Source organism: Arachis ipaensis, chromosome B2, assembly GCF_059453495.1.
Source record: "Arachis ipaensis isolate K30076 ecotype BB chromosome B2, ASM5945349v1, whole genome shotgun sequence".
Classification (NCBI taxonomy): Eukaryota; Viridiplantae; Streptophyta; class Magnoliopsida; order Fabales; family Fabaceae; genus Arachis; species Arachis ipaensis.
This window is the reverse complement of record NC_142437.1, coordinates 122,537,647-122,609,091: the sequence shown is the minus strand read 5'-3', so window position 1 is coordinate 122,609,091 and position 71,445 is coordinate 122,537,647. Positions and strand designations below refer to the sequence as shown.

The 71,445-nt window shown below is 33.4% G+C and overlaps 7 protein-coding genes and 1 pseudogene across 17 annotated transcripts; 6 read left to right on the top strand and 2 right to left on the bottom strand.

Annotated features, from left to right (window-relative positions):
- Positions 1–3,687: 3,687 nt before the first annotated feature.
- On the bottom strand, positions 3,688–7,865 carry LOC107628595 (strigolactones hydrolase CXE15). The gene is made up of 2 exons (XM_016331224.3): positions 7,147–7,865; positions 3,688–4,331 (listed from the first exon to the last, which is right to left on the bottom strand). The coding sequence occupies exons 1-2, from the start codon at positions 7,821–7,823 to the stop codon at positions 4,019–4,021; spliced, it is 990 nt and encodes a 329-aa protein (XP_016186710.1). The 5' UTR covers positions 7,824–7,865; the 3' UTR covers positions 3,688–4,018.
- A 21,280-nt stretch (positions 7,866–29,145) lies between these two features.
- Positions 29,146–32,706, top strand: LOC107628594 (putative disease resistance RPP13-like protein 1). Its single transcript, XM_088504189.1, has one exon. The coding sequence runs from the start codon at positions 29,688–29,690 to the stop codon at positions 30,633–30,635; it is 948 nt and encodes a 315-aa protein (XP_088360315.1). The 5' UTR covers positions 29,146–29,687; the 3' UTR covers positions 30,636–32,706.
- Positions 32,707–32,850: 144 nt separating this feature from the next.
- On the top strand, positions 32,851–38,668 carry LOC107626280 (putative disease resistance RPP13-like protein 1). 2 transcript variants are annotated; one of them, XR_002358173.2, is made up of 4 exons: positions 32,851–36,831; positions 37,051–37,175; positions 37,722–37,791; positions 38,246–38,668. XR_002358173.2 is itself a non-coding variant. In XM_016329124.3 (1 exon), the coding sequence occupies exon 1, from the start codon at positions 33,246–33,248 to the stop codon at positions 36,858–36,860; it is 3,615 nt and encodes a 1,204-aa protein (XP_016184610.2). In that variant the 5' UTR covers positions 32,851–33,245; the 3' UTR covers positions 36,861–37,019. The 2 variants fall into 2 exon arrangements, 1 of the variants encoding a protein (XP_016184610.2); XM_016329124.3 differs by lacking the exons at positions 37,051–37,175; positions 37,722–37,791; positions 38,246–38,668 and having other exon boundaries at positions 32,851–37,019.
- A 318-nt stretch (positions 38,669–38,986) lies between these two features.
- On the top strand, positions 38,987–40,415 carry LOC148575473 (putative disease resistance protein RGA4; annotated as a pseudogene).
- On the top strand, positions 40,363–48,781 carry LOC148575472 (putative disease resistance RPP13-like protein 1). Of its 2 annotated transcripts, XM_088504187.1 has the most exons (4): positions 40,363–40,501; positions 41,072–41,169; positions 41,618–42,096; positions 43,389–46,833. In XM_088504187.1, exon 4 carries the CDS (start codon positions 43,408–43,410, stop codon positions 46,831–46,833), a length of 3,426 nt encoding a protein of 1,141 aa, XP_088360313.1. In that variant the 5' UTR covers positions 40,363–40,501; positions 41,072–41,169; positions 41,618–42,096; positions 43,389–43,407. The 2 variants fall into 2 exon arrangements, with proteins under 2 accessions (XP_088360313.1, XP_088360314.1); XM_088504188.1 differs by lacking the exons at positions 40,363–40,501; positions 41,072–41,169; positions 41,618–42,096 and adding an exon at positions 46,957–48,781 and having other exon boundaries at positions 43,892–46,804.
- Positions 48,782–49,680: 899 nt separating this feature from the next.
- Positions 49,681–55,782, top strand: LOC107626283 (putative disease resistance RPP13-like protein 1). Of its 5 annotated transcripts, none has more exons than XM_088504185.1 (6): positions 49,681–53,222; positions 53,507–53,610; positions 53,767–53,873; positions 53,977–54,045; positions 54,287–54,415; positions 54,659–55,782. In XM_088504185.1, the coding sequence occupies exons 1-2, from the start codon at positions 49,685–49,687 to the stop codon at positions 53,521–53,523; spliced, it is 3,555 nt and encodes a 1,184-aa protein (XP_088360311.1). In that variant the 5' UTR covers positions 49,681–49,684; the 3' UTR covers positions 53,524–53,610; positions 53,767–53,873; positions 53,977–54,045; positions 54,287–54,415; positions 54,659–55,782. The 5 variants fall into 5 exon arrangements, with proteins under 5 accessions (XP_088360311.1, XP_088360310.1, XP_016184622.1 ...); XM_088504184.1 differs by having other exon boundaries at positions 53,722–53,873; XM_016329136.3 differs by having other exon boundaries at positions 53,702–53,873.
- Positions 55,783–57,617: 1,835 nt separating this feature from the next.
- LOC148575471 (uncharacterized) lies at positions 57,618–58,897 on the bottom strand. The gene is made up of 2 exons (XM_088506248.1): positions 58,777–58,897; positions 57,618–58,370 (listed from the first exon to the last, which is right to left on the bottom strand). The coding sequence occupies exons 1-2, from the start codon at positions 58,895–58,897 to the stop codon at positions 57,790–57,792; spliced, it is 702 nt and encodes a 233-aa protein (XP_088362374.1). The 3' UTR covers positions 57,618–57,789.
- On the top strand, positions 58,889–70,527 carry LOC107628005 (putative disease resistance RPP13-like protein 1). Of its 5 annotated transcripts, none has more exons than XR_015905006.1 (4): positions 64,101–67,692; positions 67,887–67,944; positions 68,144–68,218; positions 70,182–70,527. XR_015905006.1 is itself a non-coding variant. In XM_088504182.1 (3 exons), the coding sequence occupies exons 1-2, from the start codon at positions 64,101–64,103 to the stop codon at positions 67,910–67,912; spliced, it is 3,618 nt and encodes a 1,205-aa protein (XP_088360308.1). In that variant the 3' UTR covers positions 67,913–67,944; positions 68,144–70,111. The 5 variants fall into 5 exon arrangements, 2 of the variants coding, with proteins under 2 accessions (XP_088360309.1, XP_088360308.1); XR_015905007.1 differs by lacking the exon at positions 70,182–70,527 and adding an exon at positions 69,484–70,111; XR_015905005.1 differs by lacking the exon at positions 70,182–70,527 and adding an exon at positions 69,441–70,111.
- The last annotated feature ends 918 nt before the right edge of the window (positions 70,528–71,445 follow it).

The window sequence follows — 71,445 nt, the reverse complement described above, 5'->3', positions numbered from 1 at the left end:
TCAAGCATTTGAATATTGGCTTGTGTATACAGTAATTTATTATCCAATGACAAATTCTCAAACGGAGATCCGATCTGCGACTCCATTTTTATTGGCAAGCAACGTTGGTATTGAAAGTGTCTCTCCTTATTCGAGTTTTCCAATAGCTAGACCAAAAAAAAAAAAAAAAAGCACAATATATGACTAAAAGTCTAAAATAAAAGGCTCTATCCAAACTTGTATGATGAAAAATATAAGTAATTTGTATAAGGTCTTATTAAGTCTAAAACCTCGTTGTGTTGTTATTGAAGTAAAGTTTTTCAACTTTAGTTTCCTCTTATGTTACCAAATCGTCTACAAAACTACTGAAACATCATCAGTAATAAACAACAATCACCAAATGTCCAAATCAACTTTTTAATTAGATTCATACGGACTTCAAATTGATGGAAGTCCTAAATTATTATTAATCATTATTATAATTATTCAAAAAACAAAACATCACTTGACTTTTTCATGAACATCTCATAAATTCCTAACTATCAAACTCACATTCATGTCACAAATTGTGGTTAAATTTTCAACTATTGGATAAGAAGTAATAATAACTAAAAAGGACCTCTACTAGTAGAAAGGGACTTTACAAAATCATACAATTAGCACCATCAAGTCCTAGATAAAGATAAGAGTATGGTGTTCATCATATGAGATAAATGAACTCATGAATGATCGCATCATATGATAAGCACCTAATTTTTAAAAACATAAACTTGTAGTAAGCAAGAAAGTAGAAAGGTTGAGTCATTCAACTCATAAACTTCACCTCCCTAATAATAAAAAGACACATGGCTACAGAGAGAAGAATAATAATCAGAGAATAAGAAAAAAAAAACCTTTATAAAAATTCTACTTGAGATAATATAATTTACTGAAAAAAATAACATGTATTTAATGATGAATTATCTATCTTTTAAAAAATCAATTTTAATATAGGACTTGTGAAAAATAAAAATTTTACTAAACTAAATCATAATATACTACTTATTAATAATTGTTTAAATTTATTTTTTTCATTACAATAAATTTGGACTGAGACCATCTTTTAAAAGTGTTTACTACAAAAAAAAATCTAGCTAGTAAAAAGGGTGATCATAGATCTATGGTTACGGTTTTGAACCTATGGTCACGGTTTTTTATCGTGGCCTATTCTGTCGTGGCCATAGATCTATGGTCACGATTTTTTTACCTATGGTCACGGTTTTTTTACCTATAATCACGGTTACAATTTTTAAATTCTGACGCTTTAGGCCACGTTTTTTTACCTTGACCATAAGTTAATCTATAATCACATGAAAAAACAGTAACTATAACCTCTATGGTCACCCCTCCTTAAAACCGTAACCATAGCCTTATCTATGGTCACGGTTTTGATCGTGACCATAGTTCTATGGTCACCTCTCCTTAAAACCGTAACCATAGTCTTATCTATGGTCATGGTTTTTACCGTAACTATAGCCTCTATGGTCACCCGTCCTTAAAACTGGGTCCATAGCTAAGGCTATGGTCACGGTTTAGCCTCTATAGTTATCCCTCCTTAAAACCGTGACCATAGCCTTATCTATGGTCACGGTTTTGACCGTAACCATAGCTTATGATCACCCCTCCTTAAAATCGTGACTATAATCTTATCTATAATCACTCCTATGGTCACAATTTTAACCGTGGCCATAGCTCTATGGTTTAAACACATGAAAAGTGTTGCCTTTGATCCATTTGGTATGAGATGTCACATTAATCAGCTTCCACTACCATAGATTGCTACTTGCTATAGCTATATACTCATTTAATTTGTTGATTGACCAGTCATATCATGATTATCATCGAATGAAAATTGCTACTAATTGTTGACAATCGAAAAACAAATGCAATTTGTATTTTTGTACAATAATCATCATTATTGTGGAATGCATGGCTAAGAAGATACCTCCTTAGCTTAATTGGTCCAATCCTAAATCATTCTCTTCTCACTGTATATAGTTGATATGAAAGTACTTTAATTTGATTTCCATTAAAGATGTAAATAATAACAAGGTTTAATATAAATTAAACCATCGACTTTTTTTTTCCATTAAAGTACTTTGTTCAATGGTTTAATATACGATAATACTAAAAATAATAATAATAATAATCAAAATTTATTTTATTTAATATTTATTAATTATTATAATAATTAATAAATAAAGAATAAAAAAATTTTAGCTTCCTTTGTTAATTCTCTTTTAGTACAAACATTTCGGAAACAAATAAAGGTATTGTTGATTAAAATATTTATTTCAAAAAAATACCACAGTCGAAATATGAGGAATTTCTATCTCAAAAAATGGAGTTTGCATTGAGAAGGATTTTTTGAAAATTGGGAGACAGAAGCTAATCGATGTACTTAGTCGAAGAATAAAGATTATTTGAAGTTGTTTGTTGGCAGTCACTTATGTTGTACAAAAAGAGTGGAATAGTTGCTTGAAAATTAGCACATGCGAAAATTATTCTTGAATTTGATTAGCCACGGACTTCAATAAATAAATGAAAGATCGATTAAGAAAGGGTTGGAACTTTGTTTCAGAAAAACACTCAAGCACACTTATATTCCAGTGACTTTTTGAGTTTGCGTTCGAGTCATTTTTCTGTAGCGTTCTTTCCATGTCTTTCTTTTTCGTTTACATTTCTTATAATCTTTATTTTTCTTGTAATTTTATTTTTCAAGCACATTTATCTTTTTTTATTTCCCTTTCAAAGTTCAGTACTTTATTTTTTCGATTTCAAAGTTCTTCGATTATGTTAAAATAATTTATTTAGAATGTTATTTTAAATTCAATCAATTTATTATAAAATTTATTTTGTTTATTTTTCAGATTTTTTTTATTTTACTCGATAGAAAGATTCTTTGATGCATTTTATAAAAACTGATATTCATAAAAAAATAGGTTTCATTCCCAAACTACTAGATATCAAATTACTTTCAATTTACAAACAATCGATAAAATAGATATGTAGCTGTATTCAATTTATACGGCAGAAACCTTTGCATTTGGATTTTGGACCCACCATGCAAATCCTTTCAACTGAAAGGGATTTTTTATGTCGAAAATTGAAATAATGCACATCCTTTAAGGTGGAAATTAAAGATTATGAAAATGACTTGCATACTAAATTTATTGATTATGAATATTAGTCTTTGATTTATGTAGCATGAATGGGGGATTATGTCTGCCATTTTAATTTTAAGTAATGCATCCATTTTAGTTTGTAAATTTAAGCTTAGTTTATTTTTTCATTAGCCTTTGCTTTTCTATATATATTGTGTTATGTGTTTTGACAAATCGGCTGTTGATAGTTAAAGATATATATTACACATATTTTTAGAAATAATTTAAGGGATGGGAATTAATTCACACTTATAAAGATTATACATATTGATAGTTATATAGATTATAATCCAAATATAAGCAATTATAAACGGTCACAAATAATTTATTTTATTTAGCGACAGTTATACCAACCGTTGCAATTAAAAACTATTGCAAAAACTAATTTCTGCATCTCAAATCACGACGGTTGTGTCAACCGTAAAATGTGATTTTGCAATAATTTTAAACCGTCGATATTACTAAAATAAACCGTTGCTATCCAACACACTTATTGTAGTGTATCTTTGTCAATAAAGTTGCTATATGTGAATATATATATATTCCATTATGCCACGCATTTGTTACAAAACATTATTGGATTCATACTAAGTTTGAAAGATAACAACCCAAAACTACCATCCAGTATTTTCCACAAGAAAGCAACGTATATCTAATTAAATATGTTGCTCTACACTTCAATCTCCATCGATCACAATCTTTATCACAAAAAAAAAAGTCCCATAATAAAATAATACTTACTAAACCAAAATAATCAAAAGGGAAAATAGAAAAAATAAAAAAGTAATGTATCATAGCTAACATCATATCATTATATATAATATATATTAAGTGTTCTAATTGGAATTTTGGAGCATGAATTGCCTAATTAATTGCATGACCTCTTCTTCAACTTCTGAGTGTGGATCATTATTATGAGTGAAGAAACCATGTTCCTTCCCCTCAAATTCAATGTACTGAATGTTCTTCCCTAATTCCTTTAACCTTGTTGCATAGTCCTGTGCCCTATCCTTCAATAATTCATTGCCACCTACTATCACCAGAATAGGGTCAAGTTCTACATCTTCAAGGTTTGGACTTCTAGGTCCAAATGGATTTGCTAATGGGTGGTCTCTGTTCTCTCCAACAGGGATTGACAGCCTCCAAAATCTGATTGGAGTGAAAGAAAACAGTTACAAAATATTCTATATATTTTTGCATAGCAAGAAAAAGAATATTCTATATATTAATATTTAATGCTTCTTGTATATCATGTGAATTCTCCTATTGCTTCAAATTTTTGAAATAAATAATTTTATATTAAATAGGATATTTGAATTTTTATGATTAAAAAATTTTAATTTTAATTATTTTTTACCATAAGAAATATACAATTCACGTTTTGAAATCTAAAAGAGGTTCTTAATATTTAAAAAAATATATTAAAATATAATTATTCATATGTCTCTTTTTGTTTGTGAATTTAACTTTTTGAGATAAATCATTTCATAATAGTATACGTATTGTTTAGACTTCAATATTTATTAGGGTTTAATAATTATGATTCAACAACATTCAAATATTAATATAGTCCAAAAAACTAAAGTTGTGTCATATTATATATAAAAGCAACTAATTTGGAATATATTAAAAATATAATCATATTTTATGTCTTGTAGAAAGGTAGGATAATAATTCACATGATAAACTAAAAGTTTCTAAATGATTTTTTCCCTTTGAAGATGAGAACAAATTTAATTTCGTCATATGTTTTTTTTTTTAATTATTAAATTAATAGAAGAAGATATATAAATAATTATATATTTAAATATATTTTGTCAAACAAAATCCTTTTCTAAATTTACTTAAATATTTTAATTTGCATAAATTTTTTTATGAGTTTTATGTTGAATTTGTATTTTTGGTATAATATAGAATTAAACTATAAGTTTTTCGATCATAAAAATTGTAATATCATATCTTAATATTATTTCTCTTGAAAAATGAAGTTGATAGCACGATAAGAAGAGATATGAATGACGACATATATCTAAAAATTTTAGAGTGGACTTTGGGATATTTAATTTGAATTATATTACTTTTAATGTTTTTCTGTGAAGATTTCAACATTATATTATGGAATTAGGGAGGTATTTATCTCTGAAAGGTGGATTAATTCACTTTATATATATATCTTTAATTTCAAATAAGGTGGTTCTTTGAGCATTGAACTGACGGAAATTCAATTTAGTGCGTTGATAACAGCTAGCTAGAATATTTTTAATTTTATTGCTTTGCATGCGAGTCCAACAAGTGTTGTTTACTTTTATTCATCGTGAAAAGAAATAGCTAGAATCCTAGGACCTATATTTCATTTAGAATGTTCTATTCAAGTGTTCCCAACACACTTTTTCAAAAACAATAAAGCACTATATATATTACTACTTTATAGTTTCTATGTGCTAAATATTTGATTTTGGAAAACTTTTTCTAATTTCAAATAATTCAAAATAAATTTTAATCTTGAGCTTATTTTATTTAAATTAAAGATCCATTTTACATATAATAATTCTCACAATTTTTTTTACTATCAAAGACATTATATAGTCATTAAATCACAATTATTTTATGTAACGAACTTTTATTGTAAGAAATAATAAAGAGAAAAAGGATAAATAAGCCATTGAACTTTTAGTTTGCAGACATTTATATCCTTAAAAATTTAAAAATATATTTAAATTTCTAACTTTCTTAAAATTTGGACATATCGATTCTTGGGTTTAATTTGTCCCATTTTAAAAACCCTCTCACGTGTGCATCGGTATATTAGCTAAACCAGTACAACGAAAGTCATGTTTGATTTTTTTGTTGAGTCTACCAGACTCAAAGGAATCGATGTGTACAAATTTTGAGAAGATCAGAGACTTAAATGTATTTTCAAATTGTTGAAATTTAAATGTCCGCAGATAAAAAGTCAAGAACCTATTTGTCTTTTTCTCAATAATAAATTAAAAACCCATTAAACACACGTGTAGTTTGACCCATTGAATTTGAAAAGTAATTACCAAAGCAAATGGGTTGTTGAAGACTTTGAATGCAATGAAAAGAACAAAATTGAAAAAATGGTTAAAAAATGAAAAAGTTGATGACAACTACGTTTCTCTTCTCCATATGTATACATATTTTGGTTAAAATGGCGAGGCAGCAACACGATGTATGTGACATAACGAAGTGGAAGGGGACTACATAGCTAAGTGTTACTTTCACCTAGGATTAGAATGTTTGAAATTTGGCCTTTATTTTATCATTGTTATTTTGATTTGGTCACGCAAAAATTAAATGATTAAATAATTAATTTTAGTTTGTTTAAGTCTTTAAAATACAGGTACGTATATTGAAAGAAGCATATATACTTATAATTATTATTGAAAATACCAAAATGATACATTTATTAAAAGTAGAGATAAAAGATTAAAAACCCAAATTCTTTATATATAAATAATAAGCTAAATAATAAGTAAATGTATATAAAAATATTTTTCATACATATATACTATTTCAATAAAGCAAGACTACTATAGCAACTTAGAACAATATATGAAAATAATATTTGTATTATATTTTGTAAATATTTTTTACTTTTTTCACTGCTCATCAATTATGTTAAATACAAAAAATAAAAAACATAAAAAAAAGTGTACACAAACATTGGACATATATGTATATCATTCTTCAATTTTGGTCCAAGTAAAAAAAAATACACTATTAAAATTAAATAATCAAGTTTAATTTAAGGTGACCATTTAAGTAATAATTATTATGAACAAAAAATTATTTTATATCCTTATATATAAAATTCCAGAATACTAATAATAATACCCATTAATTAAAATGATTAGCTTTTAAACTTTATAAAAGAGAATTGTACTTTTATATTTATTAAGAGGATCATATAATAATAAATTTCAACTCTAATTTTATTTACCTGTCTAGCATATCCAGATTCAGCATTTGCTCCGGCGGTCCCTCCTCGGACTTGGTCCGAGCCTCCCCACCGAAAAACGGCGCCAGCAACACGTAACCTCGTACCTGAACCGGCTCCATTTCTCTCGAACCCAAACCAAACCGGACCGCAAGCTGGTGCGCTATGTTACCTCCACTAGAGTCCCCCATGATGAAGACCCGGTCAAAGTCAATGCAATCTCCGATCCACGTGTCACCACTTCCATGTAATCCCTTCCTCTGCATCCATCTCACCGCCTCTACTGCATCATCGACCGCAGCTGGAAGCCGGTGCTCAGGGGCCAACCGGTAGTCCGGCGTGGCCACGTAGGCATGTAGAGAAGTGGCGAGACGGATGCCGAAGGCATGGGTGTGAGGCCAGGCTCGCGAGCCGAAACAAAAGCCTCCACCATAAAGGAAGAAGATGATTGGCAAGTTGGTGGAAGTAGTGGTGGGTTTGTAGAGACGAAGATGGAGGTTGTGTTTCTTGTTGAAAAGGTGATCTTCGAAAAGTACGAGGTTGTTGTCTTCGTTGTTTTGATTGATGGGTTTGAATTGGATGTTGGAACGGATGACGGTTCCGTCACTATAGAGTTTGAGGACTCCCATGCAGTCCTCAACTACGTGATGAGCATTATCATCATGATTGAGAGAAGACATTATTATTGTTCTTCTGTGTGTTCTCTTGATGAGTGTGTGATACGATATGATATTATTGTTATTGTTAGGTATATATATAGATGTTGATTATTATGGTGCTTAAAATTGTTGGTGTAATTTATTAAAAAAAAATTAAAAATTAATATTTAATTTTAAAAATATAAAATTTAAAATTTATTATAAAAAATAAGTAAACGATAGACACTAAATTACATGTAGGAAAAGTCTAGGGGACCAGTAACTTCGTTAAGGAAAAAGTTTGGTTACCAAAATTTTTCAGCCATAATCAACCAAAACTTTTCATATTTTACTTCATTTATATCACTTAATAACATTTTTATTTTTTACTTCACTCTCTTATCATTCTACTTATCACCGTTCATTTTACTTATCACCATTCTTATCAAATCTGCTAATTAATGATATTAATTAGAAAATCATATCCATTTTTATTAGGCACTATTGTAATCAATACTTAATATTCTTTTTTATAATTTGATTTTTATATATAAAAATACAATAAATATTAATAATAATTATATTTAATAATGGTAATTATAATATCAATTACATTAAATAATTGCAATTGATTCTTTGTCCGTTATGGTATTTATCATCAATTATTTAAACTATATTTTATTATGTAGTTCAAATTATTTTACATATATACTAATAAATCATGATTCAAAATATTTTAATATTTTATTTTTGAAGACATTATACATTTAAATTTAAATCAACGTATAATTTTTTAAATCACCGTCTTTAATAATTTAAAAATTTATTTCATATTTTTCAAAGTGAAAATGATTTATTTTAATTCACATATATTTCTAAATTTTACTATAATTAGATTTAAAAAAAATGTCAAATACCTAAATTAATTTATTCAATTGACAAATTTATTCATAACATCCACAAGTTCATACACATAACATCCATAATTAAGTAAGATGCACATAACATCCAAAATTTTATATTAATAACATCCATAATTTCATACTCATAACATTCATAATTTCATACATATAATATTTATAATTAACAAATTTTTACAATTAATATTACCAAATTTTAAACTATGTGTCTTGTTATATATTTCAAATTATCTTACATGTACACCAAAGGGTCATAATTTTAATATTTTTTATTTACTATTCATATGTATACTTATTTATTGATTTTAATACGATGAGTTAATAATTATTTTTTAAATTTTATTTTTTAATTTTAATTTTTTTATTTTATAATAGCCTATATATAAAATATGAGTTGTATACCAGAAGTTGTTAAATTCTCTAATTTAACATTCATATTTTTATACGTATAATATTTATAATTATATATATATAATATCCATAATCAATAAATTGGTGTTAATTTATTATTATTTATTATTTTATTTTGTAGGTCATGAACCAACAATTTTAGATATTTTTAATTTTTAATAAATAAAAATTGATCAAATTTAAAATATTTTATTTTTTATAAAATGTGTTGAGGTGATTTGAGTTTTTTTTTTAATTAAAAATATAAGAATTTGAAATTTTTATTTGGAGGAAAAAAATTATACAATTATAAATACATATAATAATAATGAAGGAGAAATTTTCGCAATCTGATTCACATTAAATTTGGAATTAACTTTTAGTATAATTAAATAAGGAAAGATAATTAATGATAAAAAGAAATTAATTGCGTCAATTAAATTAGGAGAGTGATTCACACTCTCTTATAAACGCAAATACTATTAGTCATATACCTTTATTTATTATCTATAATATTTTGGTTACGTAGCATTGCCCCTTTGTTAAATTCTAGCCATCATGTAACCAGCAAAGAAAAATGAGCTATGAGATGAAATCTCACATCAATCTCACACTATTAAAATCATCTTGATGACTATTTAATGGCTATAAATCACAAAAATTATTGACCCCTAACATTCCTCTTATAGGTATCCTAAAATTTATATATAGAGATATGAATACATTTAAAAGGTACGGTACAAAAATGGTAAGTAAAAGTGTGTGACTCGTCATTATTATATTATTCTACGATGAATAGTATTCTCGTATTAAATGGAGTAATTTATTGGCCAGCGACAGACTCTTAAATAGAGTTCTGATCTACGACGAATTAGTTCTTGATCTGTCGGATTGGAGAATACCGTAGACAACAAAAAAAAATATGTTAAGGTAATGTGTTCTAATACTATATATATATATATATATAGTCTCAATTTATTTTTAAAAATGTATATTTTTTATAATTTATATAAAAATCAGTAGTTAATATATAATTATATATCAATGGTCAATTATTAATACTTTTAATTATTCTAATTATATTAATTAATGTTCAATCATTCTAATTATCAGTCACTTAATATAATTTTTAGTGCAAACATAATTAGTCATAAATATAATATTCATATTAATAGTTTTGTTAACATTTTTTATTATACACATGTGTATCATATTAGTATCAAATTAATATTAATATCAATAATAAATTTTTATAATTAATTTTATGTTATTAGAAATTATATATAATATTTTTTTATAATTTATGAGTTTAGATTTAAGAGTTAAAATATTTTATTTATTTTTTTTGTCTAAATTTACTTTTTTATTGACGGCTAGTATAACTAAGAAAAATAAAATAGTTAAGTTAAAAAATTTGTTAATAATAAATAATACTTTTAGATTATTACTCAAACAAAAACTAACTCCAATATAATATTATTAGTTGTACTAAAAAATTGTATTAACGTTTTATAAAATAGTTAATATATAGTTGGGTTAAGATTTATTAACAACTGTAAAGTTAAAAATTTTAGTTATTCGTTGCAATATATTTAGTTAGGTTAAAATTTTATTAATATATGATTAATAGGATTATTAGAATAAAATTTAATTGTCGAATAATATATATATATATATATATATATATATAATTTAGCATTAATTAATTGGTATAATTAATGGGTATACCAAATTTATTTAGTATTAATTTAGCATTAATTAACTGCAATTAATATATATCAAATTAATTTAGTATTAATTAAAATATTTTTTTCTATTTTAAAACAGATCAATCTTATCATTATTATTGTTAAATAAATGCACAATTATAATTGATAATACTTTACATAATCATAATATACTGTTAATTTAGCATTATAATATTTTTCATAATATTTAACCAAACAAGTCCAACAAGTCATTTACACTCACGCGCACACATTCTTCTTTGCACCCTTACTACATGTTTTTTGATCTTCTTCTCCTCTTTCTTCTTCTTTTTTGTAACCCTGATACTCCTCCTCCTCCTCCTCCTCCTCCTCCTCCTCCTCCTCCTCCTCCTCCTCCTTTTTTCATTGGACTTTCTCCATCTTTCTTTTCCTCCATCTCCTCGATCATCATCGTTATAGTCATCATCGTCTTCTTCTTATACATATCGTCATTATCGTTATTGTCGTTATTGTTATCGTTATCGTAAAATTTGTGCCATATTGATGATGTTGCCTGATCCAAAATTTTTGTCATAAAATTTTCTCAAGTTTTTTCTTGTTTTACTCTCTTAACAAGAATAAAAACAAAAAAAATCAAATAAAGAAGAAGAAAAAATATATAATGCTGCAAAATTACTTGAAAGAGAATGAACCTACATTCATTTAACTAAAAGAAAGAAAGAAATATGGAAAAAAAGAAAAAGAAAAAAAATACAGCATTAAAGAAAATATTTTTGTGTATTTGTAACAAATTTTGGTATAAAACTAAAACATTTATGTGTATTGTTAAGCAATTTCGGTATATTTGTATTGATAAGTTCTGCATAATTCAAAACTCTTCCTCTTCCTCCTCCTCATCTTTTGTTGCTTCTTCTTCTTCTTCTTCTTTTTCATCACCATTATCATAATCTTCTTTTTCTTATTCATCTTTTCCTTCTTATTTTTCCTTCTCAAAATTCTTCTTGTTTTACTCTCTTAATAAGAATAAAAACAAAAAAATCAAACAAAGAAAAAAAATACATAATACTGCAAAATTTACTTGGAAGAGGATGAACCTACATTCATTCAACTAAAAGAAAGAAAGAAATAAAAAAAAAGAAAAAAAATGCAGCATTAATAAAAATATTTTTGTATATTTGTAGCGAATTTTGGTGTAAAACTAAGACATTTATGTGTATTGTTAAGTAATTTTAGTGTATTTGTACTAATAAGTTCTACATTCATCTTTTCTTTCTTGTTTTACCTGCTCAAGCTTCTTCTTATTTTACTCTTTTAACAAGAATAGAAAAAAAAATTAAACAAAAAAGAAGAAGAAACACGTAATACTGAAAAATTACTTGGAAGAAGATGAATCTACATTTATCAACTAAAAAAAAATAAAAAAAATACAGTATTAAAGAAAATATTTTTGTATATTTGTAGTAAATTTCAGTATAAAATTAAGATATTTATATATATTGTTAAGTAATCAGTATATTTGTATTGATAAGTTCTGCATTGTTAGAAACAAGAGACTAGACGAAAAAAAGTATGTGTATTATTGAGTGAGTCTCAAAAATACAATATACAATAGTATTATTATTATTATATTAATACTTGTTCCATTTAACTAACCGAAATCGTTAAAAGGAAGGTTTAATTACTCTGTTGGTCCCTATAGTTTCGCGAAATTTTCAATTAGGTCCCTATACTTTTTTTCCTTTTAATTGAGTCCCTGCACCAATTTTTTTTTCAATTAGATCCCTACCGTGACCAAACAGTTAGATTTAACGGAATATTCTGTTCCTAAATTAAAGATTCTCTAACTTTTTTCCTAAATCCCTAATTCTCTTTCTCTCTTATTTTCTGAAATACCAAAATAACCCTTCCACACTTAGAAGAAAACTGTTCGTTCTCCCAGACTTAGAGAAAAATTTGATTCACGTTCCTCCCCTTTATTCCTGCGGAGATCAACTCCACTGGAACATTGCTGGAGGATTTTGCTTTTCCGGTGTCACTGTCATCGTTGTAGGCGTTGTTGCTGCTTCTAGGTAAGACAATGCTTAACCTTGTCAGTCATTGAAAGGTTTTTCTTTTTTTGCTCCTGAAAAAATTTGTCATGTTGTTGGTTAGAGCTTTCTTTTGTTTCTGAAAATGGCTGAAGAGGGATTTATGGTATTGTATTTTCTTATTTTTGGTATGCAGTTATGGGTGATTCGGATTTCACTAATGAAGTCCACCATGGTGGCAAATTTGTTGACAGTAGACACGGATTAGAGTATTTAGGAGGAATGGTTGTGGAGGGTTTACATTTTGACGTTGATGAATGGTCATTGCAAGAGATTGTCAGTCAGCTAAAGCAACTAGGGTATAAGGGTTTCGCCAGGGTATGATACAAGGAACCTGGTATGGTACTAGGGTATGTTTACATGCTATATTAATCTATTACATGGGTATATTGTCTTATGCACTAAAACTATAAATCAGGGGTTGATGCAAGTGTTTCAAGAGTTATTGCCAACACTGGAGCATAGGCTTTGTTTGAGGCATTTATATGCCAACTATAAAAAAGTATATGGGGGTAGTACTGTACTAAGGGACCTCATTCTATCTATTGCCAAAGCTACCTATGTGGAAGAATGGGAAAGAAGGATGAATCAACTATAGGAGATCAACAGAGACTGTTATGACAAGTTGTTCGCTTTGGATCCAAAATTGTGGACAAAGAGTCACTTCACATTTCTGGCCAAGAGTGACATGCTGATGAACAACATCTCAGAGGCATTCAATGGAAGAATTATAGAGGTAAGAGACAAGCCAATTCTTACTATGTTTGAATGGATTGGGTGCTACTTGATGACAAGGTTTGCAGAGAAAAAGAAGAAGGCAGAGAGGTATGAGGGCTCTGTTTTGCCAAAACCTAAGAAACGGCTAGATGTCATTGTGGTTAGAGCTATGGAGTGTCTAAGAACTGGAGTTTTCATGAATAAAATCATTTAAATGCCCAAATTATATTCCAGAAAGTTAGGATGAGAATTTGGGAATTTAAATATGATTTTTGGATTCGGTAGGTTTTTCTGAGTCAGAAAATGTGTTTTCTGCAAAAAACCATGAAAAACTGCGAACCGGCAGTTGAACCGGTCAAACCGGTTTAAGTCTGCCTGGTACTGTGCGAGAAAAAGTGAAAAACAGTCGAAAACCTTAGAAAAATATTAGAAATGGAAAACCGGGCGTTAGCGTTAAAGGTTTGGCCCAAAGTTGGGCCGAACGGGCTAAAAACGCTAACGGGTTGGACCGGGACCAAGTTGGGCCCAAACCCAACATATAAAAGCACCCTTTAATGAGTTTTGAGCTCATTTTAGCACACCCACAAGGAGAGGGGCGCTGGTGTTGAGAGAGGAGAGGAGAAAGAAGAACACTATTTACCTACTCCTTCAAAGTTCCATAACTTTTGATCCAGAGCTTCGATTGACGAGCTGTTTACGACCACGCGAAGCTCTTGACGAGCTCTTCCTTTCTATCTAAAGAAATCTGGTAAGATCTCTCTCTTCACGCTCCAGTTTTGTGCCCTAAGTTCTATTCATTTTTAGGTTTAGTTTTTTAGTAGATTTTGTGGTTTTGCTTGTTTAGGTGATCTTTAGTAGTGGGTAATTGATAGATTTTACCCCTACTCACGTTGGATAAGGTAAGGTTTCACTAAATCCTTGTGTTTAGTTGTTTTATGTATCTTAGGTTTTGATTTTGGTGATATATGTGTTGTTAGTTTGAGCCTTGGTGTTTGTTGGAGTTGGTTGAGGCTTTGGATCAAGTTTGGTGGTTTCGTTTTGGTGTTTGGAGTGTTTGGGAATCGACCAAGTTATGGTTTCGGTTTCCTTTATGTAATATGTAATGTTTCTGGAAACTTAGGCTAGTTGACTCTAAGATAGAATTGAATATTATTGGTGTATGAATATTTAAATGTGAATTGATGTTAAATTTTGGTTGTATTAGATTAGTGTGGTTGATGATGATTATTGGGGATTGTTGGTGTTAATGAGTATTGATGATTGGTGTAGTGGTTGATGTTGTTGATGTTGTTGATGATTCATGGAAATGCCATTGTTGAATGAAGAGAATTATGATTGTTTATGATATCTTGAATATTGAGGAATAAGGAATTTGATGGTTCAAAATGGTGTTGATGAGTTATGATGTTAATTGTGCGAGAAGTGTGAAGTTGAGGTTTAAATTTGTGAATTATGAATTATGGTTGAGTTATGGCAAAAAGATTGAGTTAGAGAGGTTTGATGGTTGAGAATGGTATAATATGTTGTAAAGGGTAGATTATGATGGGAATTGGAGTTTGAAGTGGTTTTGGTTGAAAATGTTGGTAAGTTGAGGTTTGAGACTTTTGGTAAAAGTTGGTTTTTGGTGAACTTTGTCTGATCATTACTTATGCCTCAGTTTTCAAAATTAGTTGAAAGTTGTTTGAAATTGAAGCTTATTGAAAACTCTTTAAATGGACATAAAGTTTGTAAGATTTGGATTTTTGTAGAGGAAGTTGATCATTCAAAGATTGGTGTCTAAATCTGAAAATTCTACAGAATTGCAGAATTTTGTGATTTCTGGTACATGCGCACGCACAGCCTTGTGCGCACGCACAACCCTGTAAAATTTTAGACCTGTGCGCACGCACAGACGTGTGCGTACGCACAGGCAAGGATGGGCGTGCTGTTTGCAGCGCTAGCACAGCTTGTGCGCGCACACCCTGTGTGCACGCACAAGTTGGGAAAGTTAATGCCTGTGTGTACACACACCTCTATTCGTACGCACACATCTTAAAAATCTTCTGGGCGTGCGCACGCACACCCCTGTGCGTACGCACACGTCCTGTTTTATAACTTAAACTTTGTTTTTAAACTATTTCACTTTTCCAACAAGATTGTATACTTCTATGACACCATTTTAAGACTCTTGGGCTTATCTTTGGGCATTGGAATAAGGGAAAGGTCCTAGAAGATTTATTTGGGTTTTACGTTAGAAAGTTAGCGAACGGAGGTTTATGTTTCTGGTATATTGAGGATGAGTTGGTTGAGAGAAGAGGAAGAGTGGTGAATATGGTGATTGCTGACAACGAGCTTAAGAAACCGATGAAACTAAGGAATTCGGAATGGATCTTATGAGTTGATGATGGTTGTGATGAGTATGAGTGGAAGTGTGTTTAGAGGAGTGGCCTCTAAGATTGAATATGTGATTACGATTTGTATTGTTGTCCATCGTAGGGGTTGTGGCTGTCTCCCGCCTACGTTCGGATGTGAGGGTTGAAGTTGGGCTTCTCACTCATATTTCTTGCAACCAGAGGAAGGTGGTAGGGCACGCTCCCTCGGAATATTTTCCTCTGAAAGGAGAAGGTGGTAGGGCACTTATCCCTCAGAACTATTCCTCCTGAAAATGTGACTTCTCTCTGATTGTAAGGTGGTAGGCCACTAATCTACGGAATTATACGACAGCCAGAGAAAGGTAGTAGGGCGCGCTCTCTCGGAATATTTCCCTCTGAAAGGAGAAGGTGGTAGGGCACTCATCCCTCGGAATTTTCCTCCTTACGCACAATAGAGAGACTAATCCGGGAGTTGTCGACCGGATTTTTTGTCGGGTTTGGCGATAACTGACATGTGATATCACAGCCAATAGGGCAGACATTCATCATATGCATCTCCTATATGCTTGCTTGCTTTGTTTACTTGAGTTTGCCTAATTGTATAATATGCCTACTTGCTTCTTGAATTACTTGTATATATATGAATACTACGTGTGGTTTCCTTGTCTGCATTATCTGTGTTTGTTTGGTGCTGAGGAGGTTAGGTAGGCGGTGGCGATGGGATCACACGGAGGTTAGGCTGGCGATGACTGTGGGATACAGCGGTGTGATTAGTATTAGTTAGAATTCTCCTAAGTTTAGATAACCCGGTTTATGGTTTGAGTTCTTTAAATATTTTTTTATGTTATTCTAAGCTTGAATATCCGTATGTGATGTAAAGTTTTAGAATTGCTTTCGGCTTCCCGGAGCCTTACATCTTACATCATTGGGCACTGTTACCATACTGAGAACTTCCGGTTCTCATTCCATACGTTGTTGTTATTTTTTAGATGCAGGTCGCAACCCACCTCAGTGAGTTGCCTGGATGGTGACGGAAGCGGAGGATCCATATACCTTTTGAGTCTCTTGATTTATTTTGCTATACATCTCTCACTTTTGTATTCTGTTTAGCCTAGAGGCATGTATTGAGAGAACAGAACTTGTATAAGCTGTTTTACTGTCTTGCTTCATGTATGGTCAGTATATGGCTAGCCGGCTTAAACTCCGCGAGCCGTGGCTAGATCCTTATGATATTACACTATGATATTTTGATATAAATTGTATCTATTTCTTGTGCTTTAAGTTAGTTGCTCCGTTTATGCGTTTTGCGCTTTTCATACCCTAACTTTGAGCTTTATTCCTTCATCGGGCTTCTAGATTATATTATTCTTTCTATATAAATATGTATAAGCCTTAGAATTGTCGTAACCTTTGGTTAACCCTTGCTTTACGGCTAGAGGTAAGGCTTGGGTTAATTGGGATGTTATAGAGTGGCAAGCTAAATGGGCAGGAGACCTCAAGTTTGAAGTCCACCATAAGAATATGATGATCATGGAAAGGATTGTTGTCGATTTGATGGTTGGAAGGTGTAGTTGTAGGTTTTGGGGTTTGTGTGGTATGCCCTGTCCACGTGCTTGTTGTGCTATTTTTGAGAAGGGTGACAACCCGAAAGATTATTGTAGTAACTACTACAGCAAGGCAGCCTACCTTGCTACATATGGGCAGTCAACATCACCAACCAATAGAGAAAACATGTGGCCAAATATACAATGTGATACCATCATCCCTCCAATTTTCAGAGTTAAACCAGGAAGGTCAAGGATGGTTAGGATAAGGGAATCCGATGAAAACAGAACACAAACAAAATATAGAAGAACTGAAACTTCTGTTACCTACAGTAATTGTGGCCAATATGGACACAATAGGAGACTATGTCCAAACCCTATAGTGACAGGTATTGGTTGCTCCTTTATTTTGTTCATGTATTGAAGAACTGTTACTAATTGCTATTTCATATTCTAGCTCCTGAAGGCACACAAAGATCTGAAGCTACTGCTGGAACTGGAGGAGGTGATGCTGCTGCTAATGAACCTGGTGCTGCTGTTGAAGCAAATAGATCTGAAGCTGTTGCTACTGCTAGATCCAGGATGGTTAAAGGGAGAGGCAGAGGAAGAGCAGCAGTAGGGATGGACAGAGGAAGGGGTAGAGGGTGGGCTGCACCTATGACTGCACCACCATCACAGCCTCCACAGACCCCTGCACCACCATCACAGCCTCCAAACACCTCTGTACCATCATCACAACCGGCCACCTTGCCTACACCAGCATCACTGCCCACCATCTTGCTTACACTAGCATCACTGCCCACTGCACCAACATCTCAACCTTTGCCCAAGACCAAAATCTTTGGTATGAGAAGAAGTGGAAGACTCAAGATTGGAGTTAGAAAGACTCAGCCACCTGAACATGTTGACCTCACACTTGATTGAGGCTGAATACTCTTTAGGATTTCCTTTTGATATGTATTGTGTTATGTAGGATTTTTAGTGTTCATCTGTGACTTTGCTTTCTTTATGTTTTGGACCACTTTTATTATGTGATGTGGATCACTTTTGTTATGTGGGTGAAAAACTGTTATGAGAGGGTGTCACATTTATTTTGTGGCTATCTAGCTGTCCTGCATTATATAATGTAAAAAACAATGATATCTATTATCAATGCATCTTTTGTTTTAGTTACCTTTTTCTCTATATCATACTTCTATGCATATTAAATAGAAAAAGAACAACTTTCATTTAGAGAAATTAAACAACATTTCATATATCTTCATTTCACTCAAAACAAACAGTACAGACTTATATAGACTATTGTATTATCATAACAGCCATACTTTCTACATCTTTACATATAACACTGCAACAATCAAAATACCAAATATCAAAATTAGCATAATTAGCATCTTATTTTGCTTTTTCACAGTATCTTCCATTTTAGCAAATTGCTCTTCCACTGAACTCAGCTCACCACATAACCTTTCTACACAAGCATCTATTTCTCCAACCTCTGCAATTAATCTCTCTAGATCCACACTTCATCTGTCTATCTTCCTTTCTTGTGCCTCCAATTCTCTAACCCTTCCAAATTCTTGCTGTGAATTGATTACTCCATCTTTCCTAAATAACTTTTTTTCTTTCCCATCAACCTACTCAAAAAACTTGCATCTCCTATTAGGACAAGAAATGAATCTTCTATTGAATTTTTTGATGTACTTGAACTCCGAAGAATCAAAGTGTCTCCACAAAAGCAACGAACCCTCACTTTCTTTTGCTTCAACGTAACCATCCACTCTTCTCATCTTCTTCATCATAAATTCACTTGAAAAACTTGCATTTTGTCATTCTCCCACAACCAATATACCTTCTTTCATGGCTTGCTACTGTCGAAAAAGACATCACAGCAACGGCCTCACCACAAAAATAAAGTTGTCTCTTCTTGACGAGGATTTTGGAACTAGAGACTCCTGAAGATAAGTGACTTTCATCCATAAGTATTCAAAGAGTAAGAGAAGCAAATGGAGGAGGAGAAGTTTGAGAAAGAGGCGAAGAGAGTGAGAACTCAGAATCCTACTGATTCTCATTTATTTGTAAGGGGTAGACGAGGGGTAAAATGGTCAAATTACTTATTTCTAACGTTTTTTGTAACGTTTACTGTCAATAGAAACCTAATTGAAAAAAAAAATTGGTGCAAAAACACAATTAGAAGAAAAAAATATAGAGACTTAATTAAAAATTTTGTAAAACTATAAAAACCAATAAAATAATTAAACCTAAATGGAACAAGGAAAATGAATTTGAGAATGTGGCTTTTATGCATACATGCATATATACAACCATGACACCTTATTAGTTTCATTATGTAATCATACAATCATCCTTCATTAAAGCCAAACGTGACTTATGCCTCAATATATATATATATATATATATAAAATAAAAGAGAGAGTGGCCGAATTTCATGGTGAAAACAGTGAGTTCCTTATATTTTTTTTTTTTTGGATTTCTTTTGATCCGTAACTCCAATAAAAAATATAATCCGGTAAAAATGTTTGTATCTTTCTCTTCTATACGTTGGCGTTACTTTTGTCCGGTAGAAATTGAGGTAATGTAGCTCCCCTTTCTCTCAAGTTCGGCCAATTGGAATTCTAGGAGACACAGACGATTTCTGACGTTTTCTTCTTCGGCAGTTCAATCAGAAAGTTTCATTGGAGTTTCGAGTATTTTGAATTCGTACGGAGGAAGGATTTTGATAATTTTATAATAATTAAATATGAATTTGATAAGTAAATATTAATTTGGTTGATAATTGTTTAGGTTTAAATGAGTTTATGTATGTTGAATTATTGTTGTTACTTATGATTTGTTAGTTTGGCTTTGAAAAATAGCTCAGTGGTAGTTGTTTTAGGATCTTGGGACTGTTGTAATATGATATTTTTGAGAAAATTGATGAGATTTGATAGTTGAAAGATTAAATTAAAAGCTGAAAAAAAAAATTGGTAATAGTAAATCTTAAAAAAAAAATGGACTTAAAACTCAGATTGAAAACTTGAAGAATTTTAAAAATCAGATTCAGTTCTTTTATAAAGTTATAATTGAAAAATTAAGATTTATATTTCAGAATAAAATAGTAATTTAATAAAAAAATTGAAGTTAGTTTTATAATTATATATGTTTTTCAGGTATTTTGGGTAATAAGTAAAGTTTAACGGTAAAATGGATATTTTATAAAAGTTCAAGCTATTTTTATAAATATGAAAATAATTGAGGATTTGAATTTAATTTTATAAAATATTAAGGTTAAAAAATAGAACATTAAAAAATTCGTAATTTAGAAAGTAATTGATAAAAGTTTAAAAGTAAGGTTTTATAAACTAAGTTTTAAGAAAAGATATAAATATATTACTTATTTACTATTTAAAATATCTTATTTATATTATTGTTATTATTATTTTATTAAGAATATTATCTAGTAAAGATATTATTAATATTATTATATGTTAGAGAAGAACAAACAGAGTAATTTTAAAAGCTTTAGAGAACGCAAACTTAATTAAAGTACTTTACAGTTTTTTTCCATAAGATACTTAGGGAAAGGCGAGGGAAGAATGTGAAGTTCAGTTATGATAAAGAATTAAAATATTGAAGAAAAGAAGAGAGAAAGAAAATAAGTAAGAAAATAAAAAGAAAGATGAGAAAGAAAATAGTGTATTAACTAAAGGAATATCTACCACAGGAGAGCAGAGACCAAAGATAAAAAGACTTTAAAAGACTGTCTGTCACAGGAGAGTAGAGAATAAAGACTAAAAGATTTTAATGAACGTCTGCCACAGTAGAGCAGATAGAAAAGAAGGTATTAATTAAAGGGATCTCTACCGCAATAGAGTAGAGAGTAAAGATTGAAGAGAAATTGAGTGTTGTTTGGGTCTTAGTGCCAAGTGTCCAGTGGGGACGGTGATACGTAACGCTCACTTGACACTATAAGGACGGCTCAGTGAGGACGACGATGCGTAACGCTCACTGGAGATCGAAAGGAAGGTTCCCCCATGAGGATGGTGATGCGTAACGCTCATGGAGGGGACGTTGATATTATAGGGAGGGCTCAGTGAGGACGGCGATGCGTAACGCTCACTGGAGACCGTAAAGAAGGTTCCCCCATGAAGACGGCGATGCGTAACGCTCTTGGAGGGGACGTTGGCTGAGATAAGGATGGCGGTACGAAATGCTTATCTCAGGATCAGTGTCGGAAATCGGAAATAAACCGACACATGAGCTCATGACCTGTATAGGACTAGACATACATCATACTTGTTTGCGCATACTTGTTGTGATTATGTTTTCATGATTGTGTGTACTTGTGATTGATTCTATGTTTTGTAATTGTCTTCTGATTTGTATTTGTCTTGCATTGTTTGTGCCTATGATTGATTCTGTTTTGTGATTGAGTTTTGATGGTGATTCGCGTTGAATTTTGCTGTAGGCCGAATTGATTTAATTTGGATCAGAGACCGAGTTGATTTGATTTGGGCCAAAGGCCGTGATCGGAAGGACCAGCAGTAGGCCTTGATTAAAATGGTTTCTAGTAAGCGGTGAAATATATGAAATGTCATTTTGTGTGAAATTTTTATAAGAAAAATAAGAGTTTTAAATTTGGACAATGAACTTAACTTCTAACCCCAATCCTATTAAGAAGTCCCCAATTCTTACCCCTTATCTCCATTCTTTTCAGCTACAGGTGCGAAGGCTTAGTGCGGAACTACAAGAGCATAGAAGATTCTGTTTATAAGTTAAGTTGTTAAATTTTATTTTTCCCTCGTCATTTATTGTTTTAGTTTTTAGAGGGGTAGAAATTGTATTTGAGGATCTTTGAGTAAGTCTATGCATATATTACTATGTGAATATGTATGTATTTTGTGATTAAGAGGTTTAAGTAAAGACCCTTTTGTTTAATTTTTTTATTAAAGTTTCGGCTCGTATTCGTGAAGGCTCAATATTAAATAAAAATAGTATAAAATAAAAAGGTTTAGAGGTAAATAACGCCTGAACTTTTAATACAATTATGAGATGCTAAAAGTTAAGGTGTTACAATTTATATATATATATATATATATATATATATATATATACATAAATAAAAAATATTAAAAAACATTTAAATAATAAAATAAATATATTCAGAGAATCTACTTTACGTGAACTAAAAAATTTATTAACCTATAATAAATAAGATTATCGAGATAAAATTTAGTTGTCCAATAATATATATTTAGATATATAAAAATATAATCATAGCTACAAAAAAATTTAATTGATATAATTAATATATATATATATATATATATATATATATATTATATATCAAATTAAATCAATATTAATTAAAATTTTATTTTTTTGTTTTAAAATAAATCAATTCTATAAATTATTATTATTAAATATATACACAATTATAATTAACAGTATTTTACGTAATTATAATGTTATCTATAATTATTATTATTCCTATTATATTACTATTTGCATGAATGTATTATTACAAAAAATTATCATATATTAATTAGATTATTCATTGATATGTATAATTAAAATTATTTCCCTTATTATACAATTTAAAATAATAATTAGTTAATATAATTTTTTTATTAGACATAATTATATAATTAGTATATAATTCATATTTCTAGTAGTAATTTATAAAGATTATTGTAATTAATGAAGATTATTGTGATTTATAAAGATTACACATACAACAATATTAATAATAAAAAATAAAAAATCATGAAATGATTGTAGGCTCAAAATAATTGTAATAAAAAAAATTAATATATGTGACATACAGTTAAGAATTTCAAAGCAATAATTGAACATAATTATAATTTTAAAATTAGGATATTTTGATACAGGAACAAAAATATCGTCTCTAAATATAAAATAATTAATATTGGAGATATAAATTAAAATTTTAGTTATTTACAAACATATTTTTTTTCATAAAAATTAATATGTTGTTTTATTGTATATTATATTTTTTTAATTAATCTAATTATTTTTTCAAATTTTTTGTTGCGTACTTTTACTTAATATTTATATAAATAAAAAATTGTAAATTAAACTTAATTTAAAGTTAAATATATCAAAAATATTTTTTTATTAAAAATATCTTAAACATAAATAAAAAAGTTAAATATTTATTTTGCATCGCACATATACATACACTATTTCGGCGATATAACAAATAATAAGACATGTATGAGATCGATACTTCAGTGAGTCTTCTACGCAACACCTGCCATTAATCTATTCGGCTAATCGTTGTCCAACTAATTAAGCAAGTTACCTTAATTATAATTCAGCATGATCTTTTCTCTTATTGTTTTAAATGTGTATTTTGCCTTATAGATATATTGTAATGAAGATTGAAGAATTTATTTTAACGAGTGTTTTATTTTTCATGGTTTAATTTAAGAGGAGTACTACACATACAAGTCATTTGGTTTACAAGTCATATAAATTAGGAGAAACTTAACAAAAAGTACGTTGACCCATATACGATTCTCATAGTGTGCTTTGCGTTCCTCCTTCTCCTCATCCTCTTCCTTCTTCTTCTCCTTCTTCTTCTCCTACTCTTCTTCTCTTCTTCCATGAAAACGAATTTCTTGCCAAATTTGATCTCCTTCGTGCGTTTTTTTTTGTCTTTTCATTCGTTGTTTTATCTGCGTTTATCACTAGTATTCTTGCTTCGTTTTTTTTTCGATTTTCATGGTTTCTGAAATCAAGCTTTAATTTGAAATCGTTTTGAAGATAATGGAACTTCAGAAATACACCCAAACGGTTACAGAAATACACCCAAACGGTTACAGGAATTTACCCAAATGATTATAGAAATACATCCAAATGATTACAGAAATACACCTAAAGGATTTAAAAAATACACCCAAAATTCGTTGAAGTACACCTTATGCATAATTCAGAACTCTTCCTCTTTCTCCTCCTCATCTTCTGCTGCTTCTTCTTCTTCATTTTCTTATTTCATATTCTCATAATTCTTTTAATTTTGGGAGGAAAAAATCAAATAAAGACATAATGTTGCAAAATCAAAAGAAGAACAAAAAGAAACATGACCATGAAGATGAAACACTTCAAAAATGAAGAAGAAACAGAAGAAGAAGAAGAGGCACGGAAAAAAAAAAAAGGAGAAGAAAAAGAGGAGGCATGGAGAAAGAAAAAAAAGAAGAAATAAATGACTTGTATAAAAAAATGTTTGTATGTGGATAATTTCTCTTTAATTTAAAACTTAGATTATCTTTTTAATAGTCCATACTCATCTTCACTTATTGAAGCACATAGCTCTTATTTTTAAACTTACTTTTGCATGCATAACTGATTTTCTTTTCAACTAGTTTCTCCATTTTATTTTAGTTGATGTTTACTTTCAAAGTTTACTTTTGCACTCCACACTCTTTTAATAATTTAACAAAATATATTTTTAAAATAATTTAAAATTCTAAATTTTAAGTGACTGCTAATAATAGAACAATTTGAATAAGACAAGTTTTGCCTGTTTTTAGCTATTTTTTTAGGATTTGGATTCTCTAAAGTTTGAATTTCACTTTAGAGAATAAAGTGTGATCTCTCACCATTTATTTTATAAGTGGGACCAAGAATAAATATGAGAAAGAAACCATTCAAGAGTAGAAGATCACACTTTATCCTTTAAAGTACAAATTTAAAATTTAGAGGATCCAAATTCATTTTTTTATTATCATACATTTTCAATTTAAATATATATTCAAAATGTTCTTTCGTTAAAACTTAAAAAATAGTTTTAACTCCCAGTTAATTTTCTAATTTGACTTCTCTTATGAACATATTTAAGGTGAGATCAACAAAAATATTCAATTATTCATTGTTGATTTGGCTCTTATAATTATTAAATAAGATGACTAATAACATAAAATCTAAAAGTAAAGCACATGTATACAGAAAAACATCTGATGAGTTGTCTCCAAATTAAAAAAAGAATCTAATTAAAAATCATTGTTATCAAAGATATATATAGTTTCTTTTTCCTATAATAATAATAATAATAATAATAATAATAAACCTCATCAGCAAATTAAATTTATGGTTAAATTATAAGTTAAACTAATAATAATAGTTCTAGTCTACAATTATTTATGAATTATATTAGATAATTAATGATTTTTTTGAACAATATGAATAACGTAATGAATCTTAAAATTGGCTCAATTAATTAAGTAAAATATACTATACTTTAAATTATTTATCTAAATTTTAATATTAAAATAATTATCCATATATAAATATCTAATATATTCATTATTTATATTATTTAATATTTTTATTGTCTACCTATACTTTTTCGTATTTAATTTCGTGATAGATTCTCTCAAACAAGCTATATTTTTAAGACAATGATTTTACTATTATTGCATTTAGCTTAGCTTATCCATTAACTATTGATATGATGTCATGCTATTTTATATCTATTTGTGCAATTTTTATATTATCTTCGTTTTTCCCAGCCCTGAATTTTTGAGATTTGGTAAACCAAATATTTGCATACATCATATGCAAGTGAAAGAAGCATTATCTATCCATGATGATATTAATGGGATGAATAAGTATATAGAACTAATTTTAATTAATTAATATTAGTTTATTTTTTATTAAAAAATTCATTTTTAAATATTATTTTTTAAAAGATTTACAGTGTAAAATTTACAATTTAAAATAAAAATTTATTTTAAAAATTTAATTGATATTAACTGAAAAAATTAGCTTCTGAATTAAACTCTAATAGTATATATATTGGCAGTCGCCTAGCTAGCTACCCCATTATTTGTCACACATGATAAGTTCACAACTATTTCTTAATTTTTTCTATGACTATTATTTTTCAATCTCATATCATATAATCAATATAGGTGAACTCTATCATACCCTCTCTAAAATAAAAGGTAAATTACCCCTTGTAATATATACAGTAATTATTGATAAATTATTATTTCATTAGAACTCCAAGATTCACACCATCTTTTCTTTTCTTTATGTTTCTCTTAAAATTTAATAACAGTGTCATTTTCATTATCTCCACCAAATACATCTCTTCCCTAATTAAAAAAAAAAAAAAAACTAACGCATTGGTGGGAGCATATTAAACTATTATATTGTCACAAAAAATATTAAATTATTATTCAGATAACAATAAGACAAAATAGAATAAGTATTTTAATATTCACATTTGCCTCAAATATTAATTAATTATTTTATTATTCATGCCATTAATTACCTACAAGAATTTTATTTATGGTGCAAATTCATATCTATCGTACAAACCCATACCCTCTTGCTTTTCTCCGAACGTAATATCTTCTAATACGAAAAAAATCTTAAAAAGAAGAGAGCTGAAAAATTGATAGTTGTGCTCGTTGAAATTGGAGATTAAAAACGTAAGAATAAGTTCAAAATCCTAACTTAATTGATTGAAAATGGTGATTCGATTTAAAAGGAATTAGAATTTTAAAATTGGAGAAGAAGAAGTGTATTTGGTGGAATGATGAAAATGACATTATTATCATGTATCAAGAGAAACATAGCGTCAATTAAAAAGGAAAGAGAAGATAACGTGGATCTTGAAACTCTGGTAGAAAGATAATTATCAATAATCACTGTATATATCACAAGGGGTAATTTATCCTTTATTTTAGAGAGGGTACGGTAGAATTCACCTTTTTTAATAGATGCTGCTAGCTATATCATGGACATTTTAGATAGTCATGGCGGCTACAAAAATATTTTGATTAATTGTTGAGAGGATGAAATTAAAATAATCCAGGTTTATTAACGTGGTAGTTTAATTAATTTATTTGATCATACAATTGTTAACTCAATTAGGTATAAAACTATTTACTCATCTAAAAATATAAAAAGATACAAAACTAGTTATAACTAAGAAGTCCAAAGACAAGTCATAGAAATTCTGAAAAATATCTTCACCTATATAAGAAGTCATATATGCTTTTCAACAATCCTAAGCCTTTGATATTGCTTTAACCTTGGACCGCTGCTTTATATTGAATCTTTATTGTTTCCCTAAAGATCTAAAAGTAGACAGCTTAGGGTTTTGTGTGTAAAATTATTGAATGAGAGATGAAGTGATTAAACTGAATAAACTCTATTATGTCTATAAAAAAAGTGCTATATAACAACAACAATAATAATAATGTCTAGGGATGAGACATTTCTTACAGCAAAACAAAACTTATAATTTTAAAATAATGCACACCACACCTGAGAGAAATTATTGTCAGAAATAAGCATGGTGAATAAAAATATATATTAAAATTCTAGCTGAAAATAAGTGAAAAATCATAGAAATAATATTAAATTGGCATAATATAATAGAATAATTTTATACTATATATTGAGATACTTGAAAATTTGCATATTTTATTGAAAAATAAAATCTAAACGTATTGATAAAATTCAATAAAAAAATCAATATGAACTAATACAAGTTATACTAAGATATTATCAATATGTATATCAATTAAAATATTATTGTTTCTAACAATATGATTGTCTCTGCTGAAGTGTGCCCATCTTTTTTCTCCATTTTCTTTTTTATCATTGGAAACATTTACTTATTTTTTAATGTTTTTGGATTGGTTATGTTTTATTTATTAAAACTGTAGGTGTTATTCTAGGCCATGTTTTTTTTTGTTGTCTACCGTATTTCCTAACCCGATAGGTTAAAGACTAATTTGTCGCAGATCTGAATTCCATTTAAAAGTCTGCCGCTAACCAATGAGTTGCTGCATGAATAAGGCGGAATTCAAACCCTGATATTTACTTAAGCGGACGAGCGAGTTGACTACTTGACCAACCCAAATTGATTTAATATAGGCCATGTTATTTGAATCCAGATAAAATTTAGAATTTTATTTATTTTTTGATAATTATGTGATAATTGATCAGCTCAATATCCCTAAGTTTAGGCTTTTGCATCTTGCCCATTTCGTTTACAGCCCAAGTGTTTTGATTTCTTTACCATTTTTCTACACCAGTTTGGGCCTTTAACCTCAACACACCATTTTTTTAAGAAGTCAATATAAGAGACTTCACTAATATTTGGGCCTCCAAATACCAAAAAAAAAAACAGAAAAGAAAAATTGAAACATCAATAATGGAACTTCAGATGAGGTTATGATTGTTTGGAACTTTGGATGCTTTCAACCATTGATTGATGCTTTCACAGTTTGGAACTTTGGATGCTTTCAACAAAGGAAATTACTGATAGTGACCTTAACAATCATGGGTCCTTTATTTTTTTTTTTCAATTGTAAAGAAAATATATGTTAAGAAATTATATGATAAAAAAAATTACGTGTAACAACATTAATTAAGAAAAAAATTAAGAGTATTTATTTCGTAATGTGTTACAATTTTTATTTATTTTTTAATAATAATGAACAAGATCTGTGGAAACTAATTGTATGTTGAAATAATATTATTGAGAATAACATGAAAAGCTGAAAATTTTCACCGATGGGTAATTCCGTAATTGTCCTCCGACATAATCATCTTTATCATGGTGCTGTACGTAAAAGGCAGCATTATTGCACCACTTGATTTTGTCCCAAGACCATAAGGCTCATCATTCATCAACTCAATTTTAGTCACCACATAAATCAAACACTTTTCTTAGCTCCTGTTTGAGAAAATCCAGAGACTACATTGCAAACTGTGAATCCTTCTTCCCTCATCCTTCACCTTTCTTCCTTTCTTTCTTGTGATCTCATCCGCTGCACTTGAGATCCAATTATGGCTGCAAAACTTGATGGTGGAGCTTATCTCACTTCCTTTGTTGATGCTATTTTGGAGAAGCTTTCTCCAATACTTGAAGATGACTCATTTGTGGAAAAGAACATTTGCTTGGAAGGTTGGAGAAAACTCTGTATGAGGTTGGACCTGTTCTTGATGATGCTGAGCAGAAGCAGTTCACTGACAAGAAAGTGAAGAAGTGGCTTGTTGATCTCCAAGATGCTCTCTATTTTGCTGATGATTTGGTCGATGAACTCTCCACTAAGGCCGCCATCGCCACCACTCTAAGAGATCCAGGTATCTCTTCTTCCTGTTCTTCTCTTGTTGATTCATATATTGAAGATACTGGTGACATGGAAAAAATAGTTGGTACACTAGAGTCTCTTGTAGCAAAGAAAAATTATCATCGTCTGAAAGAGTGCCCCAAGGTGGACATGTCATGGAGAACTCCATCCACATCTCTCGTTGTAAGTTCTGACATTTTTGGTCGGGACGAAGACAAGGAGAAGATAATTAAATTGCTGTTAGATGATACTCGTCATGCTGAATCACCTGTGACTGTCATTCCCATTGTGGGTATGGGCGGAATAGGAAAAACTACTCTGGCTCAACTGGTTTATAGTGATGTCAAAGTGGTGGAAAATTTTGACACTAGAGTATGGGTGTGTGTTGCTGAAAATCCCGACCCTGTTCATGTTACAAGGACAATAATAGGAGCAATAGATTCTTATTCCTGTAGCATGGACAATTTTGATTTTCTTCAGACTAATTTGAAGAAAAGGTTAACAGGAAAGAAATTCTTAGTTGTTTTGGATGATGTCTGGCATGATCACCGAGACACATGGGAGGATTTCCTGAAACCTTTTCGGGATGGGAATATTGGAAGTAAAATTCTCTTAACAACCTGGAGTGAAAAGGTTGCTTCTGTGTTCGTAGCTCCTAATCGACATTATCAATTAAGTTTATTGTCAGGCAAAGATTGTTGGTCGGTGTTTTCGAAGCATTCATCTGTTTCTACTAATTCCGAACAATATGCAACTCTAGAACCAATTGGCAGAAAAATTGTTGAAAAGTGTAAGGGATTACCTTTGGCTGTGAAGACACTTGGAGGCTTACTGCGCAATAAGTATAATGTAAGGGATTGGGAGAATATACTTAAAAGTGAAATTTGGGAACTCCCGGAAGATGAAAGCAAGATTATTCCTGCATTAAGAGTTAGCTATGACTACCTCCCTTCACATTTAAAGCGATGCTTTGTTTATTGCTCACTGTATCCTGAAGATTATCAATTTGCCAAATAGCCCAGTTTGGGTAACTAACTTAATTAAGCTCCTTTTGATAAAATAACTTAAACAATAAATGACTCTGTTAAAAGTAACTTATAAATAAGTTATTTTGTATTTGGATTTTTAACTCTAAAAGTGCTTATTTTATAGAAATGTAATGAAAAGTAGAAGTATTATGAGAGAAGTTATTTTTTTTAACTTCTCTATAAGCTCCAAAATAGCTTCTTAGAAAGTTGCAATTTGATTTTGAAAATTGCACCAGACATTAATACTACTACTTTTCATAAGTCAAAAGTTAAAAAAAGCTACTTCTAGAGTTTCCCAAACGGGTTAGTCTTTTTTGCTGCAATTCATATGCTAATTCTTAGAATTCATAGTGACAGGAGGCCAATTGAAACAGAAGCTTCCAAACCACTACCCAAACATTTTAAGGTTGAATTCGGAATGTTAAGACAGAAAATAAATAAATAAATAAAGGATAAGAAAAAGTTGGTTGTCAAGTGCACATTTTATTTTTATATGCCGGCACACATTTTTTTATTTTAGTAAATTTAAAATTAAGTTTTTTAAATTTAAGAAAACCTGTTGTGCTTCAAGTGTAAGCAAGTAAATCTCATATCAGTAAACTTGGATTAAATAAAGTATATATTTAAAAGATTAATAAACCCATTGCACCAGAGTTTTCCCTCCCTAGTCATATGAAGTAATCCTCAGCTGTATTGTAACAACTGTCTCACATCTAATTTACAACTAACATAGTTATATTTCAATTGTTTGCTGCTCTATCTAAACGAAGTTCACAACAACACTGTCTTACCTATTCTCAACATGGTTTTTGAAAGACTCATTTCTTTTGCTGTTCTTTTTCTATTTGACATTTGCCAGTTTCTTGCTTAGAATAAAAACATAGATGATAATAATAATAATAACAGGAGAGTAAATAGTCAAATACAATGTTACTTTTTCATTTTCATATATTTATTGTTAAAATGATTATCTTATTGGTCAATATATTGTGGCTATCATAAGCTAATATATTTTTCGTTCTTGCTGATGATTCTATTTAACCTTTCAGTTACTTGTCTCACACATATCAGTTACTATGTTAGCTTAATTATTGCTAATAAACAAGTGAAATGTTGATAATTTCCATATTTCATTCCTTTTATTGAAATTGCATCTTTAGGGTCTTGCCAACAACTTGTATCTTGATTTTGATAATCTAAGTCATATTTTTCCTCAATGTTCATTACAGTATTCTTAATGTAAATCTTGCGATTTCATCTGATTTTTCGCATGTTCTGATTATAAGATGATAAATTCACCATGAACTAAATGTTCCCTAGAAAGATAGAGGCCTACAACTCATAATGGGGAACTCAGGACATTATATATGAAGAGAAGAGTGATAGGTAGATTTCCAAGTAATAAGAAAGATAATTCTGTTGGCCTGAATTTTTTTTTTCTATAAACAAAGTTAAGATATATTGATTTTAAAGGCCTTACATAAAGGATAATAAGCCTAGTGGTGAAATTACAACGAAATAAGTTTTAGATTGAAATGTAAATTCAGCTTTGTGTTTGACTGTTTTGGTTCTACTTTCTGTTTTGCAAGAGTTTTCTGTTTTCTGTTTACTTGCCCTTCTTAGCTTCTGTTAGGTGTTATCTGCTATAAATAGAAAGCCTTGATAGATTGTAACAGATTGGTTCCATATTGAAAACAGTTGAGGAAGTTCAGTATTTGCTTCCCTTTCTTCTTTCACAATCATCTTCCTCATCTTCAATTAGTGTTTATATGATTCTGCATAATTTAACAGTGGACCTCAAAGGGTCCGTAGCAGCAACAGGATTTGGGCTTCCCAACAAAACCAAAAAGAAATAAATTAATACACAAAATTACCAACATAATATATATACATACATATACACTTTCCTAGAGTAGAATTACATAGATTAGTCTTGTGACCATGTCCGTGTGAATGTTATAACATGAAGCTTTTTCTTGTCTTTTTTTTTAATTAGTTCTTTTGAATTGTTTACACCACCTTATGAAGGTGGGTTTCGACACTTACCAAAAAACATAAAAGAGTAGCGTATAATATAATATAGAGGCTTATTGTTGATGATAATGCATTTTTTTTTTAAATGAGACAAATTGAGGAGGAGAGAAAGAAAGAAGAGAGAGTTGACTTTTTCCACTATTTAATAATTAGCTAGCCATGTGAGAACTGAGGAATATATAAAATAAATAGAGATAATATTCTGCACATGGAGTAACGTGATTTTGTGATTATGCTATCGGTATGCCCAACTACTATATTGTTTATTTAATTACTTGTATATATTTTGTTGAGCTATGAACGTAATTGGTATCACCTAATTTATGCGTCTGATTTTTTCAATTAATTATTATACAATATTCAGCATTGTAACAAATGTCTTAGCACTACTCGGCAAAGAACGTTGTTAGTGCACTGTGAACCTTAAACACTTGAGATCCCCTGTGCTTGAGAAGTACATCTACATTTAACAGTCTAGCTCCAACAATTTTCCTAATTACCTTACAATCCTTCTTTCTTTTTCTCTTTGTTGTGATCGCATCATCTCCTGAATTTGGGGTTGATCATGGCTGCAAAACTTGTGGGTGGAGCCTATCTCTCTTCCTTTGTTGATGCTGTTTTGAATAAACTGTCTGATGTCAAGTCAACCCCAATTGCAACGAAGTTAGCCGACCAGAAGTTTCTTCGAAGGCTGAGGGCATGTCTCCGTGCCGTTCGACCTGTGCTTGATGATGCAGAGCAGAAGCAGATCAGAGACCAAGAAGTCAATAAATGGCTTGTGGATCTCCAAGATGCTCTCTATTTGGCTGATGACTTGTTGGATGAACTCTCCACTAAAGCTGCCACTGCCACTCCTACTCAAAGTGATCCAGGTAACTCATCTTACCATTATCATTATGCTGTTGATTCAGTGGTGGAATATAGTGATGGTGATGAGATAAGGATAGTAGAGAGCATGCAAGACATAGTTGATAAACTAGAGTCTATCGTTGAGGAGAAAGATGATCTTGGTCTAAAACAAGAGCTTGTCGAAGATCCAAAAGACATGTCATGGAGAATTCAATCATCCCTGGTTGAATCTTCTGATATATATGGCAGGAACGATGACAAAGAGGCAATCATAAAATTGTTGTTAGACGACACTTGCGATGATAAATTGTCTGTGATCTCTATAGAAGGTATTGGTGGAATTGGAAAGACTACTTTGGCTCAGTTGGTTTACAACGATGCCAGAGTGAAGGAGAAGTTTGCCATTAAAGCATGGGTGTGTGTTGCTACTAGATTTGATCCTATTAGTGTTTCAAAGGCTATAATAGAGGAAATAACTTCTCTTTGTAACATGGTTAACTTGAATTCACTTCAAACTCAATTGAAGGAAAAGTTAACACAGAAGACATTCTTAGTTGTCTTAGATGATGTTTGGGATAATCAGCAAAATTTGTGGGACAATTTTCTAAAACCATTTTTGAGTGGGAATAAAGGAAGTAAAATTCTCTTAACTACTCGCAATAAAAATGTTGATTCTGTAGTGTCAAATACAAATCTACATTACAAACTAGATATATTGTCTCCCAATGATTGTTGGTCATTATTTTTGAAACATTCATCTCTTTCTACTAATTCTAGACAATATGTAATCCTAGAAAAAATTGGTAAAAAAATTGTTGAAAAGTGTAAGGGATTACCTTTGGCTTTAAAGACACTTGGGGGTTTATTGTGCAAGAAGAAAAATGAGGAATATTGGGAGACGACACTGAAAAGTGAAATTTGGGAGCTTCCGGAAGACAAGAGTGAGATTGTTCCTGCATTAAGAGTTAGTTATCACTATCTTCCTTCACATTTAAAGCGGTGCTTTGTTTATTGCTCATTATACCCTGAAGATTATCAATTTGACAAAGACGAATTAATTTTGTTGTGGATGGCTGAAGATTTGGTACAACCAATAGAAAATTACACATTAGAAAATATTGGTTGTGCATATTTTGATGAATTAGTTGCAAGGTCATTTTTTCAGTCTTCTAGTAAAAATGTTAGCTTATTTGTAATGCATGATCTCATGCATGATTTAGCAACATTCTTTGCTGGAAAGTTCTATTTCAGTGTTAGAGAATTTGGAGACCGACAAAAAATTTGCAGCAAAACTCGTCATTTGTCATATATGGTAAATCCTCGTGATCCAATATTAAGACTTGAAGAGGCCTATAAGGGAGCAATACATATGAGAACTTTTTTAGATGTACATTTTTCTCATCAGCCTTATGGTTCAATTAAGTTAGAAAGTGATTTTTGGCTCTTCCAGTTACATATGAGGTGTTTAAGAGTTTTGTCATTTAAATCTTTTTCTATTGAGTCATTGCCGGATTCAATAGGTGAGTTGATCCATTTGCATTATTTGGATCTCTCGTACACACCTATTTTGACATTGCCTGAGTCGTTGTGTAAAGTATACAATCTTCAAACGTTGAAGTTGAGGTATTGTGATAAGCTAGCGATGCTTCCAAGCCGCATACAGGAACTTGTGAACCTGCGTCATCTTGATATCAGAGGCACTTATTGTTTGAAAGAGATGTCGAAGGGAATGAGCAAGTTAAAGCATCTGAACTTGTTAAGTGATTATATTGTGGGAAAGCATGAGGAGAACGGGATAAGAGAATTGGGAGCACTTGACAATCTTCATGGCTCACTTTCCATCTCCAAGTTAGAGAATGTCAACAACAGCCGCGAAGCTTTGGAGGCAAAGATGGGTAAGAAGAAGCACGTCATCATTTTAGACTTGAAATGGCGTAGAGAAGGTGATATTGTTGATGTTGAAACTGCAAGAGATATACTTGAGGAATTACAACCTCACCGAAACTTGAAAGAGTTATCAATTGATGGTTATAGGGGTGGAATATTCCCCGATTGGTTGGGCCTTTCTTCCTACTCCAATGTAACCATATTGACTCTAAATCGTTGCAAGAATTGCCGTCAGGTTCCTTCACTGGGACAGTTACCCTCTCTGCAGTATCTGGAGATATTGGGACTTGAAGGGTTGGAGAGAATTGGTGGTGAGTTTTACAACAACGCTGAATCATCTCATCAGGGGACACCCTTCAGGTCTCTTCTAAGTCTGAGATTTGATAAAATGCATCGCTGGAGAGAGTGGCATATTCCTGATGAGATTGATGTATTTCCGAAACTTGAAAACCTTTCAATACGTGATTGTCCGGTGTTAAGTGGAGATCTGCCTGCTCACCTTCCAGTTCTGGAGCAACTTAGCATTGTTGGATGCGAAAAGCTTGCATGTTCACTGCCGAGAGCTCCCAAGCTTCACCAATTAACTGTAAAGGGTTCTGGGTTCTACAGGAATGCGGCACCGCATGAGGTATTAATTAAAGAAACCCAGCTGGCGAAGTCCGCACTAGAGTGCCTGTCCCACATCCAATCGCCGTGTTTCCAGGATTTGGAAATCCATGAGTGTAGGTCAGCAATATCAATTTCAGGAGATTATTTGCCCGATTCATTACAATTTCTGAGAATCTGGGATTGTTCAAAATTAACATTCTCAGAGCCACTGCAACACAAGTCTCTAACGCAGATAGACGTGACCCGGTGTGGTTCACTGACGTTGTTGCCATTGGGGGCCCTTCCAAATCTCAAGAAACTCTCAATCTCAAAATGCCTCCATTTAGTATCAGTGCCGGAGCTAGGCTTTGCTGCGCCCCACCTAGAGGAACTGTATATGCGGGATTGCCCAGAAATGGATTGTTTTGGAAAGGAGTGCCTCCCGCCGAGCTTGACAACTCTTTGGATCAATAATTGCGAGAAACTAGAGAGGTGGATAACATCAAAGGGTTTGCAGAGTGAAGGCCTTACCCATCTTATGCTTCATAAATGGAATGAAGTTAAGTCATTCCCAAGAGAGGGTTGCCTTCCTTCTTCCCTCCAGTCTCTACAATTGTGGTCCTTTTCAAATCTGGAGACGCTAGACTGCAAGGGCCTTCACCAACTCTCCTTCCTCCAAAAATTAACAATTGAATACTGTCGAAAGCTGGAGAATATCACACAAGAAAACCTGCCTTCCTCCATATCAGAACTCCTCATCAGGGGAGAATGTCCTTTGAGAAGTAAGCTGGAAGAGATGAACGACCCACGGATTCAATTCGACACAGGTAATTGTTTTTGCTCTCATCTTCCCTAAACTCACTGAACGCTCTCCAATTACAATGCTAATTGTTCCCACGGTCCCACCAAACATTCTCATTCCCTTGTTAATATGCCAAACTAATTTTTCCCCTTAATTTTTTAATATATGTTTTCACTCTTAGATCTTAGCCATTTATCTGTACCTTAGCTACCGTTTCACTCCCAATTTCTTTGGTTGATTGCAGTCTAGGAGGATCAGTTTTGTTGATTCTGATTTTCCACCATTTCTGCAACATGCAAGGATTCTGTCAATATGTTATTGGTTCATTTCGTGAATCTCAGGGACTATCTGGGGTTTAACTTGGTGGAGGTGCGTTTGTACTTTATGAAATACATTATTCTCTTCGCTTTGCAAAGTCATAGCAATTTTCGAATTACCAAAACAGAACATACTTTAGTTATGCCATTAGATTTGAGTTTTCTGCTTCTGTCAGATTTGAGTTCATAGAATTTTGCTTTTTATTTTCAAATTTTTGGACTCTGTTTATCTCGTACAATCCTGTTATGTGATGCCTATCTGAAATTTTCATCTTTAATCCATTATGAGTAAACCAAGGTTCATGAAGAGATGAAAGACCCACAAATTCAATATGAAAGTTATGGCAAATGTAATTAGGAAGGAAACGGCTTACTTTACTTATGTCATCGGATTTCAATTTTTTATATTTGTGTCATTTTGGGAACTTCTGAGACAAGTAATAGATTTTGAAGATGCTGCAATTTTTAATTCATTTTTTATGTTTATATTTGTGTCCTCTTGCATTGGATCTTCCTCATTTGACCTCATCAAATTCTATTATGTGTTACTATATGGTTTGTAAGTGCTAAATGAAATGTTGGTTTTCATTTATAATAGGGAAGACTGAAGAGTCAATATTAATACATGGCTGAGGCAAGTTGAGAATTGGGGTGCACTGATATCAAAGGTAACATAAGGAAATTATAATTGTTTCTTTGTGTTGATGGTTACTTAATAATGTCTCCTACTTGTTCATTTTTTCCATATAATTACACTTGTCTCTATTTGAAATGCAGAGCCTAAAATTGTAAGAAATTCGTAGATATCACAATGCATGCATTCATTGAAAACCAGTGCTCATTGTAAATGGCCTCCAGATTTATGTTGAATTCATCTATTTTAAATGGATAATTGCAATAGAATTTCTCATCGCTAGTTTAGAAGTCATAACATGCAAAACTTCAGTTCCCATGCTGTGGTGCAAAAATTAAATTGATTGAATATATTATATAAGCAAATGTTCTAGCTCCATTGCTTGATGCTTTCGTCTTTTATAGAACAATGTTCTCCTTGATAATCTGGCAGCATTGTGCATCACTATGCTTCCTCTTATAATACAAATCCATTTTTGTTCTATACAGGTTTCTCATTACTCAGATTGGGAAATTCAATATACATTTCTTTTCTGGAATTGCTAAATCTATGACTGGGACTGCCCTTCATTCAAGCTTCATGATCAAACACCTCAGGTTCCCAATTTTTTTTTCTCTGACTGGCTAGGCTGCATTCCACTGAAAGCCTCTTCCATACATCACGGCCTACAAAGTTTTCTTTTGTTGAAGGAGGTTTGCTGCCTAACTTGATGGAGCTTTGTATTAGAGAATGTGAAAAACTAATTAACCCCCTATTCTGTATTATATAGTAAGTCAGGGTGTAAGTTTCTGTTTTAAGCTTCCTGTTTGAGTCTGTTTTGGAATTCTTTCTTTATAGGCTAGTTCCGTCACATATACAAGGTTCCCCTTTGTATCTTGTGTGTAATCAATGAAACTCTTTCTTTCTTCACATATTTTGTCCTAGCCTAAGTTAATAATTTTAGACATTTAACATCCTCTTAGTCTTTTTTGCTGCAATTCATATGCTAATTCTTAGAATTCATAGTGACAGGAGGCCAATTGAAACAGAAGCTTCCAAACCACTACCCAAACTTTTTAAGGTTGAATTCAGAATGTTCAGACAGAAAATAATAAATAAATAAAGGATAAGAAAGAGTTGGTTGTCAAATGATTACTTGCTGAAATTGTCTGAGTCATTGTGTAGATTATACAATCTCCAAACCTTTGAAGTTGAGTAATTGTGAGAATCTAGAGACGCTTCCTAGCTGTATGCAAGATCTTGTGAACCTGTGCCATCTTGATATTAGAGTACCTAGTCGTTTAAAAGAGATGCCAAAAGGAAAAGTAAGTTAAAGCATCTGAATTTCTTAAGTGGTTATATTATCGGGAAGAAAGTGGAGAATGGGATAAGAGAATTGGGAACACTTGACGATCTTTATGGCTCATTTTGAATTTCCAACCTAGGGAATGTCAGCAACAGCAGTGAAGCTTTAAAGGCAAAGCTGGGTAACAAGAAGCACATCAACAGTTTAGAGTTGAAATGGAGACAATATCGTGATATTATTGATGTTCAAACTGAAAGAGACATGCTTCCCGACTTACAACCTCATCAAAACTTGAAAGAGTTATCGATTGAGAATTATAGGGGTGAAATATTCCCAGATTGGTTAGGCTTCAGCCTTTCTTCCTACGGCAGTATGACTAAACTGAGTCTGAGTCGTTGTAAGAATTGCCGCCAGCTCCCTTCACTCGGACAGTTACCCGCTTTACAGCATCTGGAGTTTTTTGAACTTGATGAGATGGTGAAAATTGATTGTGAGTTTTACAAAAACAATGAATCATTACAGCATGAGACGCCTTTCAAAGCTCTTGAAAGTCTGGCATTTAAGAAAATGCGTGGCTAGTGGGAGTGGCATATTCCTGATGAGTTTGATGGATTTCCCAAAGTTAAAAGGCTTTCAATAGAACAATGTCCGGTGTTAAGTGGAGATCTGCCTGCTCGCCTTCCGGCTCTGGAGAAACTTAGCATCTGGAAATGCAAGGAGCTTGCATGTCCACTGCCGAAATCTCCCAAGCTTAGCCAGTTATGTGTAAGTGAGACTTATGTTGGGAATCTGGCACCGCAGGAGGTAGTTATTTCAGAAACCCAGCTGGCAATGTCCGTATTGGAATGCCTGCCGCACATCCAACCGCCTCGTGTCTGACTTCTGAAGATCAGAAAGTGTTGTTCAGCCATATCAATTTCAGGATATTATTTACCCGCTTCGTTGCGATATCTGGAACTCACTTGGTGTTCAAAGTTAACATTCTCCGAGCAACTGCAACACATATTCCTAACGGAGATAGATGTGTCCAATTGTGATTCACTGATGTTGCTTCCGTTGGGGGACCTTCCAAATCTCATGAGACTCAAAATCGATAAGTGTGCAAACATGGATTACGTTGTGGTAACATATGACGATGATTATGACGCTCTTCCAAGTCTCCATTCTTTAAGCATCTCAATGGATTCTTTTAGAGAGGAGTGCCTGCCACTGAGCTTGACAACTCTTGGGATCTGTGGATGGGAGAAGCTATCAAGTTGGAGATTGCGGAGTGAAGGCCTTACCCATCTTGCCTTCCTGCTTCTCTTGAGTCTCTAAAATTGTGGAACTTTCGAGATCTGGAGACGCTAGACTGTAAGGGCCTTAAGTATTGAAGACTCTCTTAAGCTGGAGAATATCACAGAAAGAAAAGTTGCTGCCTGCTGGAAAAGATTCAATCTGAAACTGACATCGTCCACAGGTAATTGTTTTTGGCTCTTCTCTAAGCTCACTGCACGTTGTCCAATTACAATGCTAATTGTTGGCACCAAACATTTTCATTCTTTGTTAATACACCATCACTATATTTTGTATCTTTTCATTCTTAGCCATTTCTCTAGACCCTGGCTACTGTGTCAGGCACAAGAAAAAACAATTATTGGCCAATTTTCATACTTGACTACAGAATAAGAGGATGACTAGTGTTGATTCTGATTTTCTACCATTTTTGCATCATGTAAGGGTTCTGTCTATTAATGTACTATGGAAGACTTACGTCCATACTTTATGACATGGATTATTCTGTTTGATATGTGTGAAGTCATGCCAACTTTTGAATTATAGGGTGTCGTTATCCAGAAGCTGCATGTTAGTCCCAATACACTTCCATAGTCAATATCTACAATTTCTAATATATATTCATTTAATAGGGTGTTATATAGTTTGAGTTCTGTCATTGTGTTTGTGTGTTGCTATTGCTGCTACGGTGCTACCACTTACACTGTTTCTGTATATTGGAATTGCCTACATAATCATACCTTGCTTTCTTCAGGTGTGTAAGAACACACAGATCAACTTGCTATACCAATGAATCCCTCTAGAGCAACTAATTTTGTGAATAAAGACTGCAAAAGAAGTCAATAATCAAAGGTAACTTAAGGTTTATAGTTTTTTTGTGCTCATGTTATGCATTATTTAAATCCTTGTCTCCATCTAATTATACTTGTCTTCGTTTTAAATGCGCAGTCTAAGATTGCAAGAAAATTGTTTCATAGATATGATAATGCAAATATTCGATGATAAACTAACAGTGGTTGTGAAAGGCTTCCTCGATATGCAGTTTCAAGCATCCAGTGAGTGTGTTGATCATTAATTTCTTGGTGTTGCTAACTGAAAGACATTAGAAGATCATAACCAATCTGGCAAAAATTTAATTCGTTAAATATATCTATATAAACACAACTCTAGCTCCATTGGTTGATGTTTCATCCTTCATAAAACAAATGTTATACTTTCAATATTCTGCGGCATTATGGTGCTATCTCATTATGCTTCTTATAGTAAACTCGACAATTAACAATTTTGTTATCCTGTACAGGTATTGGGCCTCCCGAAGACCCTGAAAACATATGATTTCTTCCCTGAAATTGGTGAATCTATGATGGGGACTGCTAGCGTAAACTGGTCACAATTCAATGCTCGGTTGCACTCCAGCTAAAAAGCCTGAGTAGAGCTGCTTCTTCTTCTCTAATCTGACTCTTCCAACAATAAAAGTAAACTGCTAGATGTACACTGCCAAATGAAGGAAAATTTCTTAAATCCTGAACGAGGGGGAGCTTTTCTATTCTTCCCCTGCATATATCTTAAGCCATTGCAGTGATTTTGCAATTTTGAGAGTAAAAGTATTGGGATCTGCATCAATAAAAGGTGAAGATGATATCCGGGGCCGAAAATTTCTTCCTCAATGAGGACGAAAGAATTTCTCCAAATAAAGCTCAAAAGTTTGGTACAAAATTTCCAACGTATGCAGGATTGAAGTTGATATAGGAGATGGATTAGATGTTACATCTTCAACAGGTAATTTATTTCATTCTTTTCTAAAGCTATTGCATGCTGTCTATATATATATGTTGTGGTTCTGTAATTTGCAATTTTTAGTGTTTGGGCATTTGACTGAATTGTGATGATTAATTTCGACACTCACTTGGAGGTGTTATTTGTTACCTTACTAAGAAGTAAGAACACTTGCTTATATTATTAAGAAGGGTTAAGTACAATTTTTGTCTTAAGGTTTGTCGAAAAATTTGTTCGTTTCCAACTATTTTTTGTATACAAAATCGTTCCTAAGGTTTAACTTAGTTTTAAAATAGTGATTTGTTCTAAAATTATAATTTTTATTACCAAACTACTCCTAACCAAAAAAATTATAAATTAAGAAAAGGAGAAAAAAAAAAAAACAGAATGGATAAGAGGGAAGAAGGGGGAGATCAGGCGAGGGGAGGGGGGAAGTAAGAAGAAGAAGGGGAAGGGAAGAAGAGGGGAAAGGGGGACGGCGCCGGCGAGGGTTGGAGCTGCCGTCGCCGTCGCTGTCGCCGGCCAGGCTTGGGGTCGCCGTCGCCGTCGAGAATCAGAGCCAGAGGGAGAGAGAGCCTTCTTCATGATCCTGCTCACGTTTGCGATCGGTAGGAACTGGTTCGACTCCTGCGGCGACAGCTCGCTGTTATTGTTCCCAGTGGAGGATGGTGACTTGGTGCGCTCCGCCGCTGCTGGTGATTTTATTGTTGTTGTTGCTGGTGATGGAGAAGCAAGAAAAAGAAGAATAAAAATTGGATATTTGGTGAGAAAAGAGAAGGGTATTTTAGTACTTGAAAGACCATTTTAAAACTAAGTTAAATTTTAAAATGATTTTGTGTGAAAAAAAAGGTTAGGAATAAAAAAAATTTTCAGACCTATAAGGTGTAACAACATTATTTAAGAAAAAATTAAGAGTATTTATTTTGAAATGTGTTTCAATTTTTATTTCTTTTTTTTAATAATAATGAACAAGATTTGTGGAAACTAATTGTATGTTGAAATAATATTATTGAGAATAACATGAAAAGGCGAAAATTTTCACTGATGGCTAATTCCGTAATTGTCCTCCGACATAATCATCTTTATCATGGTGCTGTACGTAAAAGCCAGCATTATTGCACCACTTGATTTTGTCCCAAGACCATAAAGCTCATCATTCATCAAGTCAATTTTAGTCATCACAAATCAAACACTTTTCTTAGCTCCTGTTTGAGAAAACCCAGAGAGTACATTGCAAACTGTGAACCCTTCTTCCCTCATCCTTCACCTTTCTTTCTTCCTTGTGATCTCATCAGCTGCACTTGAGATCCAATCATGGCTGCAAAACTTTATGGTGGAGCATATCTCACTTCCTTTGTTGATGCTATTTTGGAGAAGCTTTCTCCAATACTTGAAGACGACTCATTTGTGGAAAGGAACATCTTGCTTGGAAGGTTGGAGAAAACTATGTATGAGGTTGGACCTGTTCTTGATGATGCTGAGCAGAAGCAGTTCACTAACAAGAAAGTGAAGAAGTGGCTTGTTGATCTCCAAGATGCTCTCTATTTTGCTGATGATTTGGTCGATGAACTCTCCACTAAGGCCGCCATCGCCACCACTCTAAGAGATCCAGGTATCTCTTCTTCCTGTTCTTCTCTTGTTGATTCATATATTGAAGATACTGGTGACATGGAAAAAATAGTTTGTACACTAGAGTCTGTTGTAGCAAAGAAAAATTATCATCGTCTGAAAGAGTGCCCCAAGGTGGACATGTCGTCATGGAGAACTCCATCCACATCTCTCGTTGTAAGTTCTGACATTTTTGGTCGGGATGAAGACAAGGAGAAGATAATCAAATTGCTGTTAGATGATACTCGTCATGCTGAATCATCTGTAACTGTGATCCCCATTGTGGGTATGGGCGGAATAGGAAAAACTACGTTGGCTCAACTGGTTTACAATGATGTCAAAGTGGTGGAAAATTTTGACACGAGAGTATGGGTGTGTGTTGCTGAAAATCCCGACCCTGTTCATGTTACAAGGACAATAATAGGAGCAATAGATTCCTATCCTTGTACCATGGACAATTTTGATTTTCTTCAAACTACTTTAAAAAAAAATTTAACAGAAAAGAAATTCTTAATTGTTTTGGATGATGTCTGGCATGATCATCGAGACACATGGGAGGATTTCCTAAAACCTTTTCGGGATGGGAATATTGGAAGTAAAATTCTCTTAACAACCCGGAGTGAAAAGGTTGCTTCTGTGTTCGTAGCTCCTAATCGACATTATCAATTAAGTTTATTGTCAGGAGAAGATTGTTGGTCGGTGTTTTTGAAGCATTCATCTGTTTCTACTAATTCCGAACAATATGCAACTCTAGAACCAATTGGTAGAAAAATTGTTGAAAAGTGTAAGGGGTTACCTTTGGCTGTGAAGACACTTGGAGGCTTACTGCGCAATAAGTATAATGTAAGGGATTGGGAGAATATACTTAAAAGTGAAATTTGGGAACTCCCGGAAGATGAAAGTAAGATTATTCCTGCATTAAGAGTTAGCTATCACTACCTCCCTTCACATTTAAAGCGATGCTTTGTTTATTGCTCACTGTATCCTGAAGATTATCAATTTGACAAAGATGAATTAGTCTTGTTGTGGATGGCTGAAGATCTCTTACAGCCAATTGAAAACAATGCATTAGAAGATATTGGTTGTGCTTATTTTGATGAATTAGTTGCAAGATCATTTTTTCAACTTTCTAGTGATGATGCTGGGTTATTTGTAATGCACGATCTCATGCATGATCTAGCAACGTTTTTTGCTGGAAAATTCCTTTCCAGAGTCGACAAATTTGGCAATCCACACATGGCAGATAGCAAAACTCGTCATTTGTCATATTGGGATCCAATCTCAAGTTTTCTAGAGCCCTATAATGGAGCAATATATATGAGAACATTTCTATGTGTTCATGCTCAATTAAATGATATTGAATGTGATTTTTGGCTACAACAATTAAAGTGTTCAAGAGTTTTGTCATTTTGTCGTTTTAAAATCCTGTCATTGCCTGATTCAATAGGTGAGTTGATCCATTTGCGTTATTTGGATCTCTTTGGAACACCTATTCTCACATTGCCGGAATCATTGTCTAAATTATACAATCTTCAAACGTTGAAGTTGAGGGATTGTTGGATGCTAAAGATGCTTCCCAACGGCATGCAAGATCTTGTGAACCTACGCCATCTTGATATCAGGGGAGCTGATCGTTTAGAAGAGATGCCAAAAGGAATGAGTAAGTTAAAGCATCTGAACTTCTTAACTGGTTATATTGTCGGGAAGCAAGTGGAGAATGGGATAAGAGAATTGGGAGCACTTGATGATCTTCATGGCTCACTTTGCATCTCCAAGTTAGAGAATGTGAACAACAGCCGTGAAGCTTTGGAGGCGAAGATGGGTAACAAGAAGCACATCAACATTTTAGAATTGAAATGGCGTAGAGGTGATATTGTTGATGTTGAAAGTGCAAGAGATTTACTTGAGGAGTTACAACCTCACCGAAACTTGAAAGAGTTATCAATTGAAGGTTATAGGGGTGAAATATTCCCCGATTGGTTAGGCTTTTCTTGCTACTCCAATATGACTAAATTGAGTCTGAGGAGTTGTAAGAATTGTCGTCAGCTTCCTTCGTTGGGACAGTTACCGTCTCTGCAGCATCTGGATATCACGGGACTTGATGGGTTGGAGAGAATTGGTGGTGAGTTTTACAACAACCCTGAATCATCTCATCAGGGGACACCCTTCAGATCTCTTCTAAGTCTGAGATTTGATAAAATGCCTCGCTGGCGAGAGTGGCATATTCCTGATGAGTTTGATGGATTTCCAAAACTTAAAAACTTTTCAATACTTCACTGTCCGGTGTTAAGTGGAGATCTGCCTGCTCACCTTCCAGCTCTGGAGGAACTTAGCATTTGGGAATGTGAAGAACTTTCGTGTTCACTTCCGAGAGCTCCCAAGCTTCAGCATCTTAGCATTATGCCGGCGAAGTCCGTATTGGAGTGCCTGCTCCACATCCAATCGTTGCCGTGTCTCCAAAGTTTGATAATCTGCAAGTGTTCGTCAGCCATATCAATTTCAGGAGACTATTTGCCCGATTCATTACAATATCTGGAAATCACGGGGTGTTCAAAATTAACATTCTCAGAGCCACTGCAACACAAGTCTCTAACGCAGATATACGTGAACCGGTGTGATTCAGTGACGTTGTTTCCATTGGGGGCCCTTCCAAATCTCAAGACACTGTATATCTCAGATTGCCCAGAAATGGATTGTTTTGGAGAGGAGTGCCTCCCGCCGAGCTTGACAACTCTTCGTATCGGTGGCTGCTGCGAGAAACTAGAGAGGTGGATAACATCAAAGGGTTTGCAGAGTGAAGGCCTTACCCATCTTAGCATTGGTCCATGGGATGAAGTTAAGTCGTTCCCGGGAGAGGGTTGCCTTCCTGCTTCCCTCGAGTATCTACATTTGTCGTGGTTTTCAAATCTGGAGACGCTAGACTGCAAGGGCCTTCACCAACTCTCCTTCCTCCAAAATTTAACAATTGACTACTGTCGAAAGCTGGAGAATATCACACAAGAAAACCTGCCTGCCTCCATATCAAAACTCCACATCAGGGGAGAATGTCCTTTGAGGAGTAAGCTGGAAGAGATGAACGATCCACGAATTCAATTCGACACAGGTAATTGTTTTTGCTCTTATCTTCCCTAAACTCACTGCACGCTCTCCAATTACAATGCTAATTGTTCCCACCAAACATTCTCTTTGCATTGTTAATATGCCAAACCAATTTTTCCCCTTAATTTTAAATATATCTTTTCCCCTTGATTGCAGACTAGGAGGACTAGTTTCGTTGATTTCTGCAACATGCAAGGATTCTGTCTAGTAATATGTTAAGGAGGAGGTGCGATCATACTTTATGAAATACATTATTCCGTTTGATTTGCAAAGTCATATCAATTCTCGAATGCAGAGTTTAATGTTGCAAGAAATTCATAGATATGATAATGCAAGCATTCTATTAAAACCAGTGCAAGGATGTTTTGTGGTTTCAAGCGTCTTTGTGAGTGCTTGGCACAGCACACACTTCATCCATTTTGAAGGTGCTCCAGTTTTTAATTCAATTTGACAAGTTTATTTATTTATTTTTTGGTTTTTCCCCACATACTCTTGCATTGGATCTTTCTCATTTGACCTCATCGAATTCTATTATGTGATGCTAATCTCACTTTTATTATTATCATCTTCAATCAAAATTGATCTGCCCAACATTCTTGCAGCTTTTTTTGTTTTTGAGAGAAGGGGGGGGGGGTTGTTTAGGCAAACAAAAAGAAAAAACAGAGAAAAGAAAAAACTGAATGTTAATATCCCACTATACTTCAAATATCTTTTTTCGAGTTATCTTTTTTTTAAAGATCTTTTAGAAAAGTAAAAATAATTTTATGTTTAGATATCTCATTCAAATTATTCATTAAAGTTTCATGGTCAACCATCACTAGTTCATTAAGTCCAAACTCAAGTTTTACCAGGGAATACCGTGAGTTTTAGTTGGGAACTTAGGAACAAGATTATAAGAGTTGGTCGTAACTCAAATTTAGTTAGGGTTTTAATTTCTGTTTTACACTTTCTGTTTGGGTCTGTTTTGAATCTCTTTCTCTATTGACTAGTTTCCTCGCATATATAAGGTTGATATGAAATGGAATTGATGATCCAACATTTTCAATGGTTATTTGTTTCATCCTCTCCAGAAGTTATTGCATGTTGTCCAAATGTTTACTTTATGTACCAAGATTTTCTTTTGCATAAGAAAATTCATGCAGATTTTTTTTTTTCAAGTGTTTAATGCCTGAGCATGTGACTGAATTGTGATGATTAATTGAGACACTCAAACTTTGTTGATAAATGTGGTGTTATTTGTCACCTAAGTGAAATCGGCATTATACTTATTGTATGAATTATTTGTTGATGTTGTAATAATCTTGGATTTCATCGAGCTAACCTGATATTACAACAGAGTAACTTGAATTTCTCCGTTCAACCATAGGCACGATCTATTGCTGAACTCAGATATGGAACTTCAAAGTGGATTATCCTAGTGGACATGTTGTGCCTTCTCATTCTGCTGTTTTAATGGAAGCCGAAGAGAGAACTTCTGTGTCTGTGGTTTCACTTTTGCTGCGTGCAAGGGCATAAAAGTCAATCAATTTTACATTATATAAATGCATGCTGGTGTTTAACATAATCTCTTCAATTTGATTTAATTAATCAAGAGTGACAAGGGGCATCACATTGACTGAAATAGCAGCAACAGTCTAATGCCTGAGAATGTTGAAGATGTTCACGACTGAAAAGTTGTCAATGGCACATAATCCAGTCTTACAGAATATATCTAAACATTTTAATTTTTAAATTCGGTTTTCTTTTTGGGAGGGATAAAATAATTAAGAATAAATTGTTTGTGTCTCACATGAAACCGATGTCAAATCTGTTTCTGAAAATTGTGAGTTTTTACCAAGGAATACCCTGAGTTTGAGGTGGGATGTCAGGACTTTAGAGTTCCTTTGTAACTTTCCATTCTGTATTTTTAGTCAGTCAGGTGTTATTGTCTTTTTTCAGGGAACCTTTTTAAACTAACTAAAAATGCAAAATTTGTTTGTAAGTTAAGAAATGTACCCTCTAGGCATATATTACTACTTAGTCTTGTATGTTGTATAATGTGTAATCCATATACTAGCTATTATACTTCATAGTGAAAGGAGGCCAATTGAAATAGAAGCGTAGGTGAATTAATCAAAACAATCTCAGACATTTTACCCTATCATATATAAAGCATTACTCTTTATGTAGCACAAAAAGCAATCAAGAGAACCACCTACGTTTCTACACCTTTTTTGTCTTTTTCTCCCTATAATATTTTAAAATTCTCTTTTAATTAGATTTTAATTTAATTTAATAAATTTATTATGTTAATAATCAATTAGAATTTTTAAATGTGAGTTATAGTGTTACTTAACATGCTACATCAACAAATTTTATTACTATTAATAAAAAAAAATTGACAGAAAGACTAACGTAGTTAGCTTAAAATATTTAAAAGATAAATTAAATAAAAAAATTTCCAAAAACTAATTTAAAAAACGAATGTACTCCTATTTTGACCATCTCATGTTACAATGTGCAATGGAAGTTTATTTTCATAGAATACATCTAAGAGAGCAAAGACAAGAATCATGTGAAAGATCTCTTTTCACATGTACGTCTTTGATTAACAAAATTTCCACACACTTCTCTTAAATATATTATTTATTCACAAGTTGTTTTAATTTACCTTGAAATACGAGAAACACACTAACAAAGTGTTAAACAAATGAAAGGACAACACCGACAAAGTTGTTTGAATTTAGTCATTGCTTTGTTTTGGAAGGATTCTAAATGAAAGGACATTTCCCATAGCTTCTGTTTGAGAAAATCCAGAGACTAAATTACACTGCAAAGTGCGAACCCTTTCCATATCCATCGCCTTTCTTTCTTTCTCATCTTCTGCTGCACTTGAGATTCAATCATGTCTGCAAAACTTGATGGTGGAGCGTATCTCACTTCCTTTGTTGATGCCGTTTTAGACAAGTTGTCTTCAATACTTGAAGATGACTCTGTCCTTGAAGGAAACTACTGTTCCCAGGAGTTGCTTGGAAGGTTGGAGAAAAGTCTGTATGAGGTTGGACCCGTTCTTGATGATGCTGAGCAGAAGCAGTTCACTGACAAGAGAGTCAAGAAGTGGCTTGTTGATCTCCAAGATGCTCTCTATATGGCCGATGACTTGCTCGATGAACTCTCCACTGAAGCCGCTATCGCTGCCACTCAAACGGATCCAGGTAACTCTTCTTCCCGGTCTCGTGTTGTTGATTCATATATTGAAGACAGTAGTGGTATGGAAAAAATAGTCGGTACACTAGAGTCTGTTGTAGCAAAGAAAAATTATCATCGTCTGAAAGAGTGCATCAAGGTGGACATGTCGTCATGGAGAACTCCATCCACATCTCTCGTTGTAAGTTCTGACATTTTTGGTCGGGACAACGACAAGGAAGAGATAATCAAATTGTTGCTAGATGATGCTTGTCATGCTGAATCACCTGTGACTGTGATCCCCATTGTGGGTATGGGCGGAATAGGAAAAACTACTCTGGCTCAACTGGTTTACAGTGATGTCCAAGTGGTGAAAAAATTTGACACTAGAGTGTGGGTGTGTGTAGCTGAAAATTCCGATCCTGTTCATGTTACAAGGACAATAATAGCGGCACTAGATTCCCGTCCTTGTAATATGGACAATTTTGATTTTCTTCAATCTGATTTGAAGGAAAAGCTGATAGGAAAGACATTCTTAGTTATTTTGGATGATATCTGGAATGATCAACAAGACACATGGGAGGATTTTCTAAGACCTTTTCGGTATGGGAATAATGGAAGTAAAATTCTCTTAACAACCCGTAGTGAAAAGGTTGCTTCTGTGTTCGTAGCTCCTAATCGACATTATCAACTAAGTTTATTGTCAGGCAAAGATTGTTGGTCGGTGTTTTTGAAGCATTCATCTGTTTCTACTAATTCCGAACAATATGCAACTCTAGAACCAATTGGTAAAAAAATTGTTGAAAAGTGTAAGGGGTTACCTTTGGCTGTGAAGACACTTGGAGGCTTACTGCGCAATAAGTATAATCTAGGGGATTGGGAGAATATACTTGAAAGTGAAATTTGGGAACTCCCCGAAGATGAAAATAAGATTGTTCCAGCATTAAGGGTTAGCTATCACTATCTCCCTTCACATTTAAAGCGGTGCTTTATTTATTGCTCATTGTATCCTGAAGATTATCAATTTGACAAAGATGAATTAATCTTGTTGTGGATGGCTGAAGGTCTCTTACAACCAATGGAAAAAAACACATTAGAAAATATTGGTTGTGCATATTTTGATGAATTAGTTGCAAGATCATTTTTTCAACTTTCTAGTGCTGGTGCTGGGTTATTTGTAATGCACGATCTCATGCATGATTTAGCAACGTTTTTTGCTGGAAAATTCTTTTCCAGAGTCTTTGAATTTGGCAATCCACACATGGCAGACAGCAAAACCCGTCATTTGTCATATAATCAGGGTCCAATCTCAAGTTTTCTTGAGGCCTATAATGGAGCAATATATATGAGAACATTTCTATGTGTTCAGGCTAAATCAATTGATATTAAATGTGATTTTTGGCCACAACAATTAAAGTGTTTAAGAGTTTTGTCATTTCGTACCTTTCAAATCCTGTCATTGCCTGATTCAATAGGTGAGATGATCCATTTGCGTTATTTGAATCTCTCTGGAATACCTATTGTCACATTGCCTGAATCATTGTGTAAATTATACAATCTCCAAACGTTGAAGTTGAGTTATTGTAAGAAGCTGGAGATGCTTCCTAGCCGTATGCAAGATCTTGTGAACCTGCGCTATCTTGATATCAGAGGTTCTGATTCTTTAAAAGAGATGCCGAAGGGAATGAGCCAGTTAAAGCATCTGAATTTCTTAAGTGATTATATTGTGGGAAAGCATGAGGAGAACGGGACAAGAGAATTGGGAGCACTTGACAACCTTCATGGCTCACTTTGCATCTCCAAGTTAGAGAATGTGAACAACAGCCGTGAAGCTTTGGAGGCGAAGATGGGTAACAAGAAGCAAATCAACATTTTAGAATTGAAATGGCGTACAGAAGGTTATATTGTTGATGTTGAAACTGCAAGAGACATACTTGAGGAGTTACAACCTCACCGAAACCTGGAAGAGTTATCAATTAATGGTTATAGCGGTGAAATATTCCCCGATTGGTTGGGCCTTTCTTCCTACTCCAATGTAACCAAACTGATTCTGTTGAGTTGTAAGAATTGCCGTCAGGTTCCTTCACTGGGACAGTTACCGTCTCTGCAGCATCTGGAGATATGTGGACTTGATGGGTTGGAGAGAATTGGTGGTGAGTTTTACAACAACGCTGAATCATGTCATCAGGGCACACCCTTCAGATCTCTTCAAACTCTGGAATTTCGGAGAATGCGTCGCTGGCGAGAGTGGCATCTTCCTAATGACTTTGATGGATTTCTGAAACTTAAAAGGCTTTTAATAGAAGAGTGTCCGGTGTTAAGTGGAGATCTGCCAGCTCACCTTCCGGCTCTGGAGGAACTTACCATTTATAGATGCGAAGAGCTTGCGTGTTCACTTCCCAGGGCTCCCAAGCTTCACCAATTAACTGTAGATGGTTCTAAGAGTTTTTGGTCTGCGGGACCGCATGACGTAGTAATTCTCGAGACTAAGCTGGCGAAGTATGTAGTGGAGTGGCTACCCCACATCCAATCGCCGTGTCTCCAAAATTTGTTGATCGAGGGGTGTGAGTCAGCAATATCAATTTCAGGAGATTATTTGCCCGATTCATTCCAATATCTGAGAATCCAGGATTGTTCAGAATTAACATTCTCAGAGCCACTGCAACACATGTCCCTAACGGAGATATATATTGACAACTGTGATTCACTGACCATGTTTCCATTGGGGGCCCTTCCAAATCTCAAGGAACTCACAATATTGGAGTGCCCCAGTTTAGTATCCTTGCCGGGACTAGGCTTTGCTGCGCCCCACCTAGAGGAACTGTATATGCGGGATTGCCCAGAAATGGATTGTTTTGGAGAGGAGTGCCTCCCGCCGAGCTTGACGACTCTTGTGATCTGTAACTGCCAGAAAGCAGAGAGGTGGATAACATCAAACGGTTTGCAGAGTGAAGGCCTTACCGATCTTTTCCTTTCCTTTTGGAATGAAGTTAAGGGGTTCCCAGGAGAGGGTTGCCTTCCTGCTTCCCTCAAGTATCTACAATTGTCGTACTTTTCAAATCTGGAGACGCTAGACTGCAAGGGCCTTCACCATCTCACCTCCCTCCAACAATTAAGAATTGAAGAGTGTCCAAAGCTGGAGAATATCACACAACAAAACCTGCCTGCCTCCATATCAGAACTCCACATCAAGGGAAAATGTCCATTGGGGAGTAAGCTGGAAGAGATGAACGACCCACGGATTCAATACAAAAGAGGTAATTGTTACTGCACGCCCTCCAATTAAAATGCTATTTAATTGTTACCATCAAACATTTTCATTTCCATGTACTGTGCCTACTGTTTCACCAACAAGTTTTTTTCTTTAAATATTTTTTTTAAAAAAAAGAAAACAAAAAACTATTACAGCTTACAGGTGGAAATTTTTCCAATTTTGTTAAATATAATAAATTAGATGCTTAGAAAAAAAGAAAAAACAAAAAAGTAATCTTTTTCATGATCTCGTCTTTATTGCTTACAGTATTTGTATGCTTGATTGCAGGGCGGTTCATGTTATGAGTCAGACGCAGATTATGAGTCGTCTTGATTCTGATTTCCCACTTTTTGTGCACCATGCAAGGATTTCGTCTAATATACATGGAAGAGGTATGTACATACTTCATGAAACAGATTATTTTGTTTTATTTGTTAGAAGTCATTCCGATTTATTGAGGTCCATAGTTCATGTAATAATAAGGTCCTTGCCAATGGAGGTAGCTTTCTTGCCTTCCTTCAATTTCCGAATCTATTATCCCTTGTCAGCACTGGAAGATGGGACCACAAGCCACAAGGGCCTTCAACTCCAGAGCTCCCAAGAGTTAATGCCTATTCTTAGCAATGAATTCACCATTCTTTTTCCAAGTGAAAAGGTGAAAGCTTCATTGTTTCCAGATTTATTCACTAATATGGAATGTCTCATTTCTCAGTAAGTTTTTTTGATGTTTTTATTTCTTATATATTGTGGCAGAGCAGTTTGGGAATGCTTCTCCAATGATTGTTGGTTGATAGGATGATGTCTTTATCAATTTGTTTTCGGCTGAGGTACTAACCACTGATACTGATGTATTCTATGCATTTCATGTTTTCATGTTTTAATCACTTAACGATTTCATTCAGCAGAATTACATTAGTGATTGTCCATGTTTTCTATTAAATTGTTATATTTATTATCTTCTTTTTATTTTTTATTTTTTCTAATGTTAAACATCTATTAATTTTTCTATGAAGCCTCTACTTTTTCCTTGTCTCCATCTAATTATACTTGTCCCTGTCTGAAATGCAGAGTTTAATGTTGCAAGAAATACATAGATATGGTAATGCAAGCATTCAATGAAAACCAGTTTAAGGTGGTTGCGGTTTGAAGCATGTTGTGAGTGCCTGGCACAGCACACACTTCATCCATTTTAGATGGGTAATTGCAATAGAATTTCCCATCTCTAGTTTTGAATATATAAAATGCAAAACTTCGGTTCCCACACCCTAGTGAAGAAGTTAAATTGACTAAATATATGTATATAAAAACACAATTCTAGCTTAATTGGTTCGTTGATGTCTTTTTCATGAAACTTCGGTTCTTTTTCTAATTTATCAGCATTTAACATCAGTATCTCATTGTGATTCTTATGTTAAACTTATCAATTTTTGTTCTATACAGGTTTCTCATTATCCAGACCCTGAATTTCAATATGGCTTTTTTCTTTAGAATTGCTGAATCTATGACTGGGACTTCCCTTCGTTCAAGTTTCACGGTCAACCATCTCTGGTTCCCACTTTGGATTCTTCCTTTTTTCTTCCCCAAAAAAATGGATGGTGAAATCCACCGTTGGACAATTGTTCCCTTGAAAGCTAAACTGATATGGGAGCTCAACACAATATGAAGACAGTGTTTCTCAACCCAAGGTGGAAAAGGAAGGCTGAGGCGTCAAGGTTGCTTATAGCTGAATGCTTACTATAAGCAAATGGAAGAAACTTGACTATGGAAGCAAGAGAAATGAGGAGCTCTTGCATTGAGTGCATTGTGTGATTAATGGCACACAATCCATTCTTAGACAATAGATCAAAACATTTTAAATATCAGATTCTTTTTTATTTTATTTCTTTGTGAGAGGGATAAAATCATTAAGAATAAATTGTTTTTGTCTCACATTCCCTAAACTATATCATCAAATGGTATATTTGCTCACAAAACCTGTGTCAAATTGTCTTTGTAAAGTTTTAGTCCAAACACAATTATTCCAATGAATACTCTGACTATTGGGGGGGGGGGGGTTGGGGTTAGGAAGATACACGAGGGACTACATTGGTGTCTTTTTTTGAATTTGGGGGACCAAATTGTAGCAATTGAAAAGTCAGGGACCAAATTAGTACAACTCGTCAATCTCAGAGACTAAAGTGGGGCTTAACTCTAGGACTAATAGTTTGTTTGTAACCTCCAATTCTATATTATATAGTAAGTCGGAGTGTTAGTTTCTGTTTTAAGCTTCCTGTTTTGAGTCCATTTTGGATATCTTTCTATATAGGCTAGTTCCCTCACATATACAAGGTTCTCCCTTTGTATCTTGTTTGTAATCAATGAATGAGGTAATTCAGTTTCATATCATCTCTCTCACAAAGTCTTGAAAACTCTTTCTTTCTACACGTATTTTGTTATGCTTTTTTATATTGCAGCTCCTTCAACAATGACTAGTGTCAATAGAGGGCAGTGAGATTTCTGACATGTAGCAACTGAAATTTCATGTTAACAGCAATTGTATTTTCTGGTGTCTAAGTTTTGATTCATATATGGCCTTCTTGTTATTTAAATGTTGTCTTTACCCCATTATTTGCAGAAGTTTGTTCTTCTTTGCACTTGGCAGCAACTCTAAATCAAAGTTTGATGGCACCAAAAGTTATTTAGGGTAACCCTTTGAAAGTACTACAAAGCGAAGCTTGTTTCCTAAGTTAATATTTTTAGACATTTATCATCTTCTTTGTCTTTTATGCTGCAATTCATATGCCAATTCTTAGAATTCATATTTAGTTTCTTGAACATCTTCCTGCCGAAGTTCTTGAAGATATTAAAATGTAACACTTGGGATGAGAAATTTTTTAGTGCAAAGCAAAACTTCATACTTATAAATAAGGCACATCACAATTAAGAGAAAATATTATCTAAAAAAAGGCATGAAGAATCAAACTATGGTTGAGTTTGAATTTATGTATGGTTCATTTGATGTTTAAATTAGCTTCAACTTCATTTTCTGCTTTTCCAACCCATCTTGTAAAGAAGGCCAAGAAATATGTAAATTGCTAAGTCCAATATTTATGGTGGATGGCAGAAGATTTTTGAGAAAGGAGTATCACTGTTGCTATGTGCTTTTCATTTTAACTATCAATTCAATTAGCATACCCAATAGTTATATAAAATCTGATGGGAATGTAAAAGTTACACGAATGCTGAAAAATTTATAACGTGATTCTTTTGAAGTTACAAATACTATATCGCATGTAGCTTGGAAAAAGATATATTATGCATTAAAATATGCCTGTTGGAGCATTATGGAGAAGATGCATGAAACAAATACATGATGACATGTGAAGGAATTTCTTCAGCTTGGTGCAGAACAAATTATAACAAGAGTATTCTAAAGCAAGTCATGTGAAATTTGTCTTATGAACTGGTGAAGTCAATTTTTTGGCTAGAAAATTAGTTGTGGTAGATGATTCTGGAATAAAAATTAAGATAATTGGAATGGACTTATTAAAATTTAAAACATTTTATATTTGTAGAAGGTTGAGGAAAATAAAATTCTTATGACAATTAGAAGTAGACATGTTGCTTTCAAGTGCAAACTATTCTCCCTTATGAACTAAGTAATTTTAACTCCGGTTCCACTAGAGAATCAACTAGGAGTTTAGTCAACTAGAACCAACTAGTTGAAAAACAGTTCTATTATATTAAAAAATGACAACTTTCCACTACCATAAATTTTCAAATTTCAAAACTAAAAGTAAAAGGAATTGACTTGAGTTGGCTTACATAGTAGCTGATTCCCTAGACTTTTTCTTTTATCTCAATTATTATTTGTAATAAGCAAGTGAACTGTTGGTAACTTTTCTATATTTCATTCCTTACATATACAAGGCATACTATTTTTTTTTTTTGGACTTGATATACAAGGCATATTATGTCATACATTGAAATTGCATCTTTTTTTAGTTTGTCTTGCTGAGAACTTGTACCTTGATTTTGGTGATCTAACTGATATTTAGTCTCAACGTTTATTTTCTTATGTAAATTTGCGATTTCAACTATTTTTTGTATGTTCCGATTATAAGATGATAAAATTCAGCGTGAGCTAAATTTTTCCTAAAAAGCTAGAAGCCTAGAACTCACATATATGGGGAAGGACAATATATATGACGAAAAGTGTGATAAGTAGATTCTTACAACAATTGATCCCATAAATAGGAATTTAGGAAATTAGGGTTAGGGTTTTGTTTGGGAAAAAGATGAATAAGGGTATTGTAGGGATTTTACATCATCTATATTATAACACTGATAATTCTAAAATATTTTTGGTAATTCCGGTTCATTAATCTCAAACCCTAAACCAATTATTGATTCTGAAATGTGCTGCAAACACTAATCCAAATTCACAAGGTGGCAAAACTACTGCAATGTTCAACATGATTCCAAATCTATTCCATGAACACATACAAGCTCCTACATCACAATTGTGCATTCAATTTTAAACTTGAACAAACAAGAGAGAGATAGAATTAGCAATTTTTTCTAGCTGATGTCTAATGGCCTTTAGCTGCATAATGCGTCTGCTTAGCTGAATAAACTGTCTGCATAATAGTGAGAACCACCACCAAAGTGGCCGCGACAACGGCAATGAATTTCCACACAGTAGGGATATGATCGCGTATCAAAATCCTGAAGCCATTTCGCCCATAGTACACAACATTCTCAAGAAGATGCCTGCAGTTATGCCCAGTGATTATAGGCCATTTGCAGAACGCTTCCGTGACTAATGTAGGTCGTTTCTCCTTATTAAGTTTCTCACAGTGTTCGCTATAACTCGAATCCATGTGTTCAGCACCAGCACAGATTGTGCGAAACATCGTCATAAGTTCTTCCTTGCTTTTATTGGGCATATTATTCACTATCACTCCCTTTTTTTGGAGCAGGTGAAGGTCGTGCTCGCAGGATATCAAACTTTTGAAGAAGAAAGCATATGAAGTGTACTTGCCTCTTACCCAAATCCTGCTCTGTTCCCAAGCAATCAAGTTTATCCATCTCACCTCAGTTGTTTCCTTAATATGCAGAGGCGGTATTTTTAGTTCCTTTTCAGCAGCTTGGAAGATTATATTAAAATCATCTTTAATTTAAAATTAAAATATTTATTTAAAATTAATTAGTAATTTAATTAATAAATAGTGTTCATAAAATAGTTTTATTTTGTAGATTTATTTTTAATTATTATTTTATTGTCTAATTTTATAAAAAAATCCCACTAGAAAGCTAATGGAATATTTGTATAATGTGTACAATAGGCTATGAGTTAAAAAATAAACATCACTCATACTATGTCATGAAACTACTCATCCCACAAACTTAAGCTAATAGAAAAAGTAACACTAATGATTATATCTCTAATACTGAATCAGACATCCCTAAATCTCCATGGTACACATTGTACAGATATTTCATTAGCTCTCTATACTTCCTCTTATAAAAAAAGTATGAGAGGGTAATAAAATTTAGAATAAATTACCATTTTGTACCCATCAAAAATACAGATTTTGAACAAATATAGCCATATAAGAATAAAACGACAATTATAATCACGGAAGATGGCTTCCGTATGCCAAGAGTACCCGGATGTTGGTTACACAATTGGTCCATTAGAATATTCTTGACACATGAAAGCTATCTTCCGTGGATACAATTGTCGTTTTATTCTTATATAGATACATTTGTCAGCGTTTGTATCTTTCATGCATACAAATGATAATTTATTCTAAAATTTATGTTGTATAATTATTAATTAATCATTATTAATATTTTTAATAGTATAAAATAACATTTAATAATATAAAACTACTCATTTTTTAATAATTAAACACTAACTAAATTTCAATAAAAATACTAGTACTCTAACATTTTCATTTACAAAATTCTTGCAATACCCTTACTCATCTCTTTTCCAAACCAAATTTTAATCCTAAATTCCTAAATTACCAACACCACCAATCAATGGAAAAAACAAAAAAAAAGAAAAAAGAGAAAAGGATCGAGAGAGAAACAAAGGAGGAAGAGGAGAAAAGGGAAGGGCGGCGCTGGCGGATGAAGGACTGCTGCTCACCGCCGCCGTTGCAGAGAGGGGAGCCAGAGGAGGAGAGAGAAAGTGACACGAGAGGAAGAGAGAGAGAGACGAACGAGGAGAAAGATGGATAGAGAGAAAGGCAGCGCCGCTGTCGTCGCTGGAGTTGTTGACAGCCGCTGTGACAGTGCATGGAGAGAGGGCCTTCGAAGGGAGAGAAAGAGTTCGCAGAGGAGAGAGAAACGCGACTAAACACGAACAAAGGGGGGAGGAGGAACTTGTCGGAGAAGGAGACCTCGTTGTCATGCCTCTGGCGTTGATTACGTCGGAAACCACCGTCGGACCCGCTGTCGCTTGTTCAACCCTGCCCCTGTTTTTGGTTTCCCTTTTTCCGCCGAAGCCCCTGTGTTGCCATGGTGGTTGCTACTGGAGTTGGTTGATGCCGTCGTTGCTACTGCTGGAACCACTGTGCTTCCGCTTGTCCGAAATTGCTATCGGACCAAAACTGTCGCCAGCTCCACCTTGTTGTTGTCCCGATCCAAATTCTGTGATCGTTTATTCCATTCTACGTTGACCTTCCTCACTCTTTAACTTGGCACTCCGAGTTTGGTGTCTTGGATCCCTTATGATCAAATTGTGAGTAGGCTTTATATTTATAATTGTTTGATTTTGTATTTATAATTATTTTAACATACATCTATTATGATCTTTGAATTATACTCACTATATTTGTCTTAAATGCTTTTAATTTGATTAGAAAAATTGATTTATCGGAGTTGAATAATTTGTTTTTGTGAAGCTTATATTTTACGAACTTTACATGAGACCATATATATTTTATATTGAAGCTTTGTATTATTCTAAAATATTCGATTTTGCTTGAATATTTTTTTTGAAACATTGAAGTATAGATAGTTAGATACTCATTTACGTACTTTGAAATTGTGAAATACGTTTGAAATTTTTTATGATTAAAAAAAATGATGAGAAAAGATTTCAATTAGAAAGTATTATTTGATTTGATTTCATACCGCATAATGTGAAAGATTAAAGAATTTGTTGCCTTTGAAATGATATGTTTTGAATTGGTTTGGGAGGCTCGTATTAGAAAACAATAGTTAATGAGGGTCATGATTTTAAGTTAGAAGCATCTGACTCAGACCTTAGCTAGTATGGGCATTGCTAGCCTAACGTGCAGTCCACACGTTAGATCTGTTATTTTATATGGACACACGAGAGAAAAAGGCTACCCTTAGAGGTGGAGTAGCCCAAGTGTCGATTAGCTATTTGATTTGATTTCTGTATTGAGGACTCCCTTATTGATTCACTTATTAGTATCAATTACTATTTTCTTATTAAATTACTTTGATAATAATGTTTATATAGTCTCATGTGGATTATAGATGTATTGTCTAATCACTGAGTTACAAAACTCACTTCGTTTTGCTAAAAATATTTTTCAAGAATAAATACACGAATATGTGAGCCTTTTCTATTCAAGAATAATGACCTACAATGGGTAGCTATTCTTAATTCTTTGTTGAATTCTTAGATGTTATATGCTTCATGTATCACAGGTAAGATCCAACCATATTTATTTATTTTAACTTTTTTTTGTTAAAAATGTGTAACTATTCATTCTTCAAATTGTAGATATATTAAAAATATTTGTAACTTTCTTATTTAACTTATATTCGAATATGTTAGGCTAGCTAGGGATTATTTTCCTAAGTGCCAATCATAGCTCTTTTGGGGACGTGACATCCCTGAACTTGCAATTGAGCTTCGAACTCGACCTTGAATTTAAAATTGTCCCAAATTTATCCCTAATCGTAACAACGGTTGTCCCTGAGGCGCTTTCTGTCCATCGCTTGTCATCAGAAAGTTGAGCTGGGCTGATTCCTGCTAAGCTGACACTATAATAGCTAGCTGACGTGGCAAGGGAAACTTTACTCTTACAATTTGGTCTCTTTCCCCGTTTAAGACCTTAATCCCCAAATTATTTTTACCGGATTCTCTTCCTCACTCTTATTCTTCTTCTTCAACTACTTCACCTTCCAAATTTAATCATCACTGCAACAATAATAACATCACCTTCAATACTTGCATGCTCATAAAATTCATCGTTGATCCTGACATAGACATAGCAACCTAAACAACAACAATCAGAAAAAACCATCAATTACAGAATAAACAAAAAAGCAAAAAATTAACCATTATAGCTACGTTAAAATAGAATCAGCAGCAACAATTACCCAAAATGTTAAACAATAATGATTGTATAACTAAAAATAAAAAATAAAAAATAAAAAAAAAACTCACATTGGCCGCACACAAAAGGGGAGAACCGATCGAGCCAGAAGAGAGAAGAGGGAGGTAGATAGAGACAGAGAGGAGACAAGAGAAGAGCACAGACGCGCGAGCAATGGTGGCGACGAGTGGAGGGGGAAGTTGCAGTGAGTGATGGACAATAAGAGCGACCAGTAGAGAGGGAGGTATCAGCGAGCAGTGAGGGTAAGAAACGAGACGATGCGGTGGCGTAGATGGACCGGCGATGGCGCTGCGACAGATGGAGGTCGGCGAGAGGCGATGACAGGGAAGGTTGAGGCTTTGTGCTTTGCCTCTGTCGTGTTTGAGTGCTGTGAGTGTGAGAGACTAGGTTGGGGAGGGGAGCGAGCGGCGCGACATCGAGAGAGAGGCCAGCGAGAGGCAGCGACAGAGAAGTTGAGGAAAGCTCTGCCTTTGCAGTGTGGTTAGTGTGTGAGTGTGAGAAAGTAAGGTTGGGGAGAGGGTCTCGAAGACCATTAGAGTTTTTTTTATATATATAAATACAAAACGACGACGTTTCAGTGCCAACGTGGTAGGAATCAGGCCAGTTCAGCTTTCCAAATCCAATGACAAGCAATGAACAAAAAATACTTTAAAAATGACCGTTGTTAAATTCAGGGACAAATTTAGGACAATTTTAAGTTTAAGAATGAAATCGAAACTCAATTTCAAATTCACGAACCACTTTGAGATTTAACTCTTTATTTAGTTATTAATTTACCTTCAAACAACAAAAAATAAAAGGTTGCTGTTTGATAGAAATCATGGAGGGAAAAATTACAAAAGCATATATTCTTGAGATTCACTCCAATGATAAGTCATCTATTCTATAATAAACCAAGTCCGTATAAATAGTTTAATTTTAAAAATTAGTAGTTACATATATTTATTTATGTATCCCTACCTAATAATAATTTAATTTATGGGGATAAATGATCGATTTGATGATATAGTACAAACAAATAAAATTTATAGCTCGATCATGGCATGAGAAAAATAAATCCATTGTTTCGTGCCAAAAATATGTGGTAGCATGCATGAAATCTAAAATCTAATAAATATATGTTGGTTTTAGTTTAGAGATTCAACCTCCGTTATTCAATTTTTTTGGTATCGTCAAATTTAGTTATTATAAAGAAAATTTTCCACAAAGTAGTATCATTAATTGGTAAAGGATAGATTAACATATTTTTCTTAATTAATTTCTCTGTTTGTTTTTAAGATTCTTTTTCGTTTTTTTTTTAAACGTGCTAACTAGTCTTTAGCTAAGTTGGCAAAAGTAGTCCATATTTGTTTTGGTACACCTTATGACGGAAAAAAGAGAAGGTAATTCTTCAAGCTTTACTTTCTAAGTTAAAAATTAATTAATAGTTATTTACATTAATAGTTTAAAAATATATTTTCACAAAAGAGTGGAAAGTAGATTCCTACTACGATTGAACCCAAAATGTGGTTATATGCCTAATATCATAGAGGTCATTGAGATTGGCAAGTAATAGTTCAGTTTGTAAATTCAGTTTTCTATTTTTCTATTTTGTAACAGTTTTCTGTTTTCTTTTTTTTTTTCCCTCTGTTTTGTAATAGTTTTCTGTTTCCTTTTTCCTTCTTAGCTTCTCTTAAGAGTTATTTGCTATAATAGCAACCCTTGATAGTACGTAAAAGATTGATTCCATATTGAATTGCTGTTTTGTAACAGTTTTCTGTTTACTTTTTCCTTCTTAGCTTCTGTTAAGACTTAAGAGTTATTTGCTATAAATACCAACGCTTGATAGTATGTAACAGATAGATTCCATATTGAATGCAATTCAGTATTACCCGTCATATGATTTTGCATAACAACTCCGCTAGAGAGAAAATAAGAAATCTAAACAATGTGAATAATGGACTGCAGATTTAGCCCAATACATGTAAACAATAAAAAATATTCTACAAATTACCTAAATAAAAAAAATCTATTTAGTTATTTCAAAAAAATAATCATTCCAAATCCTAATTTACCAAAGCATTTCACTCCAATATCCTCTTCTTTTCCAACTGGCTGCCACCCCACCTACATCCCACTTCACTGTCGCTGCTTGAGAAAAAAAATATCATTCGCTTTATGACTGTAACGATATCACCATCACACAAAACACACTAAATAATTAAGAGTAATGCTACGTATAAACCAAAATCAGCCACTAGTATAAAATAAATGTTGAAATACAAATACACATTGAAAATAAATTACACTATGCATGTATTTGGTTTTAGTGGCTGATTTTGGTGTACAATGTAACACTAAGCAATTATATATCATAATGAGGACAGTGCACATTGCCAATACTTACCTGTGCATGAGAAAACCAGAGATTTTGAGTGCATTGCAATCTACCCACAACCACTTCCTGAGTCACCTTTCTTTCTTTCTTTTCTTTGTTGTGATCTCATCATCTCCTGAACTTGAGAGCCTCAATCATGGCTGCAGAACATCAGGGTAGAGCTTATCTCTCTTCCTACGTTGATGCTGTTTTGAACAAGCTGTCTTCACTCGATATCAACTCAACCCCAGAAGCAAAGAAGTTAGCTGACCACAAGTTGTTTCGAAGATTGAAAGCGAGTCTCCGTGCCACTCGACCTGTGCTTGATGATGCTGAGCAGAAGCAGATCCGAGACCAAGAAGTCAACAAGTGTCTTGTTGATCTCCAAGATGCTCTTTATATGGCTGATGACTTGCTCGATGAACTCTCCACTAAAGCTGCCACTGCCACTCCCACTCAGAGGGATCCAGGTAACTCTTCTTCCTGGTCTCACTCTGTTGATTCAATTTTGGAAGATGGTGATGACGATGAGATGGGGGTAGTAACTAGGATGCAAGACATAGTTGACAAACTAGAGTCTATTGTTGAAGAGAAAGATGATCTTGATCTGAAACAAGGGGTTGCCAAAGATCTGGAGGACATGTCATGGAGAATTCAATCATCTCTGCTTGAAAGTCCTGATATATATGGCAGGAACGATGACAAGGAGGCCATCATAAAATTGTTATTAGATGAAACTTGTGATGATAAATTTTCTGTGATCTCTATAGAAGGTATAGGTGGAATTGGAAAGACTACTTTGGCTCAGTGGGTTTACAACGATGCCAGATTGAAGGACAAGTTTACCATTAAAGCATGGGTGTGTGTTGCAATAAAATTTGATCCTGTTAATGTTACCAAGGCTATAATCGAAGACATAGCTTCTTCTCCTTGTAATATGGTTAACTTGAATTCAATTCAAACAGAATTGAAGGAAAAGTTAACGGGAAAGACATTCTTAGTAGTTTTAGATGATGTTTGGGATAATCAGCAAAATTTGTGGGACAATTTTCTAAAACCTTTTTTGAGTGGAAGTAAAGGAAGTAAAATTCTTTTAACTACTCGTAATCAAAATGTTGATTCTATAGTGTCAACTACAAATCTACATTATAAACTAGATACATTGTCCAACGAAGATTGCTGGTCTTTGTTTTTGAAACATTCAACTATTTCTACTAGTTCTAGACAATATGTAATCTTAGAACAAATTGGTAAAAAAATTGTTGAAAAATGCAAGGGATTACCTTTGGCTGTGAAGACACTTGGGGGTTTATTGCGTAGTAAGGATAAAGTAGAGGATTGGGAGAATATACTGAGAAGTGAAATTTGGGAGCTTCCGGAAGATGAGAGCAGGATTGTTGCTGCATTAAGAGTTAGTTATCACTATCTTCCTTCAAATTTAAAGCGGTGTTTTGTTTATTGCTCATTATATCCCCAAGATTATCAATTTGACAAAGATGAATTAATCTTGCTGTGGATGGCTGAAGGTCTCTTACAAACAATGGAAAAAAACACATTAGAAAATATTGGTTGTGCTTATTTTGATGAATTAGTTGCACGATCATTTTTTCAACTTTATAGTGCTGATGCTGGATTATTTGTAATGCACGATCTCATGCATGATCTAGCAACATTAGCAACATCCTTTGCTGCAAAATTCTTTTTCAGAGTCGACAAATTTGGCAATCCACACATGGCAGACAGCAAAACCCGTCATTTGTCATATAATCGGGGTCGAATCTCAAAATTTCCAAAGGCCTATAATGGAGCAATCCATATGAGAACATTTCTACCTATTGATGTTCAATCAAATGATATTGAAAGTGATTTTGGGATAAAACAATTAAAATGTTTAAGAGTTTTGTCATTTCATGGCTTTAAAATCCTGTCATTGTCTGATTCAATAGGTGAGTTGATCCATTTGCGTTATTTGGATCTCTCTGAAACACCTATTGTCACATTGCCTGAATCATTGTGTAGATTATACAATCTCCAAACATTGAAGTTGAGGGATTGTGAGAAACTAGAGATGCTTCCCAGCCGCATGCAAGATCTTGTGAACCTACGCCATCTTGATATCAGGGGAGCTGATAGTTTAAAAGAGATGCCAAAAGGAATGAGTAAGTTAAAGCATCTGAACTTCTTAAGTGGTTATATTGTCAGGGAGCAAGTGGAGAATGGGATAGGAGAACTGGGAGCACTTGACGATCTTCATGGCTCACTTTGCATTTCCAAATTAGAGAATGTGAAAGACAGCGGTGAAGCTTTGGAGGCAAAGATGGGGAACAAGAAGCACATCAACATTTTAGAATTGAAATGGATTTCAGATGATGATGATGGCAAAGATGATGATGTTGATTTTCAAAAGGAGAGAAACATACTTGAGGAGTTACAACCTCACCGAAACTTGAAAGAGGTATCAATTGATGGTTATAGGGGTGAAATATTCCCGGATTGGTTAGGCTTTTCTTGCTTCTCCAATATGACTAAATTGAGTCTGAGGAGTTGTAAGAATTGTCGTCAGCTTCCTTCGTTGGGACAGTTACCCTCTCTGCAGCATCTGAGGATTTTTAAACTGGATGGTTTAGAGAGAATTGGTGGTGAGTTTTACAACAATGCTGAATCATGTCATCAGGGCACACCCTTCAGATCTCTTCAAACTCTGGAATTTTGTGATATGCCTCGCTGGCGGGAGTGGCGTATTCCTGATGGGTTTGATGGATTTCTGAAACTTAAAAGCCTTTTAATACAAGACTGTCCGGTGTTAAGTGGAGATCTGCCTGCTGACCTACCGGCTCTAGAGAAACTTACCATTAGGAATTGCGAAGAGCTTGCATGTTCACTGCCGCGAGCTCCCAAGCTTCACCAATTAAATGTAATGGGTTCTGGGCGGTTCTGGTATGGGTATGCGGCACCGCATGATGTAGTAATTAAAAATACTCAGCTGGTGATGTCCATATTGGAGTGGCTGCCCCACTTCCAATCGCCGTGTCTCGAACGTTTGAAAATCCACAAGTGTTCGTCAGCCATATCAATTTCAGGAGACTATTTGCCGGATTCATTACAATTTCTGAAAATCTCGGGTTGTTCAAACTTAACAATCTCAGAGCCACTGCAACACAAGTCCCTAACGGAGATAATTGTATTTGGGTGTGATTCACTGACGATGTTTCCATTGGGGGCCCTTCCAAATCTCAAGACACTCTATATCTCAAGTTGCCGCCGTTTAGTATCCGTGCCGGCGCTAGGCTTTGCTGCACCCCACCTAGATATACTGGAAATACATGAATGCCCAGAAATGGATTGTTTTGGAGAGGAGTGCCTCCCGCCGAGCTTGACAACTCTTGGGATCAGAAGATGCCAGAAACTAGAGAGGTGGATAACTTGGAGGGGTTTGCAGAGTGAAGGCCTTACTCGTCTTTTGCTTCATCGATGGAATGAAGTTAAGTGGTTCCCAAGAGAGGGTTGCCTTCCTGCTTCCCTCCAGTATCTACATTTGTCGTCTTTTTCAAATCTGGAGACGCTAGACTGCAGGGGACTTCACCAACTCACCTCCCTCAAACAATTAAAAATTGAAAACTGTCCAAAGCTGGAGAATATCACACAACAAAACCTGCCTGCCTCCATATCAAAACTCCGCATCAAAGGAGAATGTCCATTGGGGAGCAACCTGGAAGAGATGAACGACCCACGGATTCAATCCCAAACGGGTAATTATTTTTGCTCTCATCTTCCCTAAACTCACTGCACGCCCTCCAGTTACAATGCTAATAAATCATGGGGCCAATTTTTCCAATGTTGTTAAAGATAGTAAATTAGATGCTTAGCGTAGAAGGGAAAAAAAAAGTAAACTTTTTCATGATCACGTCTTTTCTGCTTACAGTATATGTATGCTTGATTGCAGACTCAGATTATGATTCAGACTCATGAGTCATGATTGCTAGAAGAGATGAACAACCCAGGTAATTGTTTTTGCTCTGATCTTCCTTAAACTCACTGCATGCTCTCCAATTACAATGCTAATTGTTCCCACCAAACATTCTCATTCCCTTGTTAATATGCCAAACCAATTTTTCCCCTTAATTTTTAATATATCTTTTCACTCTTAGATCTTAGCCATAATTTGTATTGGTTACTCACAATTTGTATGGTTGATTCTAGACTAGGAGGATGAGTTTCGTGCATTCTGATTTTCCACCATTTCTTCACGGATTCTATTAATATGTTACGTAGCAGGTGCGTTCGTACTTTATGAAATTCATTATTCTCTTTGATTTGCAAACTCATACCAATTTCGAATTACCAAAACAGAACATACTTTAGTTATGCCATTCAATTTCACTTTTCTATTTCTGTCAGATTTGACTTCATAGAATTTTGCTTTTCATTTTTAAACTTTAGGGCTCTGTTTGTCTTAAAGAATTCTGTTGTGTGTTGCTTGTCTGAATTTTTCATCTTTAATCCATATTTGATTAAACCAAGGTTCTTGAAGAGAGAAAGACCCACAAATTCAATCCAAAAGTTATGACAAATGTAATTAGGAAGCAAACGGCTTACTTTTACTTATATCATCTTCTCTGTTTCTTACATTTGTGTCATTTTGGGTACTTCCTAGACAAGTAATAGATTTTGAAGGTGCTCCAGTTTTTAATTCAATTTGACAAGTTTTTTTTTTTTTTTTTAAATTTTTCCCCACATACTCTTGCATTGGGTCTTCATCATTTGACCTCATCGAATTCTATTATGTGTTGCTAATCTCACTTTTATAATCATCTTTAATCAAAATTGATCTGCCCAACATTCTTGCAGTTTTTTTTTTTGTTTTGTTTTAATTCAATTTGCGGTTTTTTGTTTTTTCGAGTTATGACTAAGAAAATATATTTTTTCGAGTTATCTTTTTTTTCAAAGATCTTTTAGAAAAGTAAAAATAATTTTATGTTTTCATTCAAATTATTCATTCAAGTTTCATGGTCAACCATCACTAGTTCATTAAGTCCAAACTCAGTTTTACCAGGAAATACCATGGGTTTTAGTTGGAAACTTAGGAATAAGATTATAAGAGTTGGTCATAACTCAAATTTAGTTAGGGTTTTAATTTCTGCTTTACACTTTCTGTTTGAGTCTGTTTTGAATCTCTTTCTCTATTGACTAGTTTCCTCACATATATAATTTGTTTCATCCTCTCCAGAAGTTATTGCATGTTGTCCAAATGTTTACTTTATGTACCGAGATTTTCTTTTGCATAAGAAAATTCATGCAGATTTTTTTTTTTCCTTCTAGTGTTTAATGCCTGAGCATGTGACTGAATTGTGATGATTAATTCAGACACTCAAACTTTGTGGATAAATGTGGTGTTTTTTGTTACCTTAGTGAAATCAGCATTATACTTATTGTATGAATTATTTGTTGATGTTGTAATAACCTTGGATTTCATCGAGCTAACCTGATATTACATCAGAGTAACTTGAATTTCTCCGTTCAACCATGGGCTTGATCTATAGTTGACTGAACTCACAAATGGAACATCAAAGTGGATTATCCTAGTAGACTAGCTGTGCCTTCTCATTCTGCTGTTTTAATGGAAGCCGAAGAGAGAACTTCTGTGATTTCACTTTTGCTGCGCGCAAGGGCATAAAAGTCAATCAATTTTACATTGTATAAATGTATGCTGGTGTTTAACATAATCTCCCCAATTTGAATTAATCAATCAAGGGTGACAAGGGGCATCACATTGACTCAAATAGCAGCAACAGTCTAATGCCTGAGAATGTTGAAGATGTTCACGACTGAAAAGTGGTCAATGGCACATAATCCAGTCTTACAGAACAGATCTAAACATTTTAAATTCGATTTTCTTTTTGTGAGGGATAAGATAATTAAGAATAAATTGTTTGTGTCTCACATGAAACCAATGCCAAACCTGTTTCTGAAAATTGTGAGTTTTTACCAAGGAATACCCTGAGTTTGAGATGGGGATGTTAGGACTTTAGAGTTCCTTTGTAACTTTCTATTCTGTATTTTTAGTTAGGGTGTTAGTGTCTTTTTTACACTTTCTGTTTGAGTCTGATTTGAAACTCTTTCTACATATGTATCTTGTGCATAACGAATGAGATCATTCAGTTTCATATCATCTACTGTCACACAAAGTCTTTAAGCAATTTTTTTCCAACACATAATGCTTTACATTTTTATTTTGCAGCTCCTTCAACAATGCCTACTGTCAATAGGGGCATCGAGATATAATATAGTTTCTGTTTGCTTAGTTTGGTTATGCAATTTTTATTTACTCACTATTTGTGGTGTAAATTTGTGTTCTCTACTTTATTTGTAGAAATGTGAGCCTATATGAACAAACATTATTATATATTTCTATCATATGTGGCAACTGAAGTTTCATGTTTACAATAGTTTTGTAAGTTAAGAATTGTACCCTCTAGGCATATATTACTACTTAGTCTTGTATGATGTGTAATCCATGTACTAGCTATTATACAGTTATACTTCATAGTGAAAGGAGACCAATTGAAATAGAAGCGTAGGTGAATTAATCAAAACAATCTCAGACATTTTACCCTATCATATATAAAGTATTATTCTTTATGTAGCACAAAAACCAATCAAGAGAACCACCTACGTTTCTACACTTTTTTTTTCTTTTTCTCCCTATAATTTCCTCCATTATTTTATCCGTATTTGCACAACCACCAATAGAGTATACTAGTATTATTCGTTATTATTATTTTTTGGTGACTAAATAGAAAAAAAAAAAAAAAGAAATAAAACCAAATTAATTGGCTAGGGTCATATCTAAATCTATTAGATGTTGAAGCTCACTCCATGGTTGGCTCCAATTCGAGTGAATGTCCGCGACAGAAGCAGCTGCTTTAGCCATACAATCTGCAACATTATTTGCAGTCCTCTGAATTAAAAGAATAGAGACTCTCCAATTCCAATTCATAACCTCCTGTATATGTTTGGCCAAATTCCATTCCGGAATATCTTTACCAAGCATTCTTTGATTTACCAAGAAAAGAGCTTCTAAACAGTCTGTTTCACAAATAACCTCACGAAATCCACTCTCCCAAGCAAGAAGTAAGCCTCTCCAAATTGCATACAATTCAGCAAAAAGAACACTGCACACTTCGACTTTCCCAGTGCAACCTTTCAACCAACATCCATCAGGATTGCGAATGATACAACCAAAACCAGCATAGCCAGAAGGAGCAAACCAACTAGCATCACAATTCAATTTAACAGAATAAACTGGAGGTGGAACCCAATGCAAACAAAGTGAAGGAGGAGACAGAGATTGATGCATAGCAAAAATAGTGTGAAACTCCCTTACTGAACTACGAATCAAACTCACCACTTTACTAGCACTCCATGAATCATCTATATTAAATAAGTCATGGTTCCTGCTTCTCCAAATCCACCAGATGGTCGAAAAGAAAAGAAAAATATTT

Coding starts and splice junctions, on each gene's coding strand:
- LOC148575471 (XM_088506248.1), bottom strand. CDS start 58,897: ATGGACCAATTGTGTAACCAACATCCGGGTACTCTTGGCATACGGAAG. Junction 58,371..58,776: donor AAAATCTGTATTTTTGATGG/GTACAAAATGGT, acceptor TTTAAATTAAAG/ATGATTTTAATATAATCTTC.
- LOC107628005 (XM_088504182.1), top strand. CDS start 64,101: ATGGCTGCAGAACATCAGGGTAGAGCTTATCTCTCTTCCTACGTTGAT. Junction 67,693..67,886: donor ACGGATTCAATCCCAAACGG/GTAATTATTTTT, acceptor GCTTGATTGCAG/ACTCAGATTATGATTCAGAC.
- LOC107628595 (XM_016331224.3), bottom strand. CDS start 7,823: ATGTCTTCTCTCAATCATGATGATAATGCTCATCACGTAGTTGAGGAC. Junction 4,332..7,146: donor AATCTGGATATGCTAGACAG/GTAAATAAAATT, acceptor CACTCCAATCAG/ATTTTGGAGGCTGTCAATCC.
- LOC107628594 (XM_088504189.1), top strand. CDS start 29,688: ATGGAAAAAATAGTTGGTACACTAGAGTCTCTTGTAGCAAAGAAAAAT.
- LOC107626280 (XM_016329124.3), top strand. CDS start 33,246: ATGGCTGCAAAACTTGTGGGTGGAGCCTATCTCTCTTCCTTTGTTGAT.
- LOC107626283 (XM_088504185.1), top strand. CDS start 49,685: ATGTCTGCAAAACTTGATGGTGGAGCGTATCTCACTTCCTTTGTTGAT.
- LOC148575472 (XM_088504187.1), top strand. CDS start 43,408: ATGGCTGCAAAACTTTATGGTGGAGCATATCTCACTTCCTTTGTTGAT.